The 70,968-nt window shown below is 44.1% G+C and overlaps 5 protein-coding genes and 3 long non-coding RNA genes across 13 annotated transcripts; 2 read left to right on the top strand and 6 right to left on the bottom strand.

The window, feature by feature from the left end:
• Positions 1-8,347: 8,347 nt before the first annotated feature.
• LOC112902033 lies at positions 8,348-8,918 on the bottom strand. The gene is made up of 3 exons (XR_003230461.1): positions 8,803-8,918; positions 8,642-8,711; positions 8,348-8,550 (listed from the first exon to the last, which is right to left on the bottom strand). It is a non-coding gene; the product is annotated as an uncharacterized LOC112902033 (long non-coding RNA).
• Positions 8,919-12,833: 3,915 nt separating this feature from the next.
• Positions 12,834-15,608, bottom strand: LOC112902150 (G-type lectin S-receptor-like serine/threonine-protein kinase At2g19130). Its single transcript, XM_025971078.1, has one exon. It carries the CDS (start codon positions 15,544-15,546, stop codon positions 13,024-13,026), a length of 2,523 nt encoding a protein of 840 aa, XP_025826863.1. The 5' UTR covers positions 15,547-15,608; the 3' UTR covers positions 12,834-13,023.
• A 19,220-nt stretch (positions 15,609-34,828) lies between these two features.
• Positions 34,829-36,136, top strand: LOC112903646 (lichenase-2-like). Its single transcript, XM_025972883.1, has 2 exons — positions 34,829-34,904; positions 35,133-36,136. Exons 1-2 carry the CDS (start codon positions 34,829-34,831, stop codon positions 36,134-36,136), a joined length of 1,080 nt encoding a protein of 359 aa, XP_025828668.1.
• Positions 36,137-40,610: 4,474 nt separating this feature from the next.
• LOC112903645 (dehydration-responsive element-binding protein 3-like) lies at positions 40,611-45,333 on the bottom strand. Its single transcript, XM_025972882.1, has 3 exons — positions 45,109-45,333; positions 40,980-41,558; positions 40,611-40,922 (listed from the first exon to the last, which is right to left on the bottom strand). Exons 1-3 carry the CDS (start codon positions 45,331-45,333, stop codon positions 40,761-40,763), a joined length of 966 nt encoding a protein of 321 aa, XP_025828667.1. The 3' UTR covers positions 40,611-40,760.
• An 857-nt stretch (positions 45,334-46,190) lies between these two features.
• Positions 46,191-47,732, bottom strand: LOC112903644 (UDP-glycosyltransferase 72B1-like). The gene has a single exon (XM_025972881.1). The coding sequence runs from the start codon at positions 47,730-47,732 to the stop codon at positions 46,302-46,304; it is 1,431 nt and encodes a 476-aa protein (XP_025828666.1). The 3' UTR covers positions 46,191-46,301.
• A 519-nt stretch (positions 47,733-48,251) lies between these two features.
• LOC112902724 (probable non-inhibitory serpin-Z9) lies at positions 48,252-52,477 on the bottom strand. 5 transcript variants are annotated; one of them, XR_003230643.1, is made up of 4 exons: positions 51,877-52,477; positions 50,589-51,392; positions 49,909-50,022; positions 48,252-48,679 (listed from the first exon to the last, which is right to left on the bottom strand). XR_003230643.1 is itself a non-coding variant. In XM_025971888.1 (3 exons), exons 1-2 carry the CDS (start codon positions 52,453-52,455, stop codon positions 50,622-50,624), a joined length of 1,350 nt encoding a protein of 449 aa, XP_025827673.1. In that variant the 5' UTR covers positions 52,456-52,477; the 3' UTR covers positions 49,641-50,022; positions 50,589-50,621. The 5 variants fall into 5 exon arrangements, 1 of the variants encoding a protein (XP_025827673.1); XR_003230642.1 differs by lacking the exon at positions 48,252-48,679 and adding an exon at positions 48,714-49,056; XR_003230644.1 differs by lacking the exon at positions 48,252-48,679 and adding an exon at positions 49,130-49,148.
• Positions 52,478-53,626: 1,149 nt separating this feature from the next.
• On the bottom strand, positions 53,627-54,742 carry LOC112903452. Its single transcript, XR_003230809.1, has 4 exons — positions 54,445-54,742; positions 54,090-54,363; positions 53,733-54,003; positions 53,627-53,664 (listed from the first exon to the last, which is right to left on the bottom strand). It is a non-coding gene; the product is annotated as an uncharacterized LOC112903452 (long non-coding RNA).
• A 3,909-nt stretch (positions 54,743-58,651) lies between these two features.
• LOC112903457 lies at positions 58,652-60,833 on the top strand. Of its 2 annotated transcripts, none has more exons than XR_003230813.1 (2): positions 58,652-59,567; positions 60,194-60,833. It is a non-coding gene; the product is annotated as an uncharacterized LOC112903457 (long non-coding RNA). The 2 variants fall into 2 exon arrangements; XR_003230814.1 differs by having other exon boundaries at positions 58,652-59,801.
• Positions 60,834-70,968: the final 10,135 nt, after the last annotated feature.

Below are 70,968 nucleotides of genomic sequence, written 5' to 3'. Positions count from 1 at the left end.
GAGTCCTTAGCTCGGCATGGAGGCTCATATTTTCTTATATTCTTTCAGGCGTAAATGGATATGCTTGTAGATAGCGAGATGCCTAGAGTGAATTCATCATTTGTCAATTTTAAGATCTGCCAGATCAATCTCTTCGATGTACTCATAGGAGTAGTGTCGATATATCCGCTCAATTTTTTGGAGGTTCTTATAGAGATAGTTATGTGCGTGTATTTATATAGATAAGTGTGTGTACGTACAAGTGAGCGTATATGTCTGGACTGTGATTAGAAAATAAAAAATATGAAAACACAATAAGTACCATCGACTGATCCATTAAGATTGTAACAAGATTGTAATTAACCCAGGAGTGGGAGTGAATATATTGTATACCTAATTTATTTCTCCTATAGTGTTCGAGACAAGAAGTAGAAAATAATTGGTGTAGGTACTATGTATATGTATATGATTTCATGCACACCCTAACCAATTTCGGGAAGTGTATGACGGAGGACCTAAGAGTACGCACGAACCGTTCATAAATACGCTTACAATTATTCTGACGCGATGAACTAATATATCGAGCTTTATCTTTTTGAAAATGATAGATGATGCAAACAATAAATGAAGTTCTACATGTGGATACGATTGATGCCGTGTCGGAGCAGCCGATAGGATTCATTATGAGGGGATCCTGGATCCTAAAGGCGAGTTCTACCACAACGGTCCTATTAATAGAGTAGCATCCACATCGACATCGTGATGGCTTAGAACTTGTAATTGTGATATTTGTATATTTGTAAATATTATTACGTCTAGATAACTTAATTACATGATTGTCAACGATATTTAGTTATTTTCGTACATTATTTTCACATGAATGCGACTAATGAGCTCGGGTACCGTAGCAATTCTACAAACATAAATAATAATAAACAATTCAAATAAAACAGAATTTATGAAAAAGAGGAGAAAACCCTTAGGTACCGGTTGGTCTTTCCAACCGGTACCTAAGAGTGCTGTCACACCCGGTTTTAAAAGGACAAAACCGAATGCATAACTATATGTATGTCAAGATCAAGTTCCATACATATAGTGACTTCATTAGTGAATAATCAGCAACAGTATCACGAAAAGAGAATTTAAACACTATAAAGATTATCAGAGTTATACAGCTTATCCTGGAAACGAAGACTCCAAACTTCACATGCAATCGACTGGAGGTTGCGCAGGCCTAGGACTCAGCAGCATCTTCAAAAGACCTCACATCACTTTCTTCTCTGAGCAGTAATTATAACAAGCGCGAGTACACTTATTATTGGTACTCAGTAAGTGTTGGGAAATATATGACATGAAGGCCAAAATCAAGGAAAAGCTGACTGGCTTACTGCGATAAGAAATTTTAGTTGGTCAAATTTTATTAGTACCTGGTTACTAAGGTATAAGTTCGTACCAAAATCCACATTAAAAGAGAGAGAAGAGATATAGCATAAGCATAAGCATAACCACAACCATAACCATGGTCCACGATTTAATTCATCTTCAAGTTCAATTATCATGTGAGGGTCCAAGCCGCTCTTAATCGTGAGCACAGCTGATATATCAGTTTTCACTCTGCAGAGGTTGTACACTTTACCCATGATTCGTGTCTCCCGATTTGCCCGAGGTAGCTAGCCTCTTAAACACTTCCGAGGTGAGTGGCAAGGGATTCACTACGAGGCCTTTACAAAGATTCCCTAACTTATGACAATCCGCTAAGATTTCAGGCCGCAGTGGTCATAACCCTCCCTAATGAGGAAGACGCCTTAACCAGGAACATATCTACACCTCAAGAAGACCGGGCTATACCCCATCAACACACTCCCCTCTTGCCCTTTTGGTAAGATCATCACAAGCTAGAGTTTCTAATTAATTAGTCAAGACCAGAGCCATATAGTATTGTGGTTGCACTGTTTTCCTGGGTGGTTCTCCATATTCCGATTAAAACATCCAATCTTGTGATTAATATCACCAAGAGCATGAACATGGATAAAAGAGGTGTAGCATCATCATTGTTATCATCATTATTATATATTATTCCCAAACCATAACCAGTTGTAGCAACTAAGCAATAGCTACCCAACAATAAATATAAAATCCAGGTTGACAAGAAATGATCATAAAGACTAGGAATATCCTTAATTAGGATCCATCAAAATTAGGACACATGCATGCATATAAAAAAAGTTATATTTATTGTGATTATTAGGATAAAAGAATGATCAAGGAAACACTTGCCTTTCTTTTAAAGAATAGCTGCTCAGAGTCTTCAATAGCTGCTCAGAGTCTTCAGCAGCTGCTCAGAGTCTTCAACTCTTATTCTTGAAACTCTAAATCTTCAAAACTCTTCAATCACGCTCCTTCTAACGTCACACAATCATCGGGCCCAAACATACAAGCAAATAAACAAACAAGAACTACTAAGAACGGTACACCAAACAAAAGGAAAACTTTAAAAGAGTGTACAAAAGGATAGGGCTCAATGCTATGGTCAAAAGAGTGCAAGAAACACGAAAAACGGAGCTAGGGTTGAAAAGATACAGCTATCAGGAGATTTATATTATAAAAGAAATAAAAGAACTATAGGATTTCATTTATTTTAATTTGAAAAAATTATTATAAAAGATATAAAAGAGAAATATCCCTAATTATAATTAACTTATACTATACTTGCATTTATAAAGATGAGATACAACTCAATCAAATTTTTATATATAATTGTCTATGTACGAATTATCCAAATTAAACAATTAATTATAAAAGAAACTAGTGAGAGCATCTAAACGTCGAACTTTATGATTCGAGTTGAACTACACAAATTAAATTACAAACACATTTAAGTTGATATTAATCAAATTAACGTTAATTATGAAAACCGGAGTAAAGACTTAATTGGATTTTATTTCGGAAACTAGATGAGAGGATATTATTCAAATTAAATTGATATCTAATTTTAAAAACAGGAATTATGGTACAACAGCACTACTAAATGATAACTTAGGGTTTTAGAAGACTAACGCAAAAAGAACGGATCAAAACGGATATAAAACGCGGAAACTACGCATAAAACAGCGTTGTAGGGATCTATACGCAATTAACTATCGCTTCCAGGGGTTAGCAGAAAAGAAATACTAGACTTAGAAAATAGTGTTTGCAAATATAGAAAAGTTTAGGGTTAGATCTAAAAAATTCTTTGGTGGGGCTGGATTGAGAAGATGTAATAGATCTAGGGGGTTTCTGCGAAATTTGCAATACACAGGAATTTATACATTAATTACAGAATCTTCCAGGGACTAATTTGTAAAACCTTAACAGCACAGCTCCAATGGCACCGGCGGGGTACTGTAGCTCAAATTCCCGTCGATTTTGGGCACGGGAGATCGCGGGAGGCAGGGCAAATGAAAGAGGACGACGAGGGGATTCTATTCCACACCTTACTTACCGCGGGGACGCATAGAGGTGATCAAATTTTACGAAGGAAATCACGGTGGCTGTTCTACTCCTCTGTTCTGGGCAGCTGGCGCCTCTGTTCTGGTGGCGCTGGTTCTGGGGCACAGGGGCGACGCAGGAGGAGGCGAGGCGCAGGAGGGCACTGCAGGCCTGGTGGCGCGCGGGTACAGGGGCTCAGGCGCGGGGCAAGGGCGTGGAGGAGGAGACGCACGGGCGGCTGCTTCTGTTCCTGGCTGCGCTGGGCAATAGAGGCGGTGCAGGAGGAGAAGCGCGTAGAGGGCGACGGTAGGGCAGGGACTCGGCTGCTGGCTGCGCAGGGCCGGCGCGACCAGGAGGGAGCCAGGGCAAAGGTCGCAGGGGGCACGGCGACGGCATGCAGAGGAGGTCGCAGGGGCAAAGACGCGCAGGGAGTAGGGCAGACCTGGAGAGATCAGCCTTGCGAGCAGATGGTCGTGCGGCGGCAGGGGAAAACACGAGTAGAGAAGATGCGGGCTAGGGTTACCCAAAAATTTATAGGGCACGCAGGAGCCGACGCTGGGGAGAAAATTAGGGCCGGCTACCGGGGCACAGGAGGTGCAAGACGTGTTTAAGTAGGCCTGGAGATATCGTGCTGGGCTCCAACTCGAACGAGGATAAGGACGCGGCGGCGCATCTGGCTGGGACTCGTTCTTGAATCCGGATTGCTCACGGGAGACGAGATTGGGCTGACTAGCGGGTCGCACAATTTAACGAGCAAAGGGAGACGATAGAAGAGGTAACGGAAAGAAGAAACGAGAAGGGCTGAGTGAGTTCGTTTATGGACCGAAACAGGATCGGGTGAGGGTTGAACACGAAAACGAGCTGACAGAGCTGGTTGAACACGAGCGGTTTATTCGGGAGCGTGAAAAGAGAAGGAAAGGATCAGGCCGAGTCGTTGGGGCTGACGGCGATCGAACATCATCGGAAAAAACCGAAGACGAGCCACGAGGGGTTGTTTTCAAGCATGACTTGATCGGAGGAAACGGTTAGAAGATCGGAAGCTCGATGGGACATCTTAAAGATTCGGAGAGGATAAGTTAAAAGGACGTACAACAAGATACGGCTCGGTCCGACTGCGATGAAAAATCAAAGTAGAAATATTTTTCAGAACACATTTTCAAGTTTAAAATAAATCTAGAAAAGTCCAATAAATATTCAAATCAAGAAAAATATATCCAGAAGAATTCCAAAATTTTGGGAGGTAATTTTAGGACACGAGGAATCCAAATAGAATATTTGGACTTTATGAAAAAGAATTTTAGAGCTTTCCGAATAAAAATGGATCTAGCTCTAAGATAAATAAGAATAATTGCTAGAAAAATCTTTAAAATTCTCGGAAAATCCTATTTATAGATGAACTTATTGTAAAAGATATTCACATCCGAAAATTAAATATTTTAGGATGTGACAAGTGCCTTAGGCACCGGATAAAATACCTAGTGTATAAAGCCGAGACCGAAAGTCTCAGTTTCCTAGTACCGGTCGAAGAACCGGGACCTATGTCGGTTTTCAACCGGTACTAAAGGTCTGTTTTCCAGTAGTGCTAGTTTATACAGAAGTACAAATATTTATGATACCAAATCAGTTTCACTAGATTCATCCTGAAATATTATTTTCATTTTGTACCTAATTGGGGCCATAAATGTTGATACTCTTCAATATGAATTTAATCAAACAAGAAATTTTTTGATTTAGGAAGAATCACATGATTTTCAATAATTCTATGATTTGTTATGATGTTCCATGCTGAGGTCAAAAAAACATGCTGCCATCAAAGTATTATGTCCGGCCAGAGCTAGCCTAGATCAGCAGGAGGCATCTGCGGATCGGAAGATTACGTCGACGTTCTTCATTCCTTCAGTTCCGTGGATTTTCAGTCTGCCCACGCATGTTGAGCTGGCGCCAATCATCGTCTTCCTTCGATGACGGCACGCAGCTCGGTCGGTGAGATTCCGCATGCTTCTTCTGATGAACAGGAGAACCGAATTTAGGATAACTATGAAATAATGCACACAGAGTTGTGCCGTCCTGTGTGAACAGGAAAAGAGAGAGAAAAGTAAGCAGGAGGTTTTCGGTACAAAGGTAGACATCCCTTTCTTCCTTCCACGCCGAACGGGCAGCAAGCACCATCACAAGGTCCGCGTCACCATGGACAAGACATACTGCATTTCAGAAGAGATGTCAGTTGAAGTGCTTGCGGTCGAAAGAAAACTGAAGAAGCAACCATTTCCTTGCATTGCACGCATACTGGGCGACACGAAGAAGCTTAATTTTCATGTTCATTTTTGCTTTTGGTGTCGACATGAGGAACGTAATGTCTGCTTCTATTGATTGTGTTGTTGCTTCCCTTCATCATTTTACGAGCATGACAAAACTAGCTGAAACTAGAAGAGGGTAACGGTGTTTACAGAGACCGCGATCAGGTGCTGCAACTCTGCAAGGATCTCTCATATGCCCTAGAAGCACTAGCATCTCTAACGCCAACATGTTGGCCCATGTAAAACTATTTGAACTGAAATTCTAGATGGATCGGTGTCAGCAGTTTGTAAAGAATTGATTGCTAGACTGATGATCGCACCAGCCCTTGGCATCGCTCGTTCGCTATCCTTGTGACATTATTATTTTGTAGTTGTATCAGCATCACAAAGACTATTGAAGAACAGGGAACACGAAAGCGCCCCCCACCTCGGGGGGGGGGGGGGGGGGGGGGTTGTTGTGCTGTACTCTTGACCCTGATAAAAGGACCACAGTACCACATAACACTACGGAAACGGCTACTTTGCCGAGTGTCAAAAACACTCGGCAAAGGACACACGGAAGAGAAAATATCGGCAAAGGAGACTTTGCCGAGTGCATTGCCGAGCGCAAAGTCCCGCACTTGGTAAAATTTAAGCGCTGTGACGGAGCAGGGACATAACGGACGCTTTGCCAAGTGCCAGGTCCTTGGCACTCGGTAAAGTAACAATCTTTGCCGAGTGCCAGGTCCTTGGCACTCGGCAAAGTAACATCGGCAAAGTAACAATCTTTGCCGAGTGCCTCAGCGCCGGCACGCGGCAAAGATTATTTCTTTGCCGAGTTCCAGATTCCTGGCACTCGGCAAATATTACTTCTTTGCCGAGTGCAAACACTCGGCAAAGATTTTTCAGATTTTGCCGAGTGCAAACACTCGGCAAAGTGACCAGAATTACCCATTTTAATCTGTTTTTTATTTCATCCACACATATATATCAGAAAAATATATATCATCACAAAGACCACCAACATCACATCTATATCGCAAACATCACATCTATATTACAAACACAATCGATTCACATACATATCCCAAATCGGTTCACAAACATATTATCATTACAGACCACAAATATGTCACAAATTTGCATGTCTCACAATATAGTCCATATAATCATGAGATGTCAAAAAATATGAGAAGTCTACAGAAACAGGATAAGTGACAAAAATCATCATCAAGACCTCCAACCCGGCGACCTCCAACCCGGCGTAGTTGGAGAAACATGAGGGTCATTTGAGGCCACCGATTGATTCTGCAAAGAGGAGAAGCGATCGCATGTGTGAGACAAGATAAATGAAGGTCAGACATGGCTAAAACTTATCCATACTCACAGGAGTAGAAAACTCAGCAGGAGGTCGAGGTGAAGCGAACAACGAAGGTGGTGGAGCTACAGCCGCTGCGGCACCAAGAGTCTGCATGTAGGCAAACATATCCCTCATCCTGTGCTCGTTCTCCACATGTAGCCTCCTCTCTTCTTCTAATTGGGCCTGCAAAATTTTCACTCCAACATTATGATAATACAAAGAAATGGTATACAATAATCAATGAACGACGAATAAAAAAGAAATAACCTGGAGTGCCTGTATCAGCTACTGTGAAGTGTCTTGCCAAGGTCGTATGTCTGGACTCACACTCGTGCTCCTTGCTCTAATCTGAGATAGAGTAGGAGTAGAGGACGAGTCGATTGCACCGTCGGTAATCCAATACCGCCCATGATTCTTACCTCCTCCAACCCTCATGACGACTTCTCCGTCAAGATCCTCGGTGGCCGGATCAAACTCTGGACCATGGACCTCCCTTGCCATCATTGTGTACGCAGTGAGGCGGGTATGGGCCATCGGATTGCTGTATGCCTCGGGCTCAACCTCCGGATTGTAGTTGACGTCAGATGTCGCCTTGCCCTTGTGGGACATAGCATATGCCTTCAAGAGGGAGCAAGGCTGGCCACCATGTGACGACGACCGCAAGAAAACAAGCAAGACGATTAGAAATCATGCATAATTGAGTGTTACATTAAATAAATTCATTCACGTACCCATGCTTCTGCGTATCCACTGAGGCTGCGACTGCCTTGATGGTGTGTTGCACCTGGCATCATCAAACGCCGCTCCCGACAAGCGTTGTGCGACTCCTCCCACTCGTCGGAGCACCACTTGTGCACCATCTGTCGCCAGCACTCTTGATGCCCGAGGCACCAATAAGGAGTCGTCTACAGGGCATCAAGTATTTGACATATTAGAAGATAAAATTAAGCCTGCTTAATGTAAAAAAGAATGCATATTAATTTTCTTTATTTTCCTGCAAGTACTGCTCCTCAGTCAAAGACATGGTTCTTGCTTCCATTTTGGTGACCTTCTCTCCAAGAACGGTGGCGTGAAAACTAATAATGGCCTGGATATGTGCCTCATAGTGCATATCCACGACTCATTTCTTACAGACTTTGGTAGCCACCACATCAGCTTTGTCCTCAAATCCATCCTCACATCTGAAGAAATCCTGCATGCAAACACGATGTATACCATTCATTTTTTTAAGAATATTTGGCACTTACCCACAGCTCTTGTTTCACCCGTTCCGCCTTGTTGTTGAATACTCTGCCATCCCGATCTTCAGCATCAGGGGCGGCGACGTAGTGGTCGAACGTATAGGCCGGCTCCGTCACTCCACCGTACTCAACCAGGCCAGGGAAGTGTTCCCTGCACAGAAGACCGAGGATGCCATTGACGGAGCGTTTGTGAGCAGCACCTGCACTCTGCACAATCGTCCAGGACCTGCACAAATGATTAAGACCCCTTAATAGTTTCAACTTTGAATTTGAACATATAACAAGAAGAAGAAATGAAAATATGAAAAGTTACTTACTTTTCCCCTTCGGGTCGAATCAACGGGCGCCTCTCACGAGGTATCGGTCGCTTAGGGAGACTGGCGGGACCTGTACATGTGATTAAGAAAAATTATTAGTTTCAACTTTAAATTTGAACATATAACATAAAGAAGCAATGAAAACATATAAACATTCTTACCTCGCAAGTAGACGCTCGACGAACCAGAGGCACCAGAACCAGAGGCGGTCTGCTGCGCCTCGTCCTCCTCCTGCACCTCCTCGTCCTCCTCCTGCGCCACATGCACCTCCTCCTCCGTGTCGTCTTGCTGCCCCACCTGCGCCTCCTCCTCCTCCGCCTCCTGCGGGGGCACCTGCGTCGTCCCCCTCCTCCTCCCCTTCCTCCTCTCAGACGACCCAGATGTAGTTGACCTAGCCCTCTGGTAAAGCGACCTAACGCTCCTCAACCCACCGCCTACCATCTTTGTTCAATCACCTGCAATTAAGAAGAGTAAAGTAATAAGTACAGATAAACAAGACGTACTTAGAAAGAGATGCAAATAAATTAAACATAAATGCATAACAATATAGTATTACATTGATTAAAAATAATCTTCATAATCAGGATTAGCTGGATCATAAGTCTCATCATCACTATTAATCAAATCATAATCAACAGTATCCGAAGGATCAACATCGTCATTGGCATTGCCTAAATATAATCGTTCTAGCATTTGTAAGTCTTTCACAATTTGGACCTCATCCTCCTCCTCATCAACAACTGTTTCAACTTCCATTCTGTCCGCTTCGGTTAAGTCTATCTCAACTCGCCCTTCTAGCCCCTCTTCTTGAACGTGTCATATGTGTTTGGGTCTAAGTTGTAGTCTTCATCGTCTGGAATAGGTACTTTACCGTGCGGTGATACCTTGTGCACAACATACCAACCCTTAAGATGCTCTTTGGTTTGGCACGCATATGGGAGATAATAAACTTTTATGGCCTGTTGGGCCACAATATAGATATCGTCTCCAGGGAAGATGGAATCCTGTCGAATTTCCACTAGCCCAAGATTAGAATATGTCCATCTTGTTACTTCAGGATCAAACCAATGACATTTGAATATGACAGGATTAAGAGGTTTGCAACCATAAAAATTGACTTCGTATATTTGTTCAATTCTTCCATAATACTCTTTCCCATCAAGGCCAGGAGTAAAAACTCCAGTATTTATGGTCTTTCGATTGGGTCGACTTGCCTCGTAGCTTGCTGTACAAAAATGATATCCATTCATATCATAAACAGAATATGACCTGACCCTAAGGGCAAAGCCATCGGCAACCTGTCTCAACTCAACATTCATCGTATGGCTCTGCATGTTCAAGCACGATAGATCATTTTATTCTTCGCATATGGGAGCAACTTTGAATGACAAAGTAAGTAAAAGCTAGATTGGACAGTTATCTGCTATTTGAACCAATGAATGAAATCGGGCAATCCATTTCCAGCACCCTGGCTAAAAAGGGTATCACATTCCTATTGGGTAGGTTCCCTTGATCGACGCCAGAATTCATGAATAAATTGCTTCATGTACGGCACCACCTCGTCAAGGTTGGTCAACACATATAGCATTATCTGGCACCACTCTTGATGTGTCAATGTCTTGGTGGTCGAACCACTTGCACTTCCGAGTTGCCCTAGGAAAAGGATGAGGTTCGATTCATTTTCACTAGCATTGTAACGAGGGGGTGGATTGTGCACACTAGGGAGGTTTTCACCATAGTATGTTGTTGTGAAGTTCGACACCTCCTCCAGAATGTATGCCTCTACAATGGAGGCCTCGATTTTACATTTATTTTCACATTTCTTCCGAAGAACCTTTAGAGACCTCTCGATTGGATAGCACCAACGACCCTGAACGCCCCCCCCCCCATTCGTGCCTCATACGGGAGGTGCAATATCATATGCTCCATCGGATTGAAGAAGCCGGGTGGAAAGATCTTCTCCAACTTACAGAGCAACACCGGTGCAATTTTCTCCAAGTCTGCCACCACGTCCGAGATAACTCCTTGGCACAAAGCTAGCGGAAGAAATAGCTCAACTCTGCAAGCACTAGCCAGACATGCTTAGGGACATAGCCTCGAACCATCGCCGGAAGAAGCCACTCAATCCATATGTGGTAGTCATGACTCTTCATCCCTAAGACTCGTATAGTAGATAAGTTGACCCCCCCTACTCATATTAGCTGCATACCCATCAGGGAACATCAACCTCTTGATCCATTCTAGTACTTCCCTCCTTTGGGGCTTGCTCAATACGAAATCGGCCTTAGGCCTTCTCCATGTCTTTCCGCGAACAGGAGACTTCATCTCTAGGTTTGGTCTATCGCACAACGTTGCTAAATCCACTCTAGCCTTAACATTGTCCTTTGTCGGACGCATGTACCATCTTTTCAGGATTGTATCATTTTCCATTTTTGTGCCATGTCATCTGTTTTGCGTATTCCTCTATCATGTATAACTGCTGGATCCTCGGTATGAACGGAAGGTGACATAGGATTGTCACGGGGATGTCAAGCTGCCTCTTGTGCCCATCACCAGAGTCTACCAGAGCGCGGCAGGGGGTGCGGCCGGGGGCGCGGCCGGTGGCGGGGCCGGGGGCGCGGCCTACGGGGGGGAGGGGGGAGGCGGGAGCGCGGCCGGTGGGGACGGGGGCGCCGGCCGGGGGCACGGCCGGCGGCGGGGCCGAGGGCGCAGCCTGCGGCGGGGGCGGGGGCGCGGAGCCGGCGGGGTCGGGGGCGGGGCGGCACAGATCGAGTGAAGTGTGTAGATAACGTGGAGGGAGCCGGCCGGGGCATTATTCAAAACCTTTGCCCAGTGCCAGATCTTGAGCACTCGGCAAAGGCCCCTCTTTGCCGAGTGCCGGCACTCGGCAAAGAATTCACATTTTTCAAACCCATTTTGTCAATTTATTGAATTTCTTGTATTTATTGAAATTTGAACTACAAGTCACACGAATAATGGAAAACAATGAATGAAAAAATGATATTCACGTTATTGAAGGATGCGTTGAGACCTTATCAAGAAACAAATTAGAAATTTCAAACTTGTTGTCCACGAAACATGACGACGAACTTCTTATCCAATTATTTTTAAAATGCATAAAAAGTAAATATGGTCCGAAAATTATAAAAATTATCGAGATGTAATGATATCACATGGGGAGCTGTGATAAAAATCTGACGAGGTTTCGTGAAAGTTAAAACATACGATGCTTACAAATTGAAAGTTCTCCAAAGAGATGTATCATTTTATGTGAAACCCGATTAGGTGTTAAGCATGGTAGATGTCAAACTTTCACGAAATCTTACACAAATTTTATCACAGTGTCCTCACATGATAACATGACATTTCAACAAGTTTCATAATTTTCCGACCAAATTTGCCTTTTATACAATTTAAACACGATTTGAACATAATTTAGTCGCCATGTTTCGTGAATAGTAGGTTTGAAATTTCTTGTCCTTTCTTCGATAAGACCTCAAAGCATGCTCATTAACATGAATAATAATTTTTCATTCGTTTTTTCCACTATTAGAATGACCACGCAGTTCAAATTTGAATTATTCAAGAAATTCAATAAAATGAAATAAATTGTCAAAATATAGCAAACACTTCGATAAATGAACCTAAATTACATATCTTGTTGAGGAGAATGTAGGATGGCAATAGAAAAATTTTAGACAAAATAAAGAAAAAGATTATGTATATTTTGCCGAGTGTCTTGCCTCGGCACTCGGCAAAATGCATCTTTGCCGAGTGTCTTGGACTAGGCACTCGGCAAAGACTCACGCCGTTAACTACCATTACGTCCTGACGCGTGTTTGCCGAGTGTCATTCTTTGCCGAGTGCTCGACACTCGGCGAAAAAATCTTTGCCGAGTGTTTTATTTTGCCGAGTGTCAGACACTCGGCAAAGGATGAATTTACCGTGTGTTTTCCTTTGCCGAGTGCTGCACTCGGCAAAGAGGATCTTTGCTGAGTGCCCGATATTTTGCGCTCGGCAAAGCTCGGGACACTCGGCAAAATCCTCATTTCCGGTAGTGTAAAGAATGTATACAGCCTCCAAAGGGAACATGTAATATAGAGATAACCCAACAAGAATTATTCAGTTTCAAATGCAGGGCTGATCATAATCCAATCCCTCTTTTTCCTACATGATCAAACCGTTTCATGAGTTGAAGAACAAAATACCACTGTACAAATAGTACTTAAACCACGAAAATACATATAAAACTAACGATAACAGATTTGGTACTATAGCAAGGTTGCCATTTACTCGTCTTATGATTACAAGAAATCATCTTTATTATTTCAATGCCAGACTACAAATTTGAAGTTTGATGAATCCAAGATTATTAACATGGACTATGAAGCATGACTGTCACATGTAGGCTCTTCAGTTAATTCCGTCTGCGTAATAGCTGCAAGGAGTCTTGGCATTGGGGGCACATCAAGGTCCTGGAGACCCTCAAGAACCTGTACCAGTTCACCCATTGTTGGACGATCAGACTCATCATCTTGGATGCACCAACATGCAACTTTGCAAACCCTCTCAACCTCCTCCAAATCAAAGTCTCCATGTAATTGTGGATCTACCAAACTGCTCACATCTCCCCCTTGAAGCTTGAGGATGGCTTGCACAGGAAAATAAGCCACATGATGATTGCTGCTTGTGTATACTTGTTCAGGTTTATTTCTTTTCCCTGATATGATTTCTAATAGTACCATACCGAAGCTATAAACATCAACTTTAGGTGTTATTGCAACTCCGCTGAGCCACTCTGGGGCAAGATACCCTACAGTTCCCCTTAATGTCGTTAGAACTCGGCTGAAATCCCTTCCAACAAATGCTGCCATACCAAAATCTGCAATTTTGGGAACGAAAGATTCATCCAGAAGTATGTTTTGTGGCTTGATATCGCAGTGTATAATGCACTGGCGACAACTGTGATGCAAGTAGGACAATCCTCTAGCAACCCTGACAGCTATTTGATACCTTGCACTCCAATTTAGGACACTATGCTTGTTCCCAAATAGATGGACATCAAGAGACCCATTTAACATGTGCTCATACACAAGTAGCCTATTATCACCCTCGCAGCAGAAACCAATCAATCTAACCAAGTTGATATGTTGGATCAATCCAATTGAGCTCACCTCAGCCCTAAACTGCTTCTCTCCTTGCCTGGCACCATCAAGCCTTTTGACTGCTATAGTAATTTGGTCACTTAACACTCCCTTGAATACCGAACCAAAGCCACCTGCTCCTAGTTTTTCTGAGAAACTTTTTGTAGCATGATTCAAATCAGTGTATCTAAAATTTATAATTCCACCACCACTACATTGATTGTCAGGTAATGCCACTCCATACAATAACTTGGATTTGTTTCTCCAAATCAGCAACAACAGCATGATGAGCATTAGTAACCCAAAACTAATAATGCTTGTTACAAGAATAACTCTAGCGACCGGTTTTCTTGTGGTGTTCTTTCTGAAATTTTCCAAATTTGTCGCAGCAAGGCGAAGGTAGAGAACATCTTCTGAATTATTGTCAATGTCATCATTCTTCTTTACATCAACGAGATCCCCATTCCAAATATAACACATGCTATTGTTATAGGAATAGGCCGTGCAGGAGCAATATCTGAGACAAGCCTCCATGCATTTGCTTTGAGTGGTAACATCTTTTATGATTTCTGGGTTATTGGGCAATGTAACACGAGCTATGGGGTGGAATATGTCTGTTGAACTTGTCTTGTTTTTCTTATCAGTGCAATCTAATGGAGTATCTCTGACACACCCTCCTGTGTGATCACCAAGCTCCCAATCCCCAGGCGACTTCTGAGAGAAGCTCTCCATGCAGCCACAAAATGGATTTGAATTACCGCTGCAGACCGTAAATGGTCCACAGGTAGCATATGCCGTGCAGGGAGAAGGAGGATGGGTGTATATTGTTTCCCACGACTGTTTGGCTTGCGACCAAAGATTCAGCTTGGTCTGACCAGAAATGTCATGTACATAGAAAATGTAAGTTGATTCATTCAGTGAAGTGTACGTGTAGTACTCCTCTTCGCTGTTTACGACGTATGCCACCCTAATCAAACCTCTACTCTTTGGATTTATTTCAAGTGCTGACTGGAGTAACAATACAAGTTTAGGAGCCGACGACCTTACAGTTCCCCAAGACCAAAACACATTAGAGGTGTTCCAGCTCCTATGCACCAATGCCCCATTGATTTGAAGTTCGGTGCAGTAGGAGCCAGTACCTGGATCAATCATGCTCTTTCTTGAAATGTACTGACGAGTTAAACCAGTGACCTTATTCCAGCCAATCTTGGCACCCGGAAGCACGAGATCTGTTGGGTAGTCAAAGCTCTGCCACAATGTTACTGGGTTAGATGAGTTTTCGGTGATGACAACAAGGTTTCCACTATTCAAGAGAACAGCACTAGTGTTTAGCCTGCCGGTTTCTGTACTATTGATGATGACAGTGGACCAGATTATTCTAGATTTGGTGGCACCATCTACGATGACAAGGTTGCCGTCTCGTGATATTTTGAGCTGTGTCAGGCTGAGCTTGGCATCATGAGTAATTGGATTGTCTCTGTTAGCAACCCACACCGTAGTGAAAACTGGAATCTTATTGTACCATATGCCAAGGTACCAACGGGGGGAGGCGGTGGTGTTGCTGGACTTACTTGAAGTGCTCGGGCCTGACTGGAACGTGAAGAAACCGAGCGCGAAGTTGCCGTTTCTTGAGACGAGCTTGTCGCCGACGGAGAGCTCTTGGCCTACCCTGAGGGTATCATGATTTGCAGCAGCGAAACATGATGCGTGCTGGGGGCAGAAGAGAACTAGCGTACCAAGTAATGTGTAGAGGGGAAGCATGGCCGGAAGTAGAAGAGGGGGAAGCAAATTACTGACTCACGATGGGTGAGCGCATCTGGGTGGTTTGGCCTTGGCGTTCAGCTGAGTACGAAGGAGATGATACATATAGAAGAAAGGACCTGGCCAATTCAATGGATGTAGATGCAACTTGGCCATGTGCTCAGCCAACCATGTACCATGTACGGAGTATTGATGTAGATGCAACTTGGTCAAGTATTTCTTTGAAAATACATGGGGGCCAAATTGATGTATATTCTTGAGTATGACAGCACTACTAAAAACTAACCATAGTAGTAGGTGTAGCTTGACCTGTGCTCAGCTGACGGACAGGGAAGACACGGTGACGACATCAACGTTGTTTGGAGGTCAAATATTTTATTTTCGGAAAGACATGTGGGCCAAATTGATGCAGATTGTTGAGTATGACAGCACTACTAAAAATGAACCATGCATACTGAGTGGTGGCAGAAATACGAGCTTGTGTGAACCAGTATCTATTTAATATATCTATATATGGAATGCACCAGTTAGTTAACTAAACGTAGCTCACCTAGTAAGACTTTTTATGGTGGAATCTGTTCATCTAGATTTGAGTCCTTAGCTCGGCATGCAGGCTCATATTTTCTTATATTCTTTCAGGCGTAAATGGACATGCCTGTAGATAGCGAGGTGCCTAGAGTGAATTCATCATTTGTCAATCTTAAGATCTGCCGGATCAATCTCTTGGATGTGCTCATAGGAGTAGTGTTGATATATCGGCTCAATTTCTCGAAGGTTCTCATAGAGCTAGTTATGTGTGTGTATTCAGATAGATAAGTGTGTACGTACAAGTGAGCGTATATGTCTGGACTCTGATTAGAAAATAAAAAATATGAAAACACAATAAGTACCATCGATTGATCCATTAAGATTTTGATAAGATTGTAATTAACCCGGGAGTGGGAGTGAATATATCATATATGGTCAAGCAAGCCAGACAAGCTTCCTTCTCCTCAACCGCTGTAGCAACCCCGGTCCTCACTCAGGGTGATGATCTTGTTGATTGTGCATACTAGTTGAATGCTTTCGTCTTTCATCAAGATGCGCATATTAATTAAGTACGTCAATAATAATATTAAATTAACATCATTAATCATTTTTTTATTATTCTTATATGTCCATTAAATAATTTAAATAGTAGTAATAAGTCACATTAAAATTAATTTTATGTGTCCATAGTAATATGTCACAAAGATATGCTTTAGTTGATTTCACCAGGTATTTTATTATTCAAGAATACGGATAATGTCGGATATTCTACGTGCTTTTAGATACGGATTTGATCAATAACAGAAAAAGAATTTGCATATTCATTTTAGCATCTATATTAAATCAGATACAGACATCCATATATATTAAGTTTAGTTTCAGTAGATACTGTTAATTCAGATTTTCTGATATCCATATCCTCCCTAGCTGGGATAAAATTCCATAGGTTAGGTGTGGCCGCATTTATAGAAAGCTGCTAGGAGTCACATATGTGATTGACATCGCAGAAGCTAGAATGGGATGGGCATATGGCCAAGAAGAAACAAAAAGCATATGACAAGCAAAGAAAATTCATATTTCAAACCATGTATCCAACTTAAAATTCAATTGCACCATTATATTTGCTATGATGAAATCTTCAAAATAAGATTATACTTCAATATGTTTGGACTAGCTCGAGCATTTCTTTATAAAGATAGAATAATTTTATTGTGAAGTTAGAAATATTGTTTTATATTCATAATGAAAATATTCTGGTTCATGAAAATACTAAAAAAATAAACTAAATGTAATCGAGTCGTGGTCTCATTTCGAAGATCTGTCTGTAAGGAAAATAACGGTGAAAAACTTAGTTCGGATGCTTGATCTGTAAACTATAATTCTTTTTTCCCTTTGAGCCTTGATTTGTACGGAGCCAGAGGTACACGTCAGAAGCGTTGATTCCTTCTGCGACACTGTAGCACGCAGTCGCACGCGACTCCGGTTATTGGTGCGCCCCTGTTGGGTCACGTAGCGTTGGCCCTACCCCGACCCGTCCGCGTCGGCCAGCTCCGCGCAGCAGATGTAAGGGTGTAAAAAAAGTTGCTGTGAATCGTAGGCCGTGGAAAAACTGCTGTGAAAAAAATAGAAGACTGTTTGTTTAGAGCAGCTGTAAGGTGTGGAAAACTATCTGCCGTGGGTAAAATATCTGTAATACCTTTGAAGATTTTTGGGACTGTCTATATACCAAAATACTCGTACAAACCTAATATGTTCATTATTTCGCATGTAAATGTATCTTTTAGAAAGAAAAATATTAAATTTTCTAAATTTTTTATCCATATAGTCCATATAAAATATTTTATATATATGTCAATATATATGTCAATATAAGCTTAGTGTTTGATAATTATGATTATTTTCGGCCGATTCTCTGAGGTGGGTGGTAAAATATCTAAAGTGCCCTGAATGACGATATCTTATTTTTTTACGAAATATAAGGAGATGTCAATAATTTTTTATTTTTACAATACATTTACAAGAAATTAAAATAATAATTATCAGCCAATCCATACATCAACTTTGCACTAATGATCCATTAACATATCTAAAATCTAATGAATCTTTGCAGCACCAATAAAATGCAATAATCGCATCACAAAATGCAATAATTGCATCACAATATTGCTTGTATTGTCTGTTCAGGGAAGAGCACAGGGGATGAGCGAGCACACCATGGCTGGGAGAGAGCATCCAAGCGGGGCAGCGCTAGGGCTAGTGGGGCGGCGATGGGCCGGGGCGGGGCGGGGCGACACCGGGGCAGGGCGGTGCAGGTGGCGCCGGGCGGGGTGGGGCTGGGCGGCACCGGGACGGGGCGGGGCAGCGACGGGACGGCAGGGCGGGGCAGGAGGCGCGGGTGGGATGGGGGACGGGAGTCGGACGGGTAGGGCAATAGAAGCGAACCATTTTTTCATAACCAGTGGTACGTGGATAATTTTTACCCCAAAAATCACTGAAATTAGAAGCACATGTGCTTTTATATTTGTACTACGGTGAAAACTACTTTTAGAAAAATGCATTTAGTATATTTAAACTCTTTAATTAATTAGCTTTTGACTTTTGCAAAAGCAGATTGGAAAAATCAACCAAGTACACGCCGTATACGGCGGTGATCCGATGACCTTCCGTGGTCACGGGTGAAAGGACGTGGTTTGACGGCTGTGCTAGCTCTAGCAGTGCCGTGTTTTAATTGGCTGGGAACATGACTAGACACGCTCCATCCCCCGTCCAGTACGTCGAGGACTGTGGTGCTGCAGTCCACGCGCCGGCCGCCTACTGATTTTTGGCGTAGAGGATGGGGCCTCATCAAGAGGTTCCAGATACGTGTAGAGATCAGAGAACGCTGCCGTCGTCTCCATCTGACGTCGGATAGGGCCGATCCGCTGTGGGGCGTGGCTAGAAATCACCGACGGCGCCTGTTCGGCCATTGCGGCGTCACTGGTGCTGCGTGCTAACCTTGCAAGGGCGGAGCTAGCTGACTGTCCATTGGGATCATATTCACATAAACACTGGATCTAGAGTGCTAGAATAATATATAGTAATTTAACACCGAATTTGCTGAAGTTCATCTGGGTCAGCTGATCCTGATAAACAGCCCTGGCTCCGCCTCCAGCCGCGCTGTGCTGCCCTCCTGCCGCCAAATGTTCTGTGTGTCTATACATTTATTGCTTTTATTGCTTAGTATACAAACAGCTTAATTCACCAGCTATTGTGTAAGTTATCTGTGTTGTTGTTTTTGTGTGGCATGTCATATGCTGGAGTCAGCAGCAATATATCTAAAGACACGAGGGGTTCTCATTCCAACAAAAGACGTGTTGGTAGTAATCAGAGGCATAAATGGTACGGATATTTTCCGACTGTGACGGTGAACTGCATATTTTTCGAAGACCTGGATCAAACGTGTAGATCCATTTAAGATCCGAATAAGTATTCATATATTTATTAATTTTGTCGTGGCCTTGAGAACGTGCATCCATAAAATAATTGAAATATGAGCAACTTCTTTTTTCATATATATTGAAGGAATGCTTGATATACCGCACTTTATATGATTCAACATTATCTAGATTATATGATCTCTCGCTCTTTATATGCACTCAACAATTTGGAAAAGAACTTACTAAATATTTTGTGTAAGAATCTTGAAATAGTATATTTAGAAAGTTGAGTGAATACATCCAGAATGATTTTATCCTTTTATATGCAGTAAGCACTTGGAAAAAAATGTATTCTATATATAATGTTGTAATAGTACATTTGAAACTTAAAACATATTCATATTTATATTCAAACTCTTAACTTTTTATCTAGACTTCAAAACTGAAGACATATTCATATTCAATCTCATTTTGTTGTATAGTTACTACAAAATTGAAAAATATATTCATATTCGATCTCATTTTGTTGCATTAAGTTTAAATGATGTTGTGGTGCAAATGTATTTGAAAATGTACTTTGAATTTGAGAGAAAAAGTGTTTAGTATTTTCAAATCAAAGTCATTTCTTGGGCTGAAGCCTGGCATCCCTATTTCTATCCTAAAGCATTTGTATCATTAGTGTATGAACCGTCAAACATATCTACTTGTAATTTCTCACTATGGGATCCTTTAATTTGGAAGTGCTTGCAAGTTTTGCTCTATATAGCATTGTGACTCGTACATGTTCTTTGTTCTATCATTTTGACGGATGAAGTTCATATTTTCCTATATCTGTGAGCGACAAACATCTTGATTGGGATTTGCTTGCTTTTGCCTTTTTGGGTCATTTCTTGGAAGAGTTGTTCTAGCTAGTTTTGTTGGACATCTTTGTGTGTTTTGGGATGCTAGCTAGGATGTAAGAATCCCACATGTACATTACCTTCTAGCAACGATTGATCCATCCGGAGAGCTCATCATCAAAATCACAAAAGGTGAAAACTTGCTGCAAGAGTTTTTTTCACAAATAAACCATGAATTTGAAGAAGGTTGTTTTTTTCAGTTTTCTCTGAATTAATAGGTGACGTTAGTCATTTGGGATTATCTAGAGGAGCCACAATTTTGTGTACATATATTCAACCCAAGGTTTAAAATTTTTTGATGTCGTGGCTGAATGAGGGAACATAATTTGTTGTCAATAATAAGGAGCAGCTAACATATGGTCGACCGTACCGCCACCCTCAATTAGGAAAGGCAAACAGGACTAGATTCCATATTTGATAGAATATCCCGATTAGTACAACAACAAAAAGTTAGCATCGATCATGACTCATTTTAGCCAAGATCACACCACCACACGTACCTTCTAATTTGCTTGCTTCTAGATGCATGTTTGTACCTTATTGATACCTCATAAGCGAAGTTTTGAAAAACTGTAAGCAAATTAGAACCTATACAAAGGCATTTTCATCTATCTAAACATGTAAATTTGACCATGTAAATTTATCTTCATACTTCAATAAAGTTCAGGCAACCCTAGGGTTGCTGTAGTTTCCATAAAAGAAAATCTATCTAAACATTCATGAAAAACAAGTCTTCATGCCTCCACATTTAGCATCAAAGAAAGCATAGACTCACTCCATCATTAGCTTTCTGAGCCTCCTGCAGCACCAAACACAGAGTGAATAAGTATAAATAAAAGAGGGCACATGATCAGAATATAAAAATGCAAAACTAGAATACTAAAAATGATTGTTTTCTTCAGAAAAATTCACCAACATATGAATGGTTGCTAAAACCAAAGCACAGAAATGCTGAACCACAACGGATAAATTACTTGCTGATCTAGCATAAGTTGCATGTCAACGTATCTTTGTGTTTCTAGAGGGAATAGTATTTTCTGGAGGTAAGCGCAGTAAACAACATAACTAAAAGAGGAAGATATGAAGGTTTATAGGGGCTGCAACAGCAAATAGAAGTAGATGAAATGAATGATCTACTACTGAGAGAAAAAGGAAATATATCATTCACCGCCTTACTCAAGATGGACACATCATGACAAGAGTTTAAGATATCTACCGTCACACCCCAAAAAGTTTAATTTTGCGATGTGAATATCTTTTTGGATAAACTTATTCAATTTCTAGACATTTTGAGAATTATCCTAATTTTGCTGGCTTTTATTCTCAACTTTCTAGAGAAAGTCCAATTCTTGAAAACATCTAGACTCCTTTTCATGAGTTCTGAATATTTTATTCAAGCTTCTCGTATCCTAAATATTCTGTGGGAATTTTTCCTAGGATTTTTTGTTAAAATTAACAAAGCTTATTTCTTTTTCTCAGCGGAAGAAAAGAATTAATTTTCTTTTCTTTATTCCTTTTTATCTTTCTCTCAATCTTCCTTTCTTTTCTCCCTTTGTTTTTTTCTGGGCCCACCCTCAGCTCGTGAGGCAACCTCGCCCTCGAGGCCTCTGCGCGCAGCACACGACCGCCCGCAGCGCCTATCTAGGGCAGGCGCCCTCGGCCCCACGCCCTGCCCTGCTTCCCTTCTGCCGCGCGCTCCCCTCGCTCGCGCGGTGCGCCGTCGTCGCCCAGGAGCGAGCCGCCATCGAAGGACCGAGCGCCACCGTCGGCCGTCTATTTCGCTGCAGCCGTCGTCCCCGCAGCCGAGGCCACATCGGGCATCCCCAAGCCGTCGCGCGCCTGCTCCGCCCCTCCTCGATGCCGTCCCGTCGCCGGAACATCGCTGCCCACGGAACAGAACGAGAACAGACCGCCGCGGCTCCGACCGCCGGGGATCTGGTGCGGGACTTGGGGGAGCGGCGGCGGCAGTTGCAGGAGGCGGTGACGGCGATTTTTGCCTTGGCGGAGGCCGTTTGCTGTGGAAGCGGCGGTTTTTTTTGGCTGGCTGCCTCGCGAGAGGCCTGTGCGGCGCTCCTCTGCCTGCCCCTCCTCGCGGGCCAGCGCGGCTGCGAGCCGGTGCGGCTGGCAGGCCGGGCGTCTCCCCTCCACTTGGGCTGGTCCAGCAGCGGCTGCCAGGCCCCCTCGCGGGCTGGCGTGCGCTTAAAGCCCGGTGCGGCTTGGCGCTGTTTCCTTGGTGGGCTGCCAAGGACGCGGGGTGGCAGGCCAGAATTGATTTTCCGGACAGCTACCAAGTTATCTTTATTTATTTTTTTCAATTAATTTCATTTTTAGCAGTATTTTTACAATTTAGCTCTAGTGCTTTTGTAATTTCATACCACTAATTCATCAGTGGGTATGAATCCATATATTTCTACGTTGTGACCCCTGATGTTGTTTGTTATTGTACATATGTGTTTGTACTCAAGTTTGGTCATTTCCATGTCACTTAAATTACTATATTACCTTGCAATTTTTGTTCAAGCCCACTGTAAATGCTTCAATCAATGCAATTCATTTATTCTCTATTTTGAAATGATTTGTTCCATTTTCTTGGACGTTGTCATACACGAGGAGTATTTTACATACATCCGCGGAATCTACGCTATGTTTTCATATAATGATTATTCCTAAATGAGATTCCAACTTAGAATTTGGACAAAGGTCTACACCATTTCTAGTGATTACTGAGAGTTCAATTCTTCAAATTGATCGTACACAAGATGATATTACTATCACTATGGGATTTTATCCTCAACGTGCATATCCAATTTAAATTTTGAATTCGTACGGGCCTACACCATGTTAGGTGATATTACTATAAAATTCACCGGCGAAATCTTTTTGCGTCATTTTGTTTGGGCTGGTAAAGTCGTGAATCCACTCGCATACCTAATAGCCACATAAGTTGTTTCCTTCCGCCTCTCTCACACACTATATATAGATGGGTTATGAAATATTCATGGTGTTTAAAGAAATGAAACTAAGTGTGTGAAATGTATTTATACCGGAAAGTCTGTCTTGATATAAAGATCACACGGCGTGTCTACGACTCCTATGTGCTTTTTGATGAAGTGAGCCAATGCCTTCTGGATGATGTCTATAAAGTTTTGATATTGTGTTATTGGTGTCCTCTTTCCGTCAATCACCGCAACTCGAGCTCGATCAGTCTCGATACTGAGCAAGATCCAGTGATAGCTGTTGATACACATATACAGATTAAATGTTGGATATACTTATTATCAAATTGAAGGGATGAAAACAGAGTCGAAGTACTCACTTGAAATTATACGGTAACAGAATGAATGTACAAGTATGCTGCCTATCCAAGACCCTGAATACATTGTTCTCAGTCCGATTTGGCCATTTGTTTACACTATTCTCGTTTAAAACATCCGGGTCCATGAAGCCGATGTGATAGTACCCCTTTCTTCGGCATTCTTTCACCTTCATCCTACATGATAAAAAAAGAGGGGATGAGAAAGCACATAAGTAGTTGAGCTATAATATAGAAATAAGAGGAAACACTTACATAAGAAATACACTGACGAGGGACTTGTCTAGGACGTCTTGATGGTATAGAAACCAAAGACTCACAAACTCGATCCATAGGTCAGCTAGCCCCTGATGTAAATCACTATCTTTAACCTGAGCTGCGAATATTATGTCTCCATCTGTAGTGGTCGTTATGTACTATTCATGCAACTCACGTATTCTCGTTGGTAGCATGTTCAGAAACTCAGGCCACATAAGCGGTTCCCCAATTACAAATGGTTTTCTTCCTACCCCTGGGTGAATCGGGATTGGAACCTCCCCTCGGAGTTGAGCTTTTGTGAGTTTCGTTTCTGCCACAAACTCGGCCGTAGCTTCATCCTCTTTTGAAAGCACTTGGAGTGGAGGTATTGATTGTTGGGGTTGTTCTCCGAGCTAGGGAATGTTTTTGCCCCGACGATTACTCTTCTTCTGATAAGACTTTGTGATTGAGCGGTCGTAGTCCGATAGTGTTTATTTCTCCCTTGGTTGGCACATGGTTATGAAGAACTTATGCCCGGCTGGATCCAATGGTTGCTTCGGCTCAGGGTTCCTTGGTGCGAATTGTTCTCGAATCTCCTTTCTCACATGCTCATTCAATTCCTCTTGGGTCATTTCGTATGCTAACTTTGGAGGTGGAGGCTTCTCTTTCTTCTTAGCTGGGTTCTTCTTTGCCTTAGGAGGTGGCGGTGGCGGGACCCAAGCCTTTGCATTCTTTTTCGCCTTAGGAGGTGGCGGCGGTCTCATGCTGGGGTCCCATGGAGTGGGTGGTGACTATGGATCCATGCTGGGGTCCCTTTGTGTGGGTGGTGACAGCAAACCCATGCTGGGGTCCCTTTGTGCGTGTGGTGATGGCGGACCCATGCTGGGTGTTGGCATTGGCGATCTTGGCCCTAGGCTCTGAGCTGATGTTGCGGGATCTATGGCTCCTTGCGGAAATCTTATGTAGAACTTGTTCCAACAGATCCAAGTGTGCAGCGCATGTTGTAGTTCCTCTTCTCCATCACCTCCAGGGATCTCGAGGTCGAGGTCTTCCAATCCTTTCTCGACTCGGTCAACCATAACTCTAGCATATCGTTAAGGAATCGGCATGCCATGAATTATCTCGCCTTGGACATGTACTTTGGCAATACCTTGAGCCACTAATTTGACATTTTTTTCTATGCTGATAAAGAAGCTCGCAGGGGTCCTCACGGTGATGTCGTCCACGGGGTAACGTTGTTGGTTGTTCACAACCATTTTAGTACGATCTCTGCCGGCCAGATGCTCCGTGGAAGCGACGCTCCTACGACGTTGAGAGCCAGGGCTGCATTCCAAATTAGGAGCTGAAGGAGCTTCTTGTAGTTGTTGGCTAGCTGCCATTGTAGCTTCGAATTGCAGCTTCAATCGAAGCTACTCGTTCTTCTAGGGCACGCATCTTCTCTTCCTATTCAACTTTCCTTCTGCATCCGCTTCGGTAATTGTCGATATCTGCACTGAAGCCATGCTTCCATGGAACTATGCCCATGCCACGAACACGTGCTATGTGTTCTGGTGTCCCAAGAGCATATGTCAGCCCATCTTTCTCTCTGTCAGGATTCAAAGTGCCTTCGGCAATGGCCTTTAGTGCTGTATCGAGCCTGTCGCCCGCTTCTCCTATTCGATCGGTAGTCACGAACGATCCATCTTCCATGTTTACTGTGCCTCCATGACCATAGAAGAAATACTTTGCTCTCAATGACCAATTGAAAGTCGCCGGTATGATTCCTCTTGCCATTAGGTCTTCTTCCATTTTCTGCCATTTCGGAATCGCTGAAGAATAACCTCCTTGGCTAAAGATGATAGAAGTGCTTCTTCTTGGTTGCATTGTCTTTGTTCCATCTTGCTCGCTCCTCGCTGTCCTCGGGCAACTTGTACTGCATGAATTCATCCTAAAAAGGACGTTGCTTCTTGTAGTTATTCTCAAAGTCTGGCGTGAGGCCCTTTTTGACATAGTCTTTGTTCAAGTTTTTCTTGAACATTTGCAAAGAAATAGCCATATTCTTCATGAACCAGTCCTTCAAGACTTCCTTTTTGTCCTTTGGAAAATTGAAGTGCAGTTTCACCTCTCTCCATAACATTTCCTTCTCCATGTCAGGGATGATGTCTGCATCATTATCAGTGACTTTATTTTTCATTCATAGTTTGTAGCTAATGGGGATGTTTTCCCGGAAAAAATATCCACATTGGTTGACCAATGTCCTATCAACACCCTTGGGAGCCATTGGTTCACCGTCCTCTTTCAATAAGGTGATGTTGGTACACCCCGCCATTTTTTTCTTCGAGCCTTGTTTCCGTTTTGGTTTCCTCGATCCAGATGCCTGGTAAAAGATCTATTAATACACGCAATTCATACGTAGAGAATTCATATATATATATCATGTTAGTTTATATATGCATGAATTTTATATACCTCGGCCTGAACCTCTTCCAAAGCAATTTCCATCTGCTCATCATCACCATTGCGAGTATTGTTCAGATATTAGCTACCGTCATCCTCGGTGCATCATCTTCGAGGGATGGTGGGTGATTGGCACCTTCATGAATTACATTGTGAAGGAACTCCTCGTCGTCATCAATAGGATTCATTTCGACTCCTATCCTAACAAAATATGCAATGTCTATAATATTCTACAATATTCAATAATTTTCTATAATAAATATATGAAGTTGTACCGCAACAAAATTACATCACATATAATTTCCTACTACTCTCTACAATTTTTCACCTTCTTCTACACTATTCTACAATTTTCTACCATTTTCTACAATATTCTAAAAATTTCTATAATTTTCTACAATTTTCTACTATTCCCTATATTTTTCACCTTCTTCTACAATATTCTACACTATTCTACAATTGTCTACCATTTTTTACCATTTTCTAAAAATTTCTATAATTTTCTACCACACTTACAAAAATTTTAAAAACTAAAAAAAGGCTGACGTCAGCACATTGTAGTGTTGACGTCAGCGTGGGGCTTACGGTGGGGGGGGGGAGGGGGGACGCGACGGCGGGCGCCTAATGGCGTGGCAGCGGCGGGCGGGCGTGGAGGCCGGCAGCGCGGCTCGACGCGCATGGAGGCCGGCGGTGAGGGCAGGGTGAAGCGCGGCGGTGAGGGGCCGCAGCCCGGCGGCGCAGAGGCCGGGCACGAGGTAGGGCGGCGCGTGGTGGGGAGGTCGGGCCGCGGCGGCGGCCGACCAGGATGGGGTCGAGATGGGACGGCGGCGCGCACGGATCGGAGGCCGGCCGGGATGACAAAGACGGGATGAGGCGTGGCGCGCGCGCCGCACCGGGCCGGTAGACAACGCGGGGATGGTGGCGCGCCGCGTGGAGGCCCTGCTGCGGCAGAGTGGCGGCATGGAGGCGCGCTGGGTCGGGAGGTAGACCGAGGTGGAGCTGCGACCAGCGACGGAGACGAGAGGGGACTTGGCATCGATTGAGATCGACGCCAAGTTCTGTGTGCTATATAGGGCAGCCCGTTTAGTACCGGGCCATGGCTGTGCCCGGTACTAAACTTGCGCAGTCGCCGTTTAGTACCGGGCACAGCCACAGCCCGGTACTAAACTGCCTCCACTGGTGGAAAATGTTGGTGGAGGCATTTTAGTACCGGGCGAAGCCTCGGCCCGGTAGTAAAGAGCCAAATTCCGATTTCCTTTATATATTGCATTATAGGTGTTATAGATATTTTTTAGTGTGACAAATTAACTAAAGGCACAAAAAATACAAATATTTAATATTTTGAGTATGCAAAATTATAGTATTGTATAGTTTACATCACTTCATCACATGACATATAGTTCTATGCACTTAATTCAACATATTGATTCCAAATTGCCTTTTATAAGTGTTTTAAATATCTTTTGTGTGTAATAAATTAAATATAGGTGCAAAAATGCAAATATATAATATTTTGACCATATTGTCCGAATAGTATCATTATTCGAAAGATACGACAACATGCATCATTAGAATGTCAAAATAATTCCTTCATAATACAAAACAAATGCTAAGTATATATATTTTTTCACTTTGAAAAATTAGATATTTCACATTCACTAATTATACATTTCACTAGCTTCAAAGCATAACAATAATGGCCGCCCTTGGAAATACACGTGTCACTAAATTAATTGAAAATGAATATTAGCATAATGATATATACACACATGTCACTTGAAATTAATTGAAAAAAATCACTCTACATTTTCCATGTGCAAACTAACCACATTCAAATTCTAGTCATCTCTTCTCGCTATATATCTCAAATGAATGTGTAAATATTAAAAAAATCATGTTCATTCTCACTCTTTCTATTAATCAATAATCTCTCTAAGTATAAAGCATGAAATGAAGTATAAAGACCAGCGAAGAATAGAGGACGAAGTTACTAACCTTTTGAGCACTTGGATGCGTGAAATCCTCACCAATCTTAAGAAAAATGGGCAGTACCTCCTCTTTAAAACGCCATGGGGAAGAAGAAGCCCGAGGTCCAAATGACTGGCTCGGGCTCGGGAAGGAAGAAAGGTGCTGATATATAGATGAAGGCACGTTAGTATTGGCTGGTGGTTCAAGCTGGTACTAAATATCCTAGATGCCATTTAGTACCGGCTGGAGCCCCAAGCCGGTACTAAAGTGGCACTAGTCGTTGCCCTCCGGCATCGGTGGTGCACTTTAGTGTCGGGTGGAGACTCCAGTCGATACTAAATGGCTCTCCGGGGCACTGTTCTTTCGGCCCGGTACTAAATGCAGGCGTTAGTACCGGCTCAAAATGCAGCCAGTACTAACGCCAGGGACGAATGCTCACTTCTCTAGTAGTGGTTGCGGGAGCTCCACTTATACCGGATACAGTTAAGTTTGGGGCATTATATATGTTAAGGAACCATATCTACTCAGACTTCAAGTCTGAGTATACATTGGAGGAAGATCCACAAAAGTTGTGGGATTCTCCGGGGCAACATTATGAACAGCAAAAGACAACTGTATTTTCTGAGGCTTCCTATGAGTGGAACCAATTGTGCGTTTAGGATTTCAAATCCGTGGATGCGTATAATCATGTTGTTCATAAAATCAACTAGAAACTCAGGTTGTGTGAGAAAGAGCACTCTTTTTTTGAATAAAATTGAGAAGACATTGTTTACAATGCTTCCATTAGGGAGACTCATCACACAACAGTACCATAAGAAGGGTTTCATAGTCTATGCTACATTGATTTAGACATTGCGTTAAGCAGAGAAAATTATGAGCTCATTGTGTGGAACTCTCGGCAGCGCCCACCGGGTACCGCTCCTCTGCATGAAGTGCATGTCATTCAAAATACTGGGAGGTATGGTTCTAGCAATCACCTTAGAAACTCATCCGGTTTAAGCGGAAGAAAAACCGCAAGCCTCGGAGAGACTTCAACAAGGGAAAGACATTTCTAAGCCCAAATACGACAACCACGAGACTTGTTTCAAGTGTGGTTATTGCAACATGTGGCTAAGAAATTTTTGGTGGAACTGTATATGATGCCTATGGGATATGGACAGAACGCTGAAGGAAGGAAGTACGGAGTATGCTTCATCTCCAAAAGTGCATGAGGCTAGTACTTTGGACTCTGTTCCTGATGGAGCGAGTCCAAGTGACACCAAGACTCTACAACAGGGGGAGAATCCTTCGGGCAATGACAATATGGTCATGGATTGCGAGTCCAACGACATATTTGGAGACCTTAACTAGGCTCCATATATTATCTTCTAGATAATTATCATTTGCAAGGATGTAATATATGACATGATGTTGTCCTTACTAAGTTTGTACTAAAACACTATGTTTACAATAATAATATGAATGGTACGTGTTCTATGTATTTGCATGAGTTTTTATATTAAATTCTACAATATCTTAGATTACTACAAGATCCGATGGAGGAAGAGATGTGCCTAGGGAACATTGTACGTAGGGAAATAAAATATTTCCAGGCTCTTCAAAGAGAGAAGGAAATATTTTTAAAATTGTTGGACGCGATGTTATGATAGTTGTTTCTCGATGAGCCACTATTATCTTTTCCATGGGAACGTAGTAAGCATTGAGGAAATATTATTGTATCCCGATGAGACTCGTATCCTCCTAAGTTAAAAAGTTATCCGTTGAAATGGCACTCATGTTGATACACATGAGTTAAACGGGAAATAATTTCCTATTTTAACAAAGGCAACAGATTGGCAATGAAACACTTGAAGAGTGTCTTCTCTCCCATCTGGAGTGTACTACACATACATTCAACTCATAATGCATGTTGCGTACAGAATAATTCTCTCTTGATGGAATCAAGATTTGGCATGATGGCCTCATCATTCTACCCAGGATGACGAGAATTATTAACAATTCTGTTGGTCACATCATAAATTCCTCAAATCATCATATTTGATGTGCATGATGTGCACAACAAGGGAATTAATTTAAGGGTCCTCTTACCTTAAATTTTGAATATGAGCATAGCAATTAGTTGATCACATTCAAGAATGTTTATGTGGCTCTATTCGACCGTCATGTGGATCAACTAGGTACTTGGAAGAGCATGTTAATGCATAATATAGTTCCATTTGTGTCCTTTATGGTGACACAATTTTTGGCAAACTCATTGCTCAAATTATTCATTTGGAGCAAAAGATCCTAGATCCAGGATCGCATCCATGCATATGGAATTGTTTGGCCTTTTTGGGAACTATATTATTAAGTATGTTACATTCATGGTGGTTTATGATAATTTATTTGAATCTCTGAACAAAAGAATGCAACTATTTTATGTGATCAAGGTAGAATTGAGAATCGCCAACATCTGTTGGTGCATGTGGCATGTGGATGTACACACCAAATTCATTAAACTACAATCATACGGCTCCCTCTATTTGCAATGGATACGTGGATATTTGATGATCAAATATTTCCCATTTACAAGTCAGCTATGTCTTGCATATACTCATATCACCACCTCAGCATACACTTATGGGCACTGAAATACTAGAGGTATAAGTATCTATCATTCATTACATACCTCGGATTATCCAAAGGGGATCTTAATCATGGCCCGTATGCTGATTATTTATGAGGAGGATTCCAGGCATTAGGGGAGATTTATACCACACAGAATGCCAGGAATCAGGAGTGAATGTCACATCTTGATATTCTCCCCTTATTTGTATCCATGTACAAGAAGAATCTGAACTGCTGGTTCAGAATCTTATATATTTGCAATGTTTTGCAAATGATCTGCCAAATTCATTTACTCATGGTGTTATCTGTTTATCATTTTTCATTATGCCAGAAAGAGTGGAGGTACCAATTTTAAAACCGCTCAACTCCCAATAGGAGGGGGAGAAGTATGGTCACAAGAAAGATAGCTTTTACAAGCTTTCATGAAAAATGGAGTAAATGCTAATCAATATCAAGTTGATTGACACTTTTGGATATTTACTATCCAATACCTATGGATGGTTACCATCCAAAAGACCATCATACATATGCACATATTCAGGTGCTGGATCAATGGAACGCCCTAACTCTGTTGTTGTGGATAGTGACATAGAGTTCAAGGGTTAATATTTTCACAAGGAATATTAGTTATGTTGAATCAATCATACAAAGTCTACAATGTCGATATTTCTCCATCTTAGATTGCCTTACACCTACTGGATCCAGACCAAAAGTCCTAGCAAGGAGTGTTTGACACTCATTTTGGGTCAAATCAAAGGTGGCAATTGAGGAGAAGCGCTCTCACTAAATGATGTTTGAGTAATATGTTACTGTAATAATGCTTTCTTTGTAGAAGCATGGTGGTGAGATAGCAAGAGCTTGTAGCATATGGTCTCACAAAGAGACCTAGCTGGCATACTCTTGGAATGTGTGAAAATTATGTTCCTACATTCGATCTCCGGCAGATCTTTGGAATTTGATGGATTCAGATACACAAGTCAATGGACTTCGTGTCAGGAATCAAAATCGCAACATACATTGTGTACAACTTAGGTCAATGCATGACTTGAAAAAGTTGGTGTTTGTGGTGCACCGATTGGGTGAGTTCTTTCCTCAGAAAATTTACTCCCAAGAATGATGGTTGCATAGGTGTGTTCATATTGAATTCCTAAATGGATTCCGTATCATTCTCAATCACAAAGTTAATCAATGCAATCATCTTATGACAGATTATGAGATGAAGATTGGATAAAATCAAATCACCTTAAGTCTACAACTTAAGCATATTCATCAGTTTATTAATATATGATGATATTGGATGATCATATCCATCAACTCTTAAACATGGATTGTTATCATTTTGACCCTAGGATTAAACCTAGTGCCAACAAAGCGCTTATGTATCATGCAAGTCGCAACAGGCCTGATATTGCATTTGCAGATACTTGCTAGCACAAATAGCACTATTCCATAAGGCCTTTTTGGCGGGAGTCAAGGGAGAGATATCAATAGATATCTATATGGTACTAAAGGCTCTTGACTTATCATTGGATAGGTTGAACATGACCATAGAGGGATATGGAGATATTGCTCAGCTAATCCCTGTTAATGCATACCATAGACTGATACATTTGTGGTGGAATTCTCATTGGAGTGGTAATAGACTAGTGATTATTCCCGCATATAATTCTGAAATCTGACATATGCATGTCAGATTTTGTTGAGTGACCATTGTGATTTTGTCAAATCGCTGACCTTATATATCAAGATAAGGTTACTTGTATTGCTTGGATACAAACAGGTTATGTGAAAGCAATATAGCATTATTGCTCACAAAATGGTTTATCCTCATGTATCACAATACATTCGAGGAACAAATACCTTGCAAATTAAATATGCGATTGTTTCACAAATTTATTCACAAAGTCTCTACCATATTTCTCACTTATAAAGTGTTTGTTGAATTGGTATGTGATGACTTTGACATTTGCAAGGTTCAGGGGGAGTATCCTCTTGATTGTAACCTGTTGTGTATCATATTGTACTCTTTTCTTTTTATGAGTTTTTCCCATGGGGTTTCTTATATAAAAGTTTTAATGAGGCAATATCAATACAAGGATATATGTCATATCTTCTATTTTTTCCACGGGGGTTTTTAAGTAAGATATCCAAGATATATTAAAGATATGCATTGCTCTCTAAATTCTTAAGGAATTTTGTTTGAGCGATGATCGTGTATGCCATATCATTTTCTCCTTATTTTCCCAACTGGGTTTTGAAGGAGTTTTAATGGCAAATCCATATATATTCCTCGTATTTTTCCCACAGGATTTTTGGAGGAATTAATCGATTCATTGATCTTAAGACTGGAATTGATCAAGGGGGAGTGTTGTAAACCAATTTATTGGTGATCAACACTAGTAACCACCTCCAGCAGTTGCCTACCCAAAGGGTCTCGCACCCTTTCACCATGACCCTTCATCATGTATATATATGTACAAACAGATCAATAGAATACACAGAGATTTCACTCTTGTCTATTTGTGTCTCTCATTTACATTCGAGTATTACTACTCTAAACACTTTGTCTCCCTCTAATATTGCTAATCCAATCAGCCATGATATTATCAATGACCCTAGCCATACCGTGGTCTAAAGCGATTTGGACAACCAATTTACAAAAACAAAATTTCAAGACATTTCCTTAAGAACACTGCCAACGGAAACGGAATGAGACTTCAAGAGATGGTTGACATAAGAAACCTCAAGTGAAAATGGTTTTTTTTTCAAGCGCTAGACTTATGTAACCACCTTTAAAAATTGTTTCTATTTTTTTAATGAGGACAAGGTTAAAGTTGAAATTTTCTAGAAGGGTTTATCATGCTCATCCCTATATCTAGTAAAATTTATAAGATGCTTTCAATCTTTTGGACTAGATTAATAGAATGTACAGCATGCATTGAGACATTTAGTGGTGAAGATGCCACATAGGTGTACATTCAAAATTACATATAGCGAAAAGGGTTATCAAATTTTACTAAAGATGGAGGTGTATATATCCCTTCACAATGAATGATGGATTCGTCCAAATTTTATGGTTTATTCTAAAGGCGGTACACATAAGGAAACACAAGCGGGATCGGAATGGCATTATCCCTTCACAGTGAATGGTACTATATGAATTAGATTTTCCTGGATCATATTGATCATTAGAGCTTCTATGCCATGCGTGGTAAAGGGAAATTAAAAGCCACGCATGGAACGGAAAGCAATGACAATAAATAACGAAAAAAAAACAGATGAGTCCAGATGTACTCTTAGATGTTGAGTTAGGTCTCAAGACAATACCAGACTCGTCTTTTATCCTGCGGATGATGCAACCGATGTTGAACCACTGATCCAAATGAAGATGTGACGTGAAACCAAGTTGGCATGGCTCGTCGCCAGTCTGGGTTTTTGCCTCTCAATTAGAGCATGGGCATGGCGAGATGGAGGTTTCGAAGCAGAAAAGATGATAGATCGGCATCTTTCTTCCATTGGGTTCGCCAATCAAGCTGTGAATCTCAGAAACAACAGGATCAAACCGGAGTGCCATGTTGTCGTAAATAACCTAAGATCCTATTACTGTCGTATAACTGGAATATTAGGTTGCTGATGTGGCTTGTCCAATAACCAAGAGATCGGCTCTATTTTTGGCCCTGCTCTGATTGCGCCGCGCCATTCAACAATGGTTCCAAATCACACGTCAGGTGTCATCTAAGAAATAGCACGTGCGACGGCTGCCCCTGGCTAGTCAAATTGGGATAGGCTAAAAACATTCTCTCTCCTGAAGACCTATATAAGCAAGCTGCAGAAAGCGGCATCCATATAGCCTTGAAAGAGAGACGGAGAGCTGCGCAATGGCGAGGCAAGGTGTAGCCTCCAGCATGTTTGCCATGGCATTGCTCCTGGGGATCATTGCTTCCGCTCCCCAAAGTAATAAGTCTCTCTCTCTCTCTCTCTCTCTCTCTCTCTCGATCTCTCTCTCTCTCTCTCTCTCTCTCTCTCTCTCTCTCTCTCTCTCGCTTATCCGTAAAAAAGAATACATGTATAGATAGACATAGTACATCATTTCATGTAACAAATGCATTTAAACATCTACTATGATCAGCATGTACCGGCCGGACTAATTAGTGAAGGTCCATTTCTACTTGGTACTTCCAGGCGTTGACTCCATTGGGGTGTGCTACGGCATGAGTGGCAGCAACCTCCCGCCGGCGAGCACCGTCGTCGGCATGTTCAAGTCGAACGGCATCAAGGCGATGCGGCTGTACGCGCCGGACAAGGCAGCGCTCCAGGCCTTGAACGGCACCAGCATCGGTGTCCTCGTCGGCGCGCCGAACGACGTGCTATCCAACCTCTCCAGTAGGAAGGCCGCCGCCTCCTGGGTCCGCGACAATATCCAAGCCTACCCCTCGGTCATGTTCCGCTACGTCGCCGTCGGCAATGAGGTGGCCGGCAAGCCGGCGGACCTTCTTGCTCCGGCGATGGAGAACGTCCACGCCGCGCTCGCGGCGGCCAAGCTTGGGCACATCCAGGTGACCACGTCGGTGTCGCAGGCGATAGTGGGCGTGTTCAACCAGCCCTCTGCCGCCAATTTCACCAAGGAGGCGCAGGGGTTCATGCGCCCGGTGCTGCAGTTCCTGGCGCGCACCGGCGCGCCGCTCATGGCCAACATCTACCCCTACTTCACCTACGCCTACAACCCGGGCGACATGGACATCCGCTACGCGCTCTTCACGGCTCCGGCCACCGTGGTGAAGGACGGCAAGTACAATTACCAGAACCTCTTCGACACGACCATCGACGCATTCTATGAGGCCATGTCCAAGCTCGGCGTGTCCAATGTGTCGGTCCTGGTGTCGGAGACGGGGTGGCCGTCCGGCGGTGGCAAGGCGGCGACACCGGCGAACGCGAAGGTCTACAACGAGAACCTGATCAAGCACATAAGAGGGGGCACGCCGCTTCACCCGGACGCCATCAAGACGTATCTCTTCTCCATGTTCAACGAGAACCAGAAGGCCAAGGGCGTGGAGCGGAATTGGGGTCTCTTCTACCCAAACATGAAGCCCGTCTACCCAATCAGCTTGGAAGTAACTCCGGATCCTGATTCACCAGCTCCAGCGCCGGATCCTGAATCTCCAGCTGCAGCTCCTGATTCTTATTAGGAGTGATCCTCTGAGCTCGTGGAATAAGTGAGTCCGTCCGATAAGAATGTAAATGAATATTGCCATGCAATTAGCTAGTTATTTTCAATGATTTGTCTACGCAAGCAGATTTAAATACATAGAAATTACCTTAGATGTATATAACGGGTCGAAACTCTGTCCCACCACTAACACTAAGTTGTTTGAAAATGGTTTTAGGTAGTTGCTGACAAAAAGAATGAATTTTCTCGATAAGAACATTTTAACTTTTTAAATGGTGCATACAGATCACCACCGATATAGTGCATGTCCTTTACTCACAACATAAAAACAATGATGGATACTTTTTTCTAATGGTAATGACTCTATTCCAGCCGGCCGTCTTTCTAAATCTCGCCACACTGTCACAGGTCACTTCCCCTCGACGCAATCCCGAGCCCCCACCCAACCTGGCTATGGCGAGACCCCTCCTCCTCCTCGTACTCCTCGCGCTCCTCGCCGCGCGCGACGGGCGCACGGATGAGTCCCTGCGGCTCTACGCTGAGGCCGCCCACGACAACCCACTAGCCTCCGCCCAGGCGTCCCTACGCCTCGAGGCCTCATTCCAGGCGCCCTCGGCCAGCCGCCATTTCGCCGGGAGGGGCGCGCCCTGGGGCCGCCGCGTCGTCGCCGCCTCCGTGGGGGGCTAAAACCGTGAGCCAAACCTTACCTTCTCGCTCTGAGATCCTCGCGCATGCTGCCCATCCACCGCTGCCTCCTCCTCAACCGTCGGGCAAGGGCTGCGGCTCCACGCCGCGTGGTGAGCGGGCGGGCAGCAGCAGGTGGTGGATTGGATGAGCTACCGCCTCTACGTCATGTCCGTGCATTCTTGTGCAGCAACAAAGCAATTTAACAACATTTAATTGGCATTTAAGCAGTATTGAGGTAGCAATTTAATAATATTCTGTAGGCAATTTATTGTTCTGGATTATGAAATATTATGCTCCAGTAGGCAATTTTTTACTTTCTATCAGGCAATTTATTGTTCTGGATTAGGAAATATTATGCTCTTCAGTAAGCAATTTTACATATCGAGCATTAGCAAATTTGTCAAAAAGTTGGGTGATAACTGTTTTTAATTTGTGGAGGTGATGTTTGTTTTGGTTGGGCGGACAAGTTGTAGTATGGACAAATTTTAAGATTGCAGATATGCAAATTTGTGTGTATCATCAGCCATCGCTGCCATTCAGCTAGGCAAATTTGTGTAAATGGAGGGTAAAACGATGGTGTTGGCCTGTTTGTATATTTATATGCACGCCAGAGCTAATCTGCTCTACCGGAAAGGAAGCTAGGAAGAAGGCTCTGTCTACTTTACCAACAAAAGAAGGGCCGTAAGGCTAAACTAAAATACGGCCGGCCGTAAGTTAGCCAAGTCGTCCTTTGCTAATTAGTAATTAGTAAGTTATTGAGCCATATCTTCCCAAAGCATTGTGTAACTGGTGGTTAGTAACCCCTGAAAGCGCAATGTGGCAAACAATTTTTACTTTACTACACGAGAAAATGAGGGAATCACATAGAAATATAAGAAACCTGACGTGGTGAATATCCTAACCTTTTTGTGTTTCATATAGCAAATATGTTACATGGAAAAGTTTTTCCAACATATGAAAGCTTTATGCTTGTACACACCTAGGTAGAAACCCCGTCCCTACCACTAATAACATAATTTGTATAGCCTAGCAAGAACAGAAGATGCTTGGATCCATTACATCGTAGGAGTGCTTCATACAGCCTTCAAGGTATCCTTTTTCCCCCTTTGTCTTGCTTGCATGTTTAGCGTGCTGGTCGCCCGGGACCTTTTGCCTTTGACTGCTCCACGACCAGACCCATGGTCAGCAACACATAAACATCGCAGGCATCTGTACGTGCCCCTCGCCTGTGCAAGCTTCCCCAGCGTCCCTTGCGCTTTCCGCAGCCATCTTTTATTTGTGCTCATCTCGTGTGTTGCCTGCTTGCTTCCTTCTTCGATTCCTCGGACCAACAACTCCAATCACAGCCCACCATGGTTTGTATCTAAGAAAATCTTCAACCTACCACCTTCGTTGCTCCTGCAATGCCTTTCTCCTAGATTCTCATATGTATTGCTATATAGATCATATAGTTTAGTTTGGTCCTGGCCCTTTGTTTCCGCACGGCCACATGGCTTACATAAAATGTGTGTTAGATTACTAGTAGATGACGTCTAAATTAGTCTGGAGATAGGATTGCAATGATCTATCCCTGTTACGTACAATCCAAGCCCTGAGACCTGGCCTATGAGTTGATCCCGTTTTGTAAACAAATTCCGTATGCTGCTTATGTAATCAACCTGAAAGGCTAGGAAAGAGTATTGCGACGCGTGTTTTTGTACAACGTACCCTAGTACTAGCCTGCTGGTACAAATTTACCGGGCTGGAGTTGAAAAATCCCCTCGTCGGCGAAAACCGGGGTTCAGGGGTTTTGTCTACCCATGGTTGAGGTTGCCTTCTACCTCTCACACAATGGTTTCGGCCGGGCAGGTCTTTCCCGGACGCGCCCGTCGAGTTTTTTTTTACACTTGTACCAGCTGTGGAAATAATCTCATGAGCACTAATATGCCTCACAATACTCTCTTATGTGGAAGCGTAGCACTAATGGCGATAGTTCCGGGAAGCCGCTATACTGAAATTTTCGTGTGATGTTTCTGTTTAACAATATAAAGAGCAGCTTCCTTGCTAGCATAATTAAGCTGTCGTCCGTTTGGATTTTGGCAATATTTTGTTTGAATCAGCTAGTTTCTAATATACTGCTCTACATACGGACAGCGCAAGAGCACCTGAACCAATACCTAATCAATGTCCTTTTTAGTTATACTTTGAACCAAGATGATGGACATTTTGCTGGTGCCTCTCCACCTACCAAATAAAACCATTTTATTGCATTGTGTCCTTCAGGTTCAGTAGAACCATTATGTCAACAATCCAATTGCACAGTACGTAACATATCTTTTTTTAGTGTAGCATTGTTTTCCTGTGTTCCAGTTAGAATATGCTGTTCAACTTGTTCACACCTTTTCACACCTTTGCTTGGCACATTTCATCGTCTGACACGCATTCCATGCGGTTGTTCACCTTTTAGTTATGTTACCAATTTTACGGCAATAATATCTTTTTCCAAATAATTGTATTTTTTGCAACATGCATTTCAGTGTGATTCTGTAATTAAGCTAATTACTAGTAAAGATTAGTGGCTACATGCATTATATGATGTTGAGTATTCTCGAGGTGATCTGAGTTGCTCATCAGTATTCCACGCCATGACATTACGTAACGCTTATTTCTATAATTTCCATTTTTTTTATTCGCTTGCTGTTTGACAGAACATCAATGTCAGCAACGCATGGATGTTGAACAGCTCCATCCAGAAGACAAAAGTAGGAGAATATTGCTTCGATCCAATTGTATTTTATTTGCCAATCAATGGCAGCACCACTAAGGCACTAAAGAAGAAGTGGTCTGGAGACTGGAGATGACAAAGCACTTCTGATAGTTAAGGTGGGTTTGAGTTAGGAGTTAGTTGGAGTTTTCACGGATGGTGATTGCAGTTTTAAGTATGAATGCTTCCTATTCTTTGCTTATTATGACTAAGGCCATGCCAGGAATATTTTCTGAACTGCTATAGAATAAAAGATTGTCGAATATTGAACTCCTAGCTAAATACAGATAGCTGAAACTGAATGTGCCTAGACATGAAGAGGCCAAGTCCAATTCATTCCTCTCTTTACCTGACTGATGGCTTTCTTTGTGTTGCATCCAGGGGCAGATCCAGCGAGCCACCCTACCCCCATGCATCCCATGGAGCCCCCCCCCCCCCCACCCCCCCACCCCAAAAAAAACATTTTTCAGGCATGGATGAAGAAGAGGAAGAAGAAAAAAGAGAAGAGGGAGGAACAAAAAGAAAAAAAAAGGAGGAGGAAGAAGAAAAAGAGAGGAGGGAGGAACAAGAAGAAGAAGAAACAAGCCCCCCATAACTTGAACTCTTGCATCCTAGGAACCTATGAAACTCTATAAGTGTTCATTCTTAATATAAATTTTAGTCCTAATAATAATGTTGTCATTCAATCACTAAAATCACAAACAATAGCCTAGCATGCCTAAATATGGATATTTTCTCTAGTAGATACAATATTAATATTGATCTATGTATCTTTCCAAAACCTTGCGTTGGAGTAGACCTAATTGGTTATACACCAGTGCGTATCTTCTATTGGTGATTTTAAGCAAGTTGCATTGTATTTCCTGTTACTCCTATTTTATCTAAGCAGCCCGTTAGTGCCCCTGAAGTGAAGATATTGAAAGAAAAATAGGAACGGAAATATAATAAGTTGATACATGTATGTACTGGGGAGAAACTCTTTCTCTACCACTAACTTAAGTTCTTTGAAAATGGCTTCACCAAGTTGCTGACTAAACAATAAAAGAATGAATTGATTATGAATTGAAAAATGAAAAAGAATAAATGAATAGAAGCAGTTGAGCCAGGGTGGTGACACATGATAGAGACATGACTAGCTCTAGCCGTGCTAATCCATGTGTAATTGTGACGAGCAGGATGATTACGCCACCGGAAAAGGGTAATCCCTTGAGTGTCAGTCCTCGGATGCCATCCGGAGGAGCTCCTCCAAGTACTCAGCGCCGAGGTCCTCAAGCTCCAGCACATCGCAGTGGCCGGGTGTCGCCACCGGCTGCGGCACCGCCATAGCCGCCACGGACGATACGCTGGACGCGGTGGCGCTTTGGGGTGCCAATTGCTGCTGGCACATGCGATTCTTGTTGGTCTTGGTGCTGGTGGTGTCTCTGCCATGGACGAGCTTGCTCCGCCTGCGCGCCGTGCTCATGCGCCTGGAGTGGTGGCGCTTCAGCGCGAGGACAGGGGAGACTCCGGCGGTGGCGTCCACGATTGTGTGGAGTGACTGCTGAACGTGCCTGATGGGGAAGTTGAGGATGGCGTCGGCGCCGCGGGAGGCGAAGGCGGCCTGGTCGTAGGCGATTGCGGCGGCCTCGGGGTTGTCGAAGGTGCCGAGCCACACGCGGGCGCCTCCGCGTGTGGAGTCGCGGATCTCGGCGCCGAACTTACCCCATGGCCGCTTGCGTACCCCGATGAAGGCCTCCTGCTTCTGGCCCGGCCAGGCGTCCTGCCGCCAATGACGGCCGTTGGCTGTGCCTATCGATTCCATTCCTGTCCCGGAGGAAGTACACGAGGATGATGAAGAGGACCAGCCGGAGCACTCGTCGGCGTCCATGTGCTGGACAAGGTCGTTGAGCAGCTGTGTGTCCTTCCTGTCGGCCGCGTCCAAGGACAGCAGCGCGGCTAGGGCTGCAACAGGGTAGTAGCACGATGATGACGATGACGATGACGATGAGGAGGTGGAGGAGGTGAAATGCTCCTGCTCCATTTTGATGGATTGTGATTGTGAAATAGAAATAGAGATAGAGCTCCTGCTGTGAACTGAGGAATTAGGGAAGAAGCAGAATAGAAGATGCTTGGCTCCATAACATCGTAGCGAATGCTTTATATAGCCTCCAAGCTCTATCTTTTTTTTTTGCTTGAATGTTTAGCATGGTGGTCGCCTGGGACCTTTTGCGTTTGACTGCTCCACGACCAGATCCATGGTCAGCAAAATCGATCGGCTCGGTAGGTGACCCCTGGTGACGTAGGACAAGCCGATACGACAAGCTTCCCCAGGGTCGCTCGCGCTTTCCTCAGCCATTTTCTGCTCATCGCTTCCATTGGACAGCTTTCTAGTGCGTTTCTGGCCTGCTTCCTTCTTCGATTCATCGGACCAATGTCTCAGCACCTCATGGTTTATATCTAAAGAAAATCGGCAACCTACCTTCTTCGATGCTCCTGGCCTCCTGCAGTGGCCTTCTCCTACTTCTTTATTATTATACAGATAGTTTGGGCTTGGCCTTTTGTTGCCTAGATTGAGTCAAGATGCACATAGGTGCAACCGTTTCACGTGCCCAATTAGTAACACCTAATAAGTTCTTCCTGTGTTCCTTTTTCTCTTGTTTAGGATATATATAAATGGCTTGGAGAAATATAAAGAGAAAGGCATAAACTGGATTGCTTTGATTTTTTTTTCTTTTTTTTTGACAACTACGGTAGGCAAAATGCCGGCCTGAACTTTTTCATTTATATATTGCAAGGCAGTCGCATATACGGATTTGCGAAGAGAGGTGAAAGTAGAGAAATGAGCGTTATAACTACATATTACAGAAGAAATTCAGTGACTCCATGATCAAATTCTGGCGCGATCCGCGATATGCTCATAAGCCCTCTAAGACCAGAGACGAAGATCAGAGGCTATGTTCCTCAACGTGATGGAAGGAGGTTGAGTTGTGACCTCAAGATTGCTTTGACTTCTTTCCCTACAATGTTATCCGCGATAGTTCCGGGAAGCTGGTACTCAAAAATTACTAAGTATTGTGCTTCTGTTGGACAATATAATGAACAACTTCCTTGATAGTAGTATTACAAATCCTTGTTATGTACTAGTTCAGCTATCGCCGCGGCACGTTTCGTACGTAGTTGTTGAGTTAGCATAAAACTAAACAAGAGATGAGCGGACGTCAATCAAACGCTAAGTGGTGGTGCCGGCTGCGGCCTGTAGATAGTTAATGTACTCTACATACGGACAGTGCATGCACGAAAACCTGAACAAAAAGTCCAAAACCTATAGAATGTCCTTGTAATAATATTGTAAGACAGCAAGCACTGTTTCTAGCTACAAAGCCTAGGAAATCATTCATTAATGCTACAAAGTTACAGAAAAATGTTGTCCATCTCATCCTAGGAAATCATCCGTAGTGGGACCAAGTTACAACGGAGGAGGGTGATATTTTTTTAAAAAAAAATAGAAATTAGAAAGTAACGAATCGTTGAGACTTGCATTATCACCATTAATGCTACAAAGTGTGACTGCCTAAAGATAATCAGTAGTAGTAGCTAGACCATGTTACGACATCGAGTGTTTTGGACATAATCATAACTTCCTATTTATACCCACTTTCTGCTTGAGATAATAACTTCATTCTCAGCACTGCGTGAATTTTGGAGAGGTCCATTCACAAGAAACAAAGTTGTTGGTTAATATTGTTTTGATCCACTAATCAGTTATTTTATTTGTAAATGGCTCCACTAAAGAAGTTGTGGTCTGGAGATGACAAGAGCATTATGATTGCTGATAGTTTGGTTAGGTTTAAATCAGGAGTTAGTTTTTCATGGAAGGTGATAGCAGTTTATGTAAGTATGGCAGCTATTATTCTTGCTTGTGGCCGCAGGAAACCAAGTGGGGAGCTAATACTTTAGAACTGCTTTAGAATCAAAGTCTGAACCACTCGGGAACAAAATAAAAGGATGTACTATTGAACTCCTAGTTAAATATTGGATGATTCAAACTGAATTCGTCTACGACATCGAAAGATTTGTTGCTTCCAGGACCTTGCAGCTATGATGCATGGGATTCTCTTAAATCTCAAAAGAGAATACTTGACCAAATGAAAAATTGATGATTCCTTTTATCGTGGGTATAAATACTTATGATGGCCTTATGTTACTTTGACATTGATGAGTATAATTTCCAGCGAACACCCGTCCGTACAAAAAGAGCAACACTTTGGTATCTACACTGTGGTGTAGCCTGTAACATTTGCTAAAACTTTAATTTTTTTGGTGATTTTTAGGAGAGAGATAAAAGGTATCTATTAGCAAGGACAAGATTCGTCAAAAATACTCTTTATGTATGTTATGGTTCAGGTTCTTTAATTTGTAGTAGCAATAGTATTACCCTTAAATTACAGGTTTCATATGCATACCAGGTTTACTGTAACACTCTAGGGTCCAGAAACACAATGCTATTGAATTATCCAACACATATACCAAACTATAAAAAAACATGTATTTGAAAAAACACGTATTACCCTTATACACGTATTTGATTCTCTTTTTTTAAAAAAACAAATGTGAACTTTGGATCCTCTCATATTCCTGTTGACGCGAAAACGTGCTGCGCCAAATACTGAGCACTGAATGTGCAGCACGCGGAGGCGCACCTTGCAGCGCCGCTGCGCCAACCGGTCAGACCGGTCTCGTTGGGGCGGCCCGACGAGGATCCAACGAACGCCCCTCGAGAGGGACCCTGTCGGGGCAGGCACACCTTGGGTTGCTCTAGGGTCGGCAGGCCACTTAGAGCGTCCTCAAATACCATAGAGACGAAGGAAGAACGGTAGATCGGGATTGGAAAAGCTAGGGTTTGGAGAAGACAAAAGGTAATGAAAAGTAATATATTGATATATTTTTGATCGATTGGATCCTCTCAATCGGCCGTGGCCCTTTATATTTATATTTATAGGGAGAGGAGGTCTTACCCTATTATAAGTCCAGATCCTAATACATCTCGTGTCAAAAATACAACTTCTAACTCGGACTGCACAGCTAAAACCGGTCTGACCGGTCTTTGCCTGTTTTGCCATCTTTGCAAAAATCGGTCAAACATCTCATATGAGATAGGACCGATAGGTGCTATAGTACCTCTAGGGGGTATAGGTGGTGTGCTATGTGCAAAAGTACAATATGGAGGTACAAAATTGGCAAGCTCATTTGCCGAACTAGGGATGCTTGTAATAGGTTCAGGGTATGTAGGCTGAGCCACCATCGTATAGTAGGTGTTACTGTCTGACCACTGAAATAATTCAACGGCATTCCAAACTGTGGTCGGCCCACAGTGGATGCTGCCGATGGTTTAGAAATAGAGTCTCAGAAGTAATACCAGAAACAACAGGTGAGAGATCCTTGGTTATTGCTGGTTGTTTATTAGTTGTTTTCCATTTTCTAGAACTAAGCCAATTAACCAAATAAACATCCCGCTCAGCTAACATACTCTTCACTTGTTTAAGGGTAACACCAGAAGATGAATCACTCACATTGGGTATTACCTCGGTAGATGCATCCGTGGAGGTGGATGTGAAGGTGATGTCCTTGACCTTGGTGATGTTACCCCATCGGTCAACTTTAAAGATTGCAAGCACTGCCTGCAGATCCTCCTCATCACATTTCTTCTTGCGCTCCTCCAGCATCTGACGAACATCTTCACGAAGATGGTCGATCGTCGGCTTGATGATGTTCCTGGCATTGACCTTAGTGAGATCTTCACCCGCCATTGCAGCCGATGTAGACTTCTTCTGTCCTAGCGGAGCCGCCAAAAAGTATGTTGACACGAAAATGTGGCACGCCAAATACCAAGCACTGAATGTGCAGCACATAGGGGTGCACCTTGCAGCGCTGCTGCGCCAACAGGTTAGACCGGTGTGGTAGACCGGTCAGACCGGTGTCGTTGGGGCGGCCCGACGAGGATCCAACGAACGCCCGCCCGGGAGGGACCCTATTGGGGCAGGCGCACCTTGGGTTGCTCTAGGGTCGGTAGGCCATCTAGAGCTTCCTCAAATGCCGTACGAAGGAAGAACAGTAGATCAGGATTGGAAAAGCTAGGGTTTGGAGAAGATAAAAAGTAATGAAAAGTAATAGATTGATATGCTTTATATTTATAGGGAGGGGAGGTCTTACCCTATTAGAAATCGAAACCCTAATACACCTCATGTCAAAATACAACTTCTAACTCGAACTGCACAGCCAAAACCAGTCTGACGGCCCTACTTAGCCGGTCTGACCTGGGTCAAGTCTTCCCGAAGACATAACTCTCTTATCCAACTCCAAATTTGATGTTCTATATATGCATTTTAATCATCTCGACGAGAGCTACGCAATGGTGAAGTTAAATCTGCATTTTGACGAAGTCACCCAAACCGGTCTGACCGGTTTGTGCACATCGGTCTGACCGGTCTGCACAACCACTCCAATTTTGGTCGTCAACAATTCCTTTGACATTTGCGATTGACATTGCAGCTAGTATACAACTGGTCATTTGTGTCACGCACAAAGCAAGAAACATATTTTTTGCGGAGCGTATAGTTCACATTGTTCTCTCTGTTCAAGACTAAAGAGTACAAAAGGGAAGTGAAGTACATTACTTAGAACACACAAATGAGTTACCGGCAAACGTAGTAGTTCAAATAAACGTACAATTTGTGATACGGAATTGAGAGTTCAATGGGGGCATGGACTAGTTCCCCTAAGTTGCCCACTTCTCTACCACCTCGGCTAGTGCATCAGTCGTGGCAGCACCACCCTCTCTCAGACCCTCCAATGCTGCCTTCTGCAGCTCCGCCACCGTGGCTCGCACCGCGGCACCCTTCTGCTCCCCTGCCATCAGCTCCTTCACCACCCCGGCGACTGTCTCCTTCCTCTTCGGCTCCGGCACCGGTATCACCGCTCCGATCCCCTCCGCTAGCATCACCGCATTCTGGTGCTGCTCGGCGTACAGAGGCCATGCCACCATCGGCACTCCATGGACGAGGCTCTCCAAGGTCGAGTTCCACCCACAGTGCGTCAGGAACCCTCCGGTGGCCTCGTGGGCTAGGACACCAATCTGCGGCGCCCATGAGGACACCAGGAAGCCGACGTCTTTGGTCCTCTCCACGAACCCTTCTGGCAGGAACACGAAGGGGTCCTCCTTGCTCTCGGCGTCGTAGTAGTTGTCGCTCACCGCCCCCTGGTCGCTCGGGCTCCGCACGACCCACAGGAACCGCTGCCCGCTGAGCTCCAGCCCGAGCGCGAGCTCCCGCATCTGCTCCGTCCGCAGTGCGCCGCCAGAGCCGAACGAGACGAAGATCACCGACCTGGCCGGCTGCCGGTCGAGCCACTCGAGGCAAGCCGCGCGCGGCGAGGATTTGGTGTCGGTCTCGGTCAGTATGAGAGGGCCGACGTTGTACACCGGTGGGCGGCCGGGCTCCTGCTGCCGGCGAAGCACCGCGGCGGCCTCCGGCTCGACGGCGTCGAAGGAGTTGACGAGGATGGCGTCGGCCTCACGGTAGCGCGCGGCGTGGTGGAGCATCCAGCGGTAGCAGGGGTCGCCCTTGTCCTGCAGCGGCGAGAGGATGGCGGAGCCCGGGATGGGCACGCAGCCAGGCAGCCGGACCGGCTCGGCGAGGTCCCGGAACTCGCCGGGCACGGTGGCGTCAAGCTCCGGCAGGCGGAGCAGCAGGGCGAGCATGTGGAGGTTGGTCGGGTTGAACAGGTACCGCCTCCCCACGCCGGCGGCGCGCGCAGCGTCGAACGCGTCAGTGCCGAAGATGTCGGTGACGAAGGCCACGAGGCGGGTGGTCTCCTTCATCTTGGTGAGGGCCTCCGCGATCGCCGGGACGGAGCGGGCGGTCTCCTCGGACATGCGCGTCTCGATGGCGGCGCCGCGCGGCAGGTCGGAGAGGTCGACCGGCGGGAGGCGGAGCGAGGCGATGCCCGGCGGGAGGGAGGCGAGGAAGGCGCGCTGTGTGGCGGAGGCCGTGGAGGCGAATGTGAGGAGCGTGGCCGTGGCGCCGTGCCGGGACGCCAGGCGCCTGGCCAGCTCCGCCAGCGGGATCAGGTGGCCCATCCCGGGCGTCGCCAGCATCGCCACGTGCGGCGGGCGAGCCGGCGAGCCGTCATCGCGCGCGCCGTTCGCCATGCTCGCCGTGTGTTTGAGCGTTTCGCAAGGTGTTGTCAGCTCGGTTATTGGTGTCCCCTGATCGGTGAGCTAGGCTGTGCTGACTGCTGAGGAGCCTGTCTGGTGTGTGATGGGCTTTATAAGCAGGGGAGCTGTCGGTGCGCAGTCGTGGAGGTTTTGGTCCCTACAGACTACAGTATGGTTCGCCGCCGGCGGCCGTCCCCGTGCTCTGTATGCAGACCAAGATTGAAAAATCGACCGATAATCACGATTATCGGTGAATTTTACCGTTACCGACACGTAGCGATACACGTAGCGATACTGATAATCGATTGAGATTTCGATAAATTTCGATTCAAAATTTAAAAATTTAAAAAAAATTATAAAAAACAGGGGAAAAAATATATATCAGAGTAAATTGTTAATGCAATAGTTTCTTATGGACTACGGTGAATTGTCGTCCCACACATACAAAACTAATAAATATTATATAAATATATATCACGTATAAATAAAACTATTGCAGTAACATACTTATCAACATATTTCTCGATTTATCAGTCGAAAAGCACCGATTATAGTTGATAAATATCAATTATCAACAATTTGAATTTAACCGTCCTTATCAGTCGATTTTTACTGATAATCGTCGATAATCGATCGATTATTGTTACCGGTGACCACCAATTTTTAAGGTATCAACGGTAACATAAACCTTATGCAGACTGCGTCCAGGGCTGCGCGGCGGCTTTTGATGGAATCTTCGCGGCGATGTGGGGCCTGATTATGCAATGTGCACACCAACCATTGAAGTATGCTGTCCGCAACCACCGGAGAGGTTCCTCGCGTTAATGCCACCAGAGCTCTCAACCACCAGGAGGAATCAAATATGAATGTTCAAGGAAACAGAGCTCTCAACCCGCAACTGATGAAATTTATCACATCACTTCTGATTTCGCTTAATATGGCTGTGCTTCACCAGTATCCAAAAAAAATCCTTAACAGATTTGTATAAAACTTAAGATTTAGAAACTTTGAAATGGATTTGATGAAACTCTCTATTACTACGTACGTTCTTAATTACATGACACTATTGGCTGTTTTTTCATCTTATGAGCAGAGGTTTCCTCTTAAACAGACAACTTTTTGGAAAAGAACAGAAGCTAATTTATGAGTACATTGTCCCGTTAGTGGATCCTGGGTAACCTATTTTTCTCTCAACACTTAATACTACTCCCTCCTGTTTTAGATACAAGACGTCAGGACACCTTAATCACAATGACATATTTCAAAACTGGAGGGAGTATAACAGAAGAGGAAATGAAGAGGGGTCCACTTGGAGTTCCTGCAGTGTGTGAGTATGGTTGGTTGTACTGTCAAGTTTCTTTGGTTCAAGCCTTTTGATCGCGAAAAAAGGGAACCTGGATAAAGCCTCCCCTTTGTACAAAATGTGGAGAACAATGAAACATCAAACGTGCACATCGGTGAAATTTTTTGGCTGACCAAGATGAAACGTGCACTTCTATTATTCTTTCAAATAATTTGACAGACATATCAAGATGCTTATGAGTTCAATGTTTTCATAGGTTGATTCTATGGCTTTCTATGACCAAATTCACTGTCCTAGGAATGAATAACGTGGATTGCATTTGTATTTGCCAATGCATATTACGATGTAATATGGAAATGAGCAAACTAGCAGATGTCCTCAAAATGCAAGCCAGTTTTTAGAGCAACATCCTTTTCTTCTAGACCCAAATGTCCCCAGACCTCATCACAGGTTCACATCACCTCGTTCTACATGATCAATACATAGGGTGACCAATGATTAGAATGAAATGCCAAGCAACAACAGAGGGAGAGAGAAAAAGGAACACCTCAAGTGAGAAATGGTTGCCCTGATTAAATTGGCAGCAGAATGTTGCAATATGCAAACAAAATCGAAGAAGCAACCATTTCCTAGCGCATCACATGCAAGGGGAATGAACAAAAGAACTGCATGTTTTTTTTTCCTGAATCTGCATCCCACTCATCATTTCAAGGGCATTCCCCACCATAAGTATTTGTACTATTTGTTTAACTATATTGTGTCTTATTTTATCAGCAGAGTTACTCAACTCATCTTGAGCATTACTATCATTACCATTCCTAGTGCTTCATGCCCCAGCTATAATCTCAAGCAATGAGGTGGCAATACCTTTCAGTCCATGTGTCCGTGCAAAGAAATTCTTCTCCTTTTGATCAATACGAGGCAACTGCTGTCCCAGGCTTGCGACACAGCTGTGCATGCTATCATTGAAGACAATCTAACCTGACAATCACCAAGTAAATGACATCAAATTAGAATATTTAAACTGAGACAAGTATTATAAAATTTTAAAGCCACAGATTTTCATCTCCCCATGATTATATGAAAACAAATCCTTTATGTAAGCTTACCAGGTTGTTCCTGGTAGGAAAGAGTTAATAAATAGCAATCTACTATATTAACATGAAACTGAAACAACTCCATGTAAAATATCATCAGCAAGACTGAAACATACAAACATATTAAACCCAATACAAAATTACTAATACATACATAGATAGAGTAGAAAACCGTATAGGTGTCAATCCACAAGCATAAACTAACACAATTGCTTCCAGAAGTTTCTTCTATGAATTGGACAAGACCATAGATTTCGGCAGAAAAGCACATGCAACATTGTTTTTATATGGTTTTGCACGAAATAGAAAAGCAAACATAAAGTCCAACAGAGTAACTATTTGTTCGTATCTTATATGAAGCAGACAAGCAAGCAGGTAGTATGTGACTGACCAGAGTACAAAAGTCTTAATTAACCAGATTAGCAGAGTTAGAGATAATATAAGATATACCTTAATTTGCTGATAAAAGCCCAGAACCAGAAGTTATGATTGTGATGAAGGGTCCAGTATATGCCCCATGAAGATTACTGAGCCAGACACCTCTTCCCTAATGACAAAGAAGAAGGGGTGATCGGCAACAAAGTGCTCTGCTGGTGAAGGTTTGCCTATGCCCATTGAGAATGAAGCCTCTTCAATCATTTTATCATTAACCTCCAAAATCGCTTTATGAAGTACATCAGATAAAAACAAAGGGCCACTGGATTCATCATCCTTGACCATGTCTGCGAAATCTGCATCACGATGGAAGGGTAATTCAAGGCCCATTTCTTTGAGAATTTCCTTCATATTGATCTGAAAAGATACTGTGAACTTGGGCACCCTGATATCCACATGTCGCTTCTCTGTTGGCAAATGTTGTTCTAAGAATGATGGTTCAGCAAAAATTTTCTTAGTTAATTCAAACAAGCCATCATGAGCATCAGGTAGGAAGATATACATGGAGAACTTCCGTTCATTCCTTCCTTGCTGATAAGGAAGCTTAATGACTTTAAATCCCTCATGGACAGCAAAAAGTCGAGTTCTATCATATTCCACAAAAGGGACATCAACACAAGTTCCATCCAGGCAGCAGAACTTTTGCGCTGCAGTGCTCCTTATATCAGCCCGATGAAGCCATCTTCCCCCAAAATACAGTACGCTGCCAAGAACAAGTCCTGTATTCTGGTCAAATGACACATCCGGTTGGAGCGAGGTAACTGTACATTTCATGGACTCTATGACCCACGAGTTAATTTGCTTCGCAGCGGCTTCTGGCTTCAAAAATCAATAGAACAGAAAATGTATAAATTTCAGAACTAATAATCTCAAAAGATAAATCACAGAAATTACAACATACATCACAATATTGCGGTTTGCTACCCACAAACAGATTTTGAACAATTCCTATAATGATTTTGCTACACAACTATAGCATAGTACATGGCAGCAGCATATGGTGGTCCTATTTATACTCGCAAGATATGCGATGCACAATATCATTTCTGTCAGAACAAAGAAGTGAAGAGAAAGCTACAGGGCACCCAAAACAGGAAGGTAGAGCCCAACTTGCATAGGGGCCAACCGATAGTATTTCCAATCCATCCAGTCAATTATCATCAATAACAGAAACTATCCAAAGAACTGCAATAAGCATCCAACCACAAATTAAGATGAACTCGTTCAAGAAGCATATTGTCGAGCACTTGACGAGCATAGCCTCTTATGCTATAGTTCCAGCAAAAATGCCACAATGTCATACCTCGTTCATGAAGTCGGCCGTCCTCGCCTCGGAGCCGTACACGTCACGGGCGGCCTCCACGAACGCCGGCGATAGCCTAGTGGAGGCGTCGGCCCAGATTCCTCCAGCGAACCGCAGCACCGGCCCGCCGGACGGGGACCGGTCCCTGAGCACCCGCTTCACCACGCGCGACGCCACGTTTGCCGCGTCGGCCGCGGCGCCCCTGCCCCCTCCGCCGCAGCCCAGCACCTGCAGGAGCTGCCTCCGCGTCGCGCCGCGCGCGCCGGCGGCGGCGAGCGCGAGCGAGGCGTGCGCCGCGGCGGGGGACACGGCGGCGTTCCCGGTCGCCGAGGCGGCGAGGACGCGGCCCGCGAGCGGCAGGCAGAAGGCGCGCTGCGAGGCCGCGAGCGCCTCCTCCCAAGGCCGCGTCGGCATCAACGGCGGCGGCGCATCGCGCGCGTCCTTGGGTGACGGCGCCGGCGCCGGCGTGGCGGAAGCGGCGGAAAAGGTACGAGGCCGGATTACGGCGGTGAAGGGGAAAGGGGAGGCGGCGTGCGGCCAGCGCTGGTGGAGCGCTCGCCGGAGGAAGGAGAGCTGCATTTTGCCTCGGTGTTCCTGGGCGATCTCTCCCCTCTTGCTGATGGACTAGGGTTCTTGAGGTTTTTACTTAGTTACGGTAGTGTGGGCTTAGTAGATGTTGGGCCCTGTTGGGCCGCCCTGGAGTCTGGGGCAAGAGGGCCTCGAGGTCAAATTCAAAACATTCCCCAAAAGGAAAAAGAATTTTTTTAAAAAAGGTTTAAAAAATTAAAATTCGAAAAAGGGGTGTCAGTTGGGAATAATTTGAAAAATGGGTGCCTCCCGCCCGTTGATCGGGCGGGAGGCGTGGGGCCGGAGACATCCCGCCCATCCATCGGGCGGGATGTTCCAAAAATATTTCCAGGCCCCTCTCGAGGGCCTTTTCGTGAATAAGAAAGTTTCTTATTCGTGAAGAGGTCCCTGAGGCAGGAATCCCGCCCGGTCAGCGGGCGGTAGGCATCCCGCCCGGCCAGTGGGCGGGATGTTCCCTGCTTATTTTTTTTGTTATTTTTTGTTGGAATTTATGATTTACAAACTATTTGAAATTCAGACTTTTTTCTAATACAATATTTATTCGCCATACTCTTTTGTACACATATAAAATTTTAATTTAATTTTACGAAGAAGATTGATGTATGTAAAACTCGTATGAAGATGGTTAAACGATAACGTTTTGCAACGTAGAATCCAAATATTACGATAGTACAATACATCAACCAATTAAAAGGAAAATAGTATCATACAAAAACAGTTTAAATATGAAAAGTCCACTGAATGAGAAGTATCTACCCCGCCTGTTCCGGACCTCGCGCTCTCTTGGTCCTCCCCCCCCCCCGGTCCTAGCCCGTCGGTGTATGTGGTCCTCCGAGTACGTAAATGCATCTGGAGCACGGTGAGGACGAGGCGGAGGAGGTGCAGGCGTGAACGGGTCATTCTGGGACTGTGCACCTGAAGCGTCATACGTCTGGGAGGGACCAATGATGTCAGGCTCGGCGCCGCCGCCCACCAACTCCGACCAAGTGGCGGAGCCGCCCTCCCAGTCGTCCCAGTCTGGCACACCGAATGGACCACCGTATGCAGGAGCTCCCGTCGACCATGCATGCTGAGCATAGCCCTGAGAGTACGGTGCAGCTGGCATCGAACCCGACGGGAGAGACGTTCCTGGAGCATAGGCGCCAAACGTCTGAGGCTCCATTCTTGCAGGAGGAGGTCCCATTGCCGTCGAGTGCTTGACTATAAAAACAAACGAAATTAGTTGTGCAAATCAAAGGTGATCGAAATGGCAATTATAAAGGACTTACAGCTTGAACTAGCGGCAGTACCGCTGGACGCTGCGTGCGGTGCTGCAGAGGTCGACGAGCCAGCTGTGTACACGTGGGCGGACGAATGAGATGAACTGGGGGCCCCCACGTCGTCTTTGCCGCGACACGTAAGTGCACGTAGCGCTCGCGTCAAGTTGTCTTGAATCTTACGCAAGCTGTCTTTGTACTGTGCCTCCGGCACACGTACTCCACGTACAAGCAACGTGATCTGAGATGAAGCTTCAACCTCCGCGAAGTTGATCAGATCGATCTGCATACGTAATGGGAAGCAGAGTAATATTGTTATCGATCTTTTGTAAAAAAAAGATTTAATAATTCAAGTTGCGAAAGACGTACCGCGCCACGCTGCGCCTGATCACGGTATGAGGGATACGTGTCTGAGATGGTCGGCTGGTGCTGATGCTGATGCTCCACGTCATCAATACGTGAAAGAGTGACATACGGACGCGTGCAAGGGAGGTACCAGCGGAGGTATGCGCCGTATGACGCCTCCGTGTGTGGCTGCGGCTCGTCCTACACATCGTCACGTGCGTCAAGCCACCCTTCTACGTACTCTTGCAGCTTGACGACCCAGTTGACCTCGTTGGCATGATATCCCCTGCGCGAATATCTGTTGCAAACATTTGAAAGACAACATTACTTTATGATAACGATTACATAATTAATACAAAACAAGTTATCACAAACATACTTGTGTACGTTGCACGGCACCGCCTGGAACGCTCGAGGTAGGAGAGGGAAGTGCTGTCGTTGCCCAAACTGCCTCATCACTCGCTCGACGCAGTACGGCTCGATGAGAATATCGAACACTAGGTTCGCCTTTGTGAGCCAGCACTCCTCGTCACACGTGCAGAGGGAAGACAACCCGTGCGGCGCACGTGTCTGGATAGCTGCAGCGGTGTACGGGGTCCAGATGACATCCTATGGCCGCATCCGATCAAATTCGGACACGAACTGCGGGTATGCTTTTCGGACCTGCCGATGTGCCCAGCTCATCTGCAAAATTACGGAACTGCATCGGTACTTTGCATATACAGAAACGCACAACAGTAAATTAAAGAGCTTACCCGTCGATCGGTCCAAAGCGAACCCATCGTGGGGCTATCCTCGTCCCACATCCCATACATCTTGGGCGGATAAGGCTCCTCGCTGATTAGGGGGCGTGCTATGGCGAATCGCTCGTACGACCATAGCTGCAGTAGAAGTGGGCAGTCTGTGATGACGGCGGTCCTCTCCGTCTTCAAACAGGCCTGGCAAAGGCCTCGATACGTGGCAGCAAGCACTGCCGATCCCAAGCTCCACCCAGGTACCTGGCCCGGCTCGGCATCCGCAATCGCGCGCGTATTGCATGACAACTTGTCAACATAATTGCCGGTAGAGTTGCAGAAAAGAGTCCAGCCGAACAACCACAACAGATATGCCTCCAGGCATCGCGACACCTCGTATTGCCCAGCCAGAGGGTGCAGATCCTGAGCCTGAAATATATTTGTTCAGCTCTTAGAGATAGTCACATATGATTCAATTAAATTAATTAAAAAATAATTGGACGTACCCTAAATTGTATTACCCAACTCTTGGCCGAGCCGGGCAAATCAGGTACGTTCACAACAAGTGGAGGGTTCGCTGGAGCAAACCGCTCCTGAAGCTCCGCCCTCCAGAAAGGTGGCACGGCAACCGGGCCAACAGCTTCACCCGCAATGGGAAGCCCGAGCAAGTACGACACGTCCTGCAATGTGGGGGCCATCTCCCCGCATGGCAAGTGGAACGTGTGCGTCTCCGGACGCCACCTGTCCGCCAACGCCGCAAGTAGAGAGCGGTCCAGCTGCATCCGCTTCTTAGCGCCACCGTCTTGGCCATCGCCGGCCCGAAGCATACGTGTGAGTGGCAGCAAACCAGCCTCACGTAACCTGTATATTTTGCATTGTTGTTACAATTATCGTACAAGCTATACATTAGTTCCGTAAGAAAATACAAAGTATCACCTGTCAAGCCAGCGGTCGTCCAGGTGCAACAACTCCTTTGCTACACGAGGGCGCAACTCGTGAAGCTCCTGCCCCTCCACCGCTGCCAGGTACGATCTGTGCCGTTCGTCGGTGTTCGTGTCAAGGAGCTCCGGTATCTGCGCCATATCTACATGAAAAATATAAGTACCGTAACACATATTCATACAAACAATTGAAAATACTAAAAACTATTCGAAATATAACTACCCTAACAAATATTTCTAAAAACAATTGAATTACTAAAAACTATTCAAAATATAACTACCCTAACAAATATTCCTAAAAACTATTAAAAATACAAAAAACTATTCAAAATATAACAACCGTAAGAAATATATCTAAAAACTATTGAATTACTAAAAACTATTCAAAATATAACTACCCTAAGAAATATTCCTAAAAACTATTGAAAATACTATAAACTATTCAAAATATAACTACCCTAAGAAATATATCTAAAAACTATTGAAATACTAAAAACTATTGAATTACTAAAAACTATTCATAAGAAATATATCTAAAAATTATTGAAATACTAAAAACTATTGAATTACTAAAAACTATTCAAAATATAACTACCCTAAGAAATATTCCAAAAAACTATTGAAAATACTAAAAACTATTCAAAACACAACTACCTTAAGAAATATATAAAAACTATTAAAATTACTAAAAACTATTCAAAATATAACTACCCTAACAAATATTTCTAAAAGCTATTGAAAATACTGAAAACTATTCAAAATATAACTACCCTAAGAAATATATCTGAAAACTACTAAAACTATAAAAACTATTCAAAATATAACTACCCTTAGAAATATATCTACAAACTATTGAAGATACTAAGAACTATTTAAAATAGAACTACCCTAACAAATATTTCTAAAAAATAAATATTTCTAAAAGCTATTGAAAATACTGAAAACTATTCTACGTATAACTACCCTAACAAATATTCATAAAAATAATTGATAATTATACGACTATAACGAGAATATACCTCCAAACCGACGTGTTGATAGGGCTTCGCCGCTTCCTCTCCTCTCCTCTCCTTCCTTTCTTTTTTTTTGATTTTTGCTGAATATTATGAGAATTAGGGGTGGGTGGGGGCTTAAATAGTGGGGGGGGGGGGTGGACATCCCGCCCGTTGGGAGGGCGGGATGCCCCTCGGAACGTCCCGCCCGTTGGGAGGGCGGGATGCCCCTCGGAGGAACCTCCCGCCCCTCCCCGTTCTTTCACGAAGAGGCCCCTCCCCGAGAGCCTGTTCGCTTTTTTTCGACCCCCCGCCCGTTGGATGGGCGGGATGTCACCTCCCGTCCGTTGATCGGGAGGGAGGCACCCATTTTTCAAATTCTTCCAAACGGGCACCCCTTTTTCGAATTTAAATTTTTTAACCCTTTTTTAAAAAAACTCAAAGGAAAAAGTTCCTCCAACCCACGGAACGAGCGTTAGCTTGGTTGATAACTCTGCTGGTGCCTGCCCGCCAGTGATGGAACCCCGGGTTTGACGCGGTGTTTCTCACCGGGGTTTTTCCCAAGATAAAGTCTACAGCCAGAGGGATCGTGACGCGTACGTCGCCTATGGAATCATCAGGTAATTCCGGGTGCAAGTGAGGAGTACGTGTATAGAGTGGACTGTACTCAGATGAGAGGCTTTTTGAGGCTTCCAAAAAGACTTCTCCACCCCCTCAACAATTAACATAATCTAATTTACCCCTGACAAACCGGATATTCAACATTTCCAAATATTAAAATTGTCCAATTTACCTATCTTGACGGTTTCGAAAGATGATTTTGCCAATGTGGCACCATATCAGCAATCCTACGTAGCGCCACATCTGCCAAGGCGGATAAATTGGATTGTGTTGATAGTTTAAAATGGTCAACTAAACTTTATCAAAAAATAGTTAAAAATATTTTTTTCTTAGAAAAATATGCAATTAAAATTCCTAAATCTAGTTTCATCATAGAAAAAATATGAAAAAGCAATTTTCATACTTGTTTCTAAAACCATGCTCTATCTTTTGGTTCCTAGTCAGGAGCTATTAGATCTTTCAAAAATATTTTGATTAAAACCACTTTTATTTCCAAATTAAAATTAGGCGTTTTTAACGGGAGTCAACTTCAACTCAGCTTGTTTAGCTTGTCTGAAATTAAGCCTCAAACAATATAGGAGATGCTCAACTGAAAAGACGGATATTCGACATTTCCAAACATTAAAATCGTCTAATTTACCCCCCCCCCCCCCGCAGTTTCAAAAGACGATTTTGCCGACATGGCACCATACCAGCAATCCTACGTCGTGCCACATTAGCCAAGAGGGGTAAATTGGACTGTGTTGATAGTTTAAATTGATCAACTAGACTTTATAAAAAATAGTTAAAAATATTTTTTCCTTAGAAAATATATGCAATTAAAATTTCTAAATCTAGTTTCATCATAGAAAAATATGAAAAAGCAGTTTCATACTTGTTTCTAAAACCATGCTCTATATTTTGGTTCCTAGTCGGGAGTTATTAGATCTTTTAAAAATGCTTTGATTAAAACCACTTTTATTTCCAAATTAAAATTAGGAATTTTTAATGGGGTTAACTTCAACTCGGCTCGTTGGCTTGTTTAGCTTGTCTGAAATTAAGCCTCAAACGATATACGAAATGATAATAAATAAGTTAAGACCATTTATAATAAATAACAGAACCAATTTTTAGCAAAAAATTTAAATATGGCCATAGGATCTCAATAATTTTTAACTAGACACTATAGATAGAGCATGCTTTTAGAAAAAAAAATAAAACTAGTTTCATATATGTGTGAGCTAAAATGAATTTTGAGACTAAACCAGATTTTAAGATTTTTAGTTACATACAGAAAAAATATTTTATAATATGTTGTGATAAAATTCAATTGACCTCTTAGACTATCAACACAGTACAATTTACCTTTTAGCCTTCGCTGGCGTGGTCCTACGTAAGACTGCTGATATGGCGCCACATCGGCAAAACCGCCTTTTGAAACCAACGAGGTGGGTAAATTGGATGATTTGGATAGTTAGGGGTGTTAAATATCTATTTTTTAGTTGAGAGGTGTAAATCAGATTGTGTTGATAGTTGAGGGGCTGAAAGGACTTTTTCCTTCCCCAAAGGTCAAAATGTGAGCTATACTAAACTATAGTACCGTGTGTTGTCACCGTAGTGCTCGTTTTGGCAAACAAGCCCTAATTTATTATCTTTTAAAAAAACATCCATATACCCCTCGATGAACCCCACCTGACGGTTCCAAACTGGTACAAAGTTTGCCTCTTCTTTTCTCACCCGAAATTTTCCCTACCCGTCGGCGTACCCACCTCCAATCCCGCCCGCCAATCACGCGGCCGGGACGGCGGCATGCGGTTCGCGACTTAGGAGTCGGCGAGCGGCGTCATCTCCCTGCTCGAGGAGGTGGCCGGATGCGTGTGACCAAGAGCGGCGCCCGCGGCGTCCGTTTCGAGGGCGCGGAGCGCGGGGGCCCCAAGGGCCTCCTCGCCGTGGCCGCTGACATCTTCAGCGTGGCGCCGTCCCTGCTCGTGGTCGACGACAAGAAGGACGGCGGCGACACCCTCGAGTACCGGTCCTTCTGCAGCGACGAGCTCCGGCCGGCGCTCAAGGACATCATCTGGGCCGCCGACCCGGCACCCGCCGCCGTCGTGTGACGCCGCGCCGCCGCGCATTGCTCTGTATCCTAGTGCCATTTGTTTAGGCAGCCCTGGCGGCTCCCATCGCTACATGCCACCTCTGAGCTCGGAGTCGTGCAACCCGTCGGCCAATTGCTACGTGAGTCCCGTCACTCGTGCTCTTGCCTCTTGCTACCCCGAGGTTCTGGATGTTTTGTGCTCGCACGTAGGGTGTTCGATGATTTGCCTTGCTGAGCTGACTGGTTCTCCTCTCATATCTTTCATGTCATTATGAGTGCCTTGATCTAGCGGCATAACGAAGCAATATGTTGGGGATGTCAGTGAGGCGGCCTAGAGCATAGTAAACTGCCCCACTAGGGAGCTAACTGAGCAGGTTGACCATGATTTCAAATATTTATCCATCAGTGATGGGTTTATTTTCTCATCTCTGCACCCGAAAAATCCATTATTTTGCCTGCTCTGCTCTGTGATAAGTCTGAATTTAATTGCTCTGGTAAATTGCTTGACTTATGGATAGGTTCTTATTGGTAATGCTCCTAGCAAAAAATCTGAGCTTGTCTGATGCACCGGCCATTAGATAGCATTTATTATTGTTTCTTTCGAGACTATTCATTTTTTTATGTCTTAATTTGATAATGGTATCTATGGTTGCCTTAAGTTTTGTTGTCTCATATTAAGAAAGCAAAACAATCAGGGGAGGGCTTTTTGTTCTTCCATTCAAGTTACTTTTGACCCTACCTTTTCTACTTACCATCCCTTTTTCAGATAAGGACGAGGTTCAGAAAATAGATGGTGCGGGCGGAGACAGAGATGCTGCTCTTGGAGTCCAGGGATGAGGCGGGGGTCTATTGCCACGGAGGGAACCAATTTTGATGGAGATTTCAGGACCAGCATCCAAGGGAGTCCTGAGAGCTTGCTCCAGTTCTGCTTGGAGAGCGGTGAGTCTTGTCTACTGCAACCTATACTAAATGTGAATGTTGATGTACTCCATCAAATAGATGTGCAATGTTTGGCATTTTAGCTGGAATTTGTGAGAGAGGAAATTGTTACTGTTCACTCTTTGTAGCTGATCCTGAGGTCCAGACTGTGGAAGTAGTTGATGCAGTGTTCATCAACACAGGGGGTAACCCTTTCAAGATTCTGAAGGAATCTATCAATATCATACTCTTGAATCTTGACGTAACCACAATATTTTTGAGCATCAGTAAAGCATGCAATCCTCGAGGTATGTTGTCGCGTGAAAATGGTGGGGACTATGTTGGATGTTGTTCGATTGTATGGAGAGGTAGTATTTTTCCACAAATACGTCAGGTTAGAAGGTAGGGGGACATCGATTTTAATTTTGTACATGAACATACTTGTACCGTTCACAGGGATTGTATTGTTGAAAGCTTTTAACCACTTATGGGCTGTGCCTTCTGTGTTGGCTCTAATTAGTTACATCGTAGGAGTAGCTTGTGTTTCATATTGCATATTTGTCTCTACTACCTTAATGGGAGATATGGTAGAAGCATAAGATCATCCAAGCTTTCTGTTTTAGAGGTAGTGAGACTCCTTCTGAAGCTCAAACTCCATTCCACACCATCCCAGCATTCAACTACCCTCGCCCCCTGGATTGCTGCACATCTGATAGAGCTTAGGAAACTGTGTTTTCAGCGGGGTCTCGCCCATCCAGACATCCTCCCAAAAGGAAATCTTGGCCCCGCTCTTAACCTAGTAAATGGCCCCCCATTAACAGGTGCTTCACCTTGTGTAAGCTTTGCCAAAATTGCAAGGCACCTCTACAATTGGAGGAGAAGAAATCGCCATGCTACATATATTTCGCCTGCAGCAGCTTGAACCACGTTTCCTCTTATCCTTTTACAATCTTCCAGATCCATTTGGCGAGCAAGCATTCATCCATGGTTCTAGTGTTGATCATGCCCAGACCCCGTCGATTTCTGGGCCTACAGATAGTATCCATCTTGGCCATATGGTATTTGAAATCCTCCCCAGCCCCCTGCCAGAAGAATTTGCTCCTATTCTGATCCATCTCGGAATGCATGGATTTTGGTAACAAATAGAAGCCCATCGTGTAGATGGGAAGGCTAGTGAGGCAGGAATTAGTGAGGACTTATCTCCCCCTCAAGGAGAGGTTTTTGCCCTTCAACGGATCAAGCCTCTTTCTCATCTTCTCAATCACCCCCACAAAGGCCTGAGAGCCCAATCTGTGTGCAGATAAGGGCAAACCCAGATATTTCATCGACCACTCCCCTAACCTGCAATTCAACATGTTGGCCAAGCCTTCTTTCTGCTGCTGGTCTACCCCAAAAACATACACATCACTTTTGTGAAAGTTAATCTTCAGGCCAGACAGCCACTCAAAACAGTACAAAATCAACTTAAGAGTCAGAATTGATTTGTCTGATCCATCCGGCATGATGATAGTGTCGTCGGCATACTAGATATGGAAAATACCCCCTGGGATTAGCCAATCCAGGGTGCCAGCGAAGTGCCCTTTGGCCACCGCCTTGTCTAGGAGATTACTAAGGGAGTCTGCGACCAAATTGAAAAGGAGGGGGGATAGAGGGTCCCCTGTCTTATCCCTTGAAAGGTCCTGAAGTAGCTCCCTCTCTGCTCATTTACATTCACGCAAACCTAGCCACCCCGGACAGAATGCATGACCCAGCCGATCCATTTGGTAGGGAAACTTTCCCCTCGCAGAACTTCCTCCAAGAAGTCCCATCTCACTTTGTCATACGCTTTCTCAAAATCAACTTTTAGGGTAATGCCTTTCTTTTTAGATCTTTCCAACTCATGTATCACTTCGTGAAGTATGACTACCCCTTCAAGGATGTTCCTCCCTTGCACGAACCCAGTCTGGTTATCACCAATCATTTTCTGAGCAAGAGGGGAGAATCTGTTAGTGAGGACTTTGGTGATCCCTTTGTAGTCAACATTTAAAAGGCAGATAGGTATGTACTGCTTGATATTGTTGGCTTCCTTGACTTTAGGAACAAGAGTAATGACCCCATAATTCAGCCTTCTAATATCTAACACCCCTTGTGTAGATAATTGAAGAGGGCTAAATAGTCTTTACCAATCACTGGCCAGAAACTCTTGAAAAACTGTACCCCAAAACCATTTAGGCCTGGTGCAGAAGCACTCTTCATGCTGAACATAGCAGATCTCACTTCCTCCTCTTCAAACTCTCTGACTAGGGAAGACCCTTCTTCCTTAGAGAGTTTGGGTCTGTAAGCCAAGAAAGTGGGAGAAAGTTTCAGGCTCCTCTGAGGGCCAGCGCCAAAAAGTTGCTTGTAGAATTTAGTGATGTGGGTTTCAATGTCATCCGGGTTATTCAGTTCAACTTGCTCTCCTTCCAAGCACCTGATCAGGTTCTTCCTCCTTCTCCCATTGGCATACTAGTGGAAAAAGTCAATGTTAGCAATTCCCCTAAGGATCCAATTCTCAGAGCTTTTCTGTTGCCAAGAGATTTCCTCCATCTGATAGATCAGCTCCAATTTGTCCTCCAATTCATATCTGATAGCCCACTCACTGAGGGTCAGTAACCAAGATTTAGCCAGTCCTTCATTAAATGCACATTCTTCTCTTTTTGCTGTTCACCTGAGTGTTTGATGTTCCACCCCCTGAGGAAATGCCTTAGCGAGCAGAGGCTCCCATGCCAAGCATCTAAGGCCTTCACCTCCACAGGTTTTTTCCCAGAGCTCTACTCCCATTTATCCCTTATCAAAGGGCCAAATTCAGGAGACGGAGACCAGTTGTTGTCGAAGAAAAAATAGCTTGGTCTGGGTGCACCCTGCGCCCCAGTGTCCAGAACAATGGGAGAGTGATCTAAACCCACTCTGGTTGGGCTCCAAGCAGAAACCAGAGAGAATTTGGATTCCCAGTAGTTAGTCATTAGAAATCTATCCAGAGTCACTAAGGTAGAGGACAGCTGCTTATTGGTCCAAATATACTTAGAACCACTTCTCGCCACCTCCCTCAACTGATGCATCCCTATGAAACTATTGAAGTCCCGCATCAGAGGAAAGTTGTAGTTATCAGAGCTTTTCTCCCCACAAGCTCTGATTAAATTGAAGTCCTCGCCCAAAAGAAGAGGTAAGGAAGAGTTGGAACAAAAGAGATCTTGTTCTTCCAGGAAAGAAGCAGATTTTGTCAGACCGGGGCTACGAAACTAAGCACATGGCGTACATATTATAGGATAAGGGATGAGACACGATCCACATTCTACACCAGTTGTAACTAGTCGTACAGGAGTAGGACTAGTCGGAAGAGAAGGAAACTATCTGGGTAGTACTCGGGTAGGACTTCTAAGCTAGTATCGGACTAGGATTTTCATGTAATCCTATCCCCTCAGACTATATAAGGGCGGGCAGGGACCCCCTCCAAAGGAATCCACATCTAAGGCAATACAAACCACCATACATGACGTAGGGTATTATGCATACTGCGGTCCAAACCTGTCTAAAGTTTCGTGTTCCTTGCACCTTCGAGTTCCTGATCTCGGCGACACCCTACCTACAATCTATCACCTCAGAGGTATCCCTCGGTGGGCTCGGAGGCTAAACACCGACAGCTAGTGTGCCAGGTAGGGGTGTTCATCGAGCATCTACCGCTAAACTCGATGACATCTTTCGACTTCACCAGCAGTGTGCCTGACGAGAGCACGACTTTCATTTTCGGCTCCTGGGTTTGCACCGCTAGCGGCTCAGGTGGCTTCCATAGCCATCTAGCCAACACTAGGGAGCCGGAGGCATCCACTCCAGCACCACGCCGCGTCATCGATGACCCCGTCGATGAACTCAGCAAAATTCGACTTTCCGATCTGACCGAAAACTACGCAAGCCGTCTTAGAGCAATCCCTCGCCCCCCCCCCCCATCGACGCCGGCGACCTGCTCACCAGAATAGATCAGTGGACTGCAACATCGCTAGGTGTATCAAGCTCGCAGAAGCTGCTCTTCGACATCCTGGTAACTTGAGTTCCTCAACCCAACATTGTTCTGAGATTTACCATCATCCTATTGCTTGCACTGGCGACAGCTTCTCCGACATCGACCGAGTCGACCAAGGCATCGCTGAATGTTTCTAGCTCGCGGAAGCTACTCTTCAGCATTCCAACTCCAAGAAGCCTGAAGCACCCAGAACAGCTTTTGACCGTGATCTTGATGTCTTCATCGACAAACTCGAGCCCCTCGGATTGAGCTCGCCCCGATCTAAGGCCCTGTACTCCAAATCCCTCTCCGTGTTGGAGGCAGACTTAGATCATCTACTTTAACTCGGAGAAGGAGAAGCCACCGTCTGTCAAGGGGCTCCCGTCTTCGACAACTTCTCGGATTCCGATGACAATGCTATGCCTTTATTTGGTAGTTACCAGGGTTCGAGGACCACATCAGCTCCGCTGTGTAGCCTTGTAGGTTGGAAGGGCATGAAACCCTCCAAACCACTTGACCTCGCCTTATCACGCTATGCTACCAAACTCGACGAACTCTCATTACAGGAAGGCAGGCCTCTTGCCCCCTCGGATGAAGAAGAAGCTCAAGCTACGTCAAAGATGAGAAACTGTGCACCAGAGCGAGAAATCTTCATGGTTCGCGTTGCAGAAATCCAGCACTCGGACGATGAAGGCTTGGAGCATGTCCAATTCGGCGACTACCATATCGATGACGACAACTACTACTTCTCCGACACGCCTGTCCAAAATACGGACACGAGGGTGAGCTTCGACAGTCATGGGGTACCTGAACATGCCCTCGACGCCATAGATACCGTATAGGTAGAAGAAGAAGACAGTGCTCAAAGAGAACCCGCAGGCTCAGGAATGCCAAACGCACCTGTGACAGTTCATGTGCTTGTAAGTTAGACATATATTTGTTAGTGTGAAATATATGTTTGTTTGTATAAAGCTCATGTGTGTTTATGTGAAGCTTTTGAAAAATTTAAGTGCCAGTAAAAGGGTACTTTTATAATTACAGAAAATCTAGGGTTATTTTTGCAAAATGTAATTGGATAGAAGGTAACTTCAAAATAAGTAAAGAGTAGTTTTGCAAATATGTTTTTCTTACTTTATGTCTTGTAAAAATATATATTTACCCAACAGTTGCATTAGAAATGTAGGAGTTAAATTGTGTAAAAATTTGCGTAAAGTTGAGGAAATAGGGGTATGTATGTAATTTTATAAAAGTACAAGTCTTTTTATGCAAAATAGGTGATTTACAAAAGTAACTTTCCAAAATTACTAGAGGCCAAAGGGTAATAATGTAAGTAAACATGACTTACATAGCATTTTGCAAATAGGCCCAAGGTTATATGTAATTCACCCTAACTAGGACAAAAATTGATAAACATTCAAATTTAGTCCAAGTCTTAAAATAAAAATTCATATTTTGAGTTTTGGAGTTCAAACCCTAAAACAAAGTTGTAGAGCTTGAAAAGTTGTACAACTTTCATTTTGGTCACATTTTTGTTTGAACTCTAGAGCAGTGGTTAAATTCTTATTTACCAAGGGGTCCCTGCAATTCTCTAAAATTACAAACAAGCCCTTGAGAAACTCCCTTTCTCTTGCTCCTCTGACGCTGCTCTGTTTCTCTGCTCTGCCGCCGCCGCTGTTCCGACCGCCCTCGCCACCTCGTGCTGCACACCACTCCACGCGCCGCCCCATCTCTAGTGCTGATCCAATCTCCTCCATCGTGGCGTTATCCTCTCCCAGCGCTGCTTATTTTCCCCTTTCTTCCTCGTCCTGCTCAAGCCAAGCCGAACAGATCACTTTCACCACCGTTCCGGCCAACACAGATTCCGCCGAGTGATATCATGTCAGGGCTAGCATGATATCTGTAATAACGACGTGTACAGTGTTCGTGTTTTCAAACTCCGCTACTGTAGCTTAAAAACTTAAACCTGTTTTGTAATAATCTCCCTTCAGTGGGAGCTAATGATGCTTTGTATATTTTTGTAATATATCTACCTGTGGTGTAAGATGTATTGGCATTTATATCTCTGGACTCACCTTCGTGTGAGGTACCTTGTTGGATCCTGCGTTCGGTGGTTTATCGGGACGTTACCCGACAGGCCAAAGGATTATACCGTTTGAAGCACGAGGTAGCCCTCAAGAGAGGACTCGCGTACTTGAGCCGGTGTAATTCAGGTTGGTTCTGCCACAACACCAAACGTAGGCAGCGCACGTTGGAGCAGCATCAGCCTGGCAACCTCTACGACTTCTCCACGACTAATCTCCACAATGTCATCAACGTTGGCCGGGACGCCCGCAACGTCATCATTGCCAAGCAGCAAAAACGTGTCGAAGTGGAGGCCTACAGTCCCACCAACTACCCACATTCCTCAAGACTACTTAAGCTTAACCGGAAGTGCAAGTCAGGTTCTCCTGACGCTCCTAATGCAAGGATGGAGCAACCAGCTCCAGGTAAGACAACTCTCAGTTCGCAGGAACGCTTCAAGAAGACCCTCCACAGTTATTGCCCATGGCATCCGAGTGCTACGCACTCCACCTTTGAATGCCATCAACTCCGAAGGGCCCTGGGAGCTCCACCATTCAAGAGTGGCAAGAAGAAGGAACGTGATGAAAGGCGATGGGACTACTGGAAGGACGATTTACGCCAAAATTAATACCCGATTTAAGGAGGTTTTCAGAGGGTCTTTAGGAGTTTTTTCTGTACAACCATTTTTTTTGGATTACATCTCAAAACAAGGGGTTCTTCAAATTTAATCCTAAAAAGACCCCTTTTTACCACTCAATCAGGGGGCTAATTTGTGTCAAAATTCTTTCTTTCGGGCTAGCTTGACTCCTTTTACCATGCAACTCCGTTGGATATGCCAAATGAACTAGCGCAGTTTCCCTTCTTTTCTAGCGGATTTTCTTTATCACCTATTCCTCATGCCACGAGTCTCCTCACCAACGCTCGGTGGCTAAGGATAGAGCCGACTGAGAAGGGCACATGAAAAGGAAGGTACACACGAACTTCTTCAATATCATATCAGGAAATCATATCACAGCCGAACCTCGAGACTACTAAAAATAGTTGCACAGTTTGGCAAATGATTATGGAGTTCACCAATTTACCAAATAAGGCGTCCGTATCGTCAACTCATAATCCCAGTAACACTTCGAGTACTAGTTATTGACTAATACTATGCGAAGCCTATGTTACTAAAGGGGTTTTCGCGCCCATAATCCTAGTAACACTCTGAGTACTAGTTATCGACTAGTACTATGCGAAGTCTATGTTACTGAAGGGGTTTTCGCACCTATAATCCCAGTAACACTCCGAGTACTAGTTATCGACCAACTATGCGAAGCCTATATTACTGAAGGGGTTTTTTCGCACCCAAAATCCCAGTAATGCCATGAGTACCAGTTACCGACTAGTACCACGGGTAGAAGTTACTGAACGTACATCCATAGTTCCAATAACACTCCGAGTACTGGTTGTTGACTAGTAGCATGCGTAGCCTATGTTATTGAAGGGTACTCACACCCATATTCCCGATAAGGGTACCGAATGCTAGTCTAACCATAGACGAGTTCTATCCGTATGATTACTTTCTATAAGCAAAGTCAGCTAAGTCGCAAAGCTATCTGCGCATTTTCTGACTAAATCGAGTTTTAGCTTACATGATTCAGTAGAATCAGTTGCCCCAAGTGCTACAAGAACGTCGAAGAGGTCTTCACACCTACTCAACTCAAGCAATCTAAAGTTTCGCATGGCGTGAGTAAATCTTGATTTCCTTAAGTCCTTGTGTGGGACCAACCATCGAACGCTAATCTATTGACTACACTCAGAATCATTGCATTCAGAGTAGCTCGACCTATGCATCTCGAGTCTTTTCTTAAGTCCTAGGATGATCAAGTGCCCCGTGTACTCTAAACAGATCCATAGGCCAAAAAATATCATACATAATATTCACAGCAGTCCTTTCGGGAAGCGAGGACTCATGGTTTCTAATATAGAACCATCGTGCCCTCCGCCCTGACAGACTAGTCGGGAACTTGTAGGGGATGTACTTCTTTTCCATCCCTGCCATAGCTGCATTTCGGCCCACCGACTTTGTACATTTTGTCCTTATTGGGCTATGGATTGAGATGAAAAAGGTAGCAGAAAAGATCGAAATAGGGTTCTATCACTAAGAAAGCCTCACTAAAATGGACAAAAATGATGATATAAAGAATCGAATTGGGGTTGGGATGATGGAGCTGGATGCCATAGTGGAAGAGAAGACCACGTAAGAAATCAGAAGTCGGGAGAGCTAACCCGTGCTCGACAAAATATTGAAACAAAACTATTGCTTCAGCCCTCTCGTACGACCTCTTATCACCAGTGGCAGGGCGCCACTGGATAACTTCCTTAGGCTGAAGAAAGCACTCATCAACCAGTTTTTTGAGGTCAGCCTTAGAACACTTACTTGTTCTCCACTATTTAGATTTATCAGGAAACACCATCAGAAGTTAGTCACCCTTGCTCTAATAGTTGCACAGATACAAAAATCCCCAATCTCATGTTCTTCCACTTCCAAGGAATCGACATTGATACCAAGCAGAATACCTCCAAACTTTCCTTTTGCAAGCGACCAGGACCAAACAAAGTTGTGCCCCCGCCAACTCAGTCAAATCATGATCAGAAAAATCCCGCTTCATGGTTGAAGGCCGACAATGTCAATCTTCTCTTTGTAAATGTAGTTTTTGACAAGCCCCCTCCTGGCAGATTTCCCCAAACTCCTTACGTTCGAGGAGAGGACTTTCATGTGGAACCAATTATATTAGCCTCCAGGTAGGCAGACTCGCTATTACAACCCATCCCATCCCTACTGCTATTATCTATAGCTTTCAAATCTAAATAGTGGAGGTCTTCCTCCCCCTGAGGAATCTCCTTACTCTTGAGATTCTTGAGATAGGCTCTATAATTAGCTTGAGCAAGGTCAGCCCTGACCCTGTCTTCAGCTTTAATAGCAACCTAGTTATCATCTACAAAATCATTAGCAATATCTAAATCAAGAGCTACTGATTTAAGAACATCTTCAGGAGTGTAATTAAGGATGGTGAAAGGATTACCAGGAAGTTCATCTCTCTCCTGGGCTCTCTTCATCGCCTTGTCAGCAATGGGAATTCCATCCTTGGGAATCCTGGAGCTTGCTCTGGTAGCCACCACCACCTTCTGCTTGGTGGGCCTGGATTTCTTCTTCTTGGAGGGGGGGGCTTCTACCACCCCTGGTCCCCCCTTCATCAGTCAGCTGGCCTTCCAGGTCCTTCTCTTAGGAGGGAAGAGTCTCATGGACAGGTTCTGGAATCAGCTTGAGCCATTTATCCACATCCATAAAGTACTCTCCCCCCTCATTGTGGACCAAAATTTTCTGAGGGGGAATCACAGGGCTCAGCTCCACAGAGGCACCTTCCTCTTGGGACACCACTTGATACTGTTGACTGAATGTATCAAAGCAGGTGGTATTGCCAACCGAATCCTTAGATTCAGATAGTAGGTGACTTGCCAACCGAATCCTCAGATTCAGATAGTAGGTGACTTGCCACTCCCCTAGGAAAGCCAAGTCCTGTAGCAGAGAACTCCCCAAAGAATCAACCTAGAGCAGCCCCAGCTCACGGTGAAAAGCAGCAAGAGGTATCTCATCTGAGAATTCTGCATCCATCGGGGACCCATCCCTAATCAGATCTTCCATGCTGTCCTCTTGGGATTCGCCTTGGCTAGCATCCAGCTCTTTGTCAAAGTGCTTACTGTGGTCCTCAGATTTGTCAACCCTCTTATGCTCCTGGTTGTCACTATTTCTCTTGTCATCTCCATCTTTCTTGTCATCAAATTTACCAGAGCCAAAGGGGCCATCCTTGCCCCTGGTGGGATTGGAAGATCCTTCGGTTGCAATCTTAATCTCATAGCCTACTCCATTGAAGAAAATCTCCACAAACCCCCTCAATTTGGCACGGTCCCTGCAATTCACACGCACCCTCACAGGTTCATTCCTCAATAGACTAAAGCCATCCACCTTGATAGGTTCAACTACCAAGGATGCAATCTCTCTGACAACCTCCTCCTTTGTGAAACCAGGAATGCCATCGATCTTAATCCATGGAGATTGAAGGATAGAGGAACCAGCAGGGTCAATGTTGGTCTTGGAGATCTTAACTCTGTACCCATACATAGCCAAGCCCACACCTGTCAGCTTAGAGAAGGTATCAAGAGAGCTCTGATCCGGGAAGGAAGCACTGAATTCATTTTTGTCCAATTCCTTCACATTGTAGTCCCAATGTGGCTTGATTAGATTCTTGAGCTGTTTTTCAAGTCTCTTCTAAGTAGCATCACCCTCAATCATAGAGATTAGTCCACCAAATTTATCAGCCTTTTCTATGTCAGGAATCATGATAGAGTAAAACCCTTGTCCTGAAATCCCAATCCAAATAGCTTGAGCCTCTTGCAGTGAATACCGGCGCATTCCATTGCCATGTGTCCAGACTGCTTACACTTGTAGCAGACCGGGTCGTTCGTGCACTCCACCAATTTCAGTACAATGAAAGCACTTGGAA

Source organism: Panicum hallii, chromosome 8 (assembly GCF_002211085.1).
Source record: "Panicum hallii strain FIL2 chromosome 8, PHallii_v3.1, whole genome shotgun sequence".
Classification (NCBI taxonomy): domain Eukaryota; kingdom Viridiplantae; phylum Streptophyta; class Magnoliopsida; order Poales; family Poaceae; genus Panicum; species Panicum hallii.
This window is presented reverse-complemented; position numbering and strand designations above follow the sequence as displayed.

Bases quoted from the DNA above. Each gene is read 5' to 3' on its own strand.
- LOC112903644 (XM_025972881.1), bottom strand. From the start codon at position 47,732: ATGGCGAACGGCGCGCGCGATGACGGCTCGCCGGCTCGCCCGCCGCAC.
- LOC112903646 (XM_025972883.1), top strand. From the start codon at position 34,829: ATGGCGAGGCAAGGTGTAGCCTCCAGCATGTTTGCCATGGCATTGCTC. The intron at 34,905-35,132 runs GTAATAAGTCTC...TGGTACTTCCAG, and splicing joins CATTGCTTCCGCTCCCCAAA to GCGTTGACTCCATTGGGGTG.
- LOC112902150 (XM_025971078.1), bottom strand. From the start codon at position 15,546: ATGCTTCCCCTCTACACATTACTTGGTACGCTAGTTCTCTTCTGCCCC.
- LOC112903645 (XM_025972882.1), bottom strand. From the start codon at position 45,333: ATGGCGGGTGAAGATCTCACTAAGGTCAATGCCAGGAACATCATCAAG. The intron at 41,559-45,108 runs GTAATACCCAAT...AAAATGGAGCAG, and splicing joins CCACGGATGCATCTACCGAG to GAGCATTTCACCTCCTCCAC. The intron at 40,923-40,979 runs GTCCATGGCAGA...ATGTGCCAGCAG, and splicing joins CGCGCAGGCGGAGCAAGCTC to CAATTGGCACCCCAAAGCGC.
- LOC112902724 (XM_025971888.1), bottom strand. From the start codon at position 52,455: ATGCAGCTCTCCTTCCTCCGGCGAGCGCTCCACCAGCGCTGGCCGCAC. The intron at 51,393-51,876 runs GTATGACATTGT...TGATTTTTGAAG, and splicing joins CGGCCGACTTCATGAACGAG to CCAGAAGCCGCTGCGAAGCA.